The sequence below is a fragment of the Miscanthus floridulus genome, chromosome 3, assembly GCF_019320115.1.
Source record: "Miscanthus floridulus cultivar M001 chromosome 3, ASM1932011v1, whole genome shotgun sequence".
Taxonomy (NCBI): Eukaryota; Viridiplantae; Streptophyta; class Magnoliopsida; order Poales; family Poaceae; genus Miscanthus; species Miscanthus floridulus.
Genome location: NC_089582.1, coordinates 4,335,944 through 4,408,032, shown reverse-complemented (window position 1 = coordinate 4,408,032; position 72,089 = coordinate 4,335,944). Strand labels below are relative to the sequence as shown.

Below are 72,089 nucleotides of genomic sequence, written 5' to 3'. Positions count from 1 at the left end.
TGGGGATATGGCATGCCTCCAGAGTCCTCTGCTTTCAATCCTAGATTACCTCAAGTGTTTGATGCAGTAGGAAGAGCGCCTATACCATCGGCCGTTTCACCGATGGCTCAAGTGCCTCAATATGCCGCAACTACTTCTGTGCAACCAACTCCAGGAGGTTTCCAGATGCCTATGGTTCAAACATTCAATTCAAGTCCATCGGCGAGCATTACTGCCGATGCAGCAGAAAGCCCCTGCTATGAGTCAAACTGGGGTTCAGTTCATGCCTCAAACCAGTTATAATTATCCAACAATATCAGCAAATTACCAGCCATCGGTAAGTTTTGTACCGATGAGTTCTAATAATGATTGGTCAGGACAGTTACCTGTTCAACATACAGTTCAGCGAAATCAGCAGGTTGTAGAGATTCAACAAGGTCATATGCAAGCTGGTTTCCAGAATCAAGCATCGGCAGCCCAGCCGATGAATCCTTTCCAACAGGCTAATGGACCACAAGTAACGGCAAATATGCCGATTGCTGGAGATCGTGGGCCACAAAGATATGTGGAGGGATGTCAGCAGGCACCTCCTGTAGAAATTCAACCAGTTTGTCAGCAGGAGGCTGATGCTTTTTGGGCCGATAAGATAGCAGAAATTGTGAAGGATCAGTTTGGGATAAAGCCCAAGGTCAATACTTATTCTTATCGAACTCCATACCCTCCTGCATACGATTTAATTCCTCTCCCAAATCGGTACAAGGTACCGGATTTCACTAAATTCTCTGGGCAAGATGATACATCAACAATGGAACATGTCAATCGTTTCATTATTCAATGTGGAGAGGCAGCTAACAGAGATGAATTAAGAGTTCGATTATTTTCATCATCTTTGTCTGGATCAGCATTTACATGGTTCATTTCATTACCACCAAATTCTATTATTACTTGGGTTGATCTAGAAAAACAATTCCATAAGTATTTCTTTGCTGGAATCCATGAAAAGAAGCTTACCGATTTAGTAAAATTGAGACAGCGTAATGATGAATCGGTAGAGAGCTTTGTACAAAGGCTACGAGATGTAAAAAATAAGTGCTACAGCCTGGTGCTGGACGATCGGCAGCTTGCCGATTTGGCTTTCCAAGGGTTATTGCCACATCTTAAAGACAGATATGCTTCTCAGGAGTTTGAAAGCCTTAGTCATCTTGTGCAAAGGATCTCTGATCAAGATACTAGGGTTTTTGAACCTAAAAAGAACTGGAGTAAAAAGGTATCATTTGTTGAAGAAGTAGGAGATTCTGACTCTGATGAAGAACCAGTTATCGGCTTAGCTGAGTGGGTTAAGAATAAAAAGCCGATATCATGTCCCTTTGGTCAAAAAGAGCCAGAAAAGTTTACCTTTGATATCACCAAGGCCGATAAAATATTTGATCTTCTGCTTCAAGAGGGTCAAATTAAGCTGTCACCTAATCATGTGATCCCATCGGCAGAAGAGTTGAAGAAGATTTTGTACTGCAAATGGCACAATGCAACTTCACACAGTACAAATGAGTGCAAGGTATTCAGGCAGCAGTTACAATCGGCTATTGAATCTGGGAGAATTAAGTTTGGTACTTCCAAGGCCTAGAAGCCGATGAAAATTGATCAACACCCTTTTCCAGCAAATATGTTGGATGCCAAAGGAAAGACCAAGGTATTGACGTCAGAGGCTGCTGAGAAAAACGCGTCAGTGGACCCCCAACATCGGATAACTACCGATGATGCAAAGAGTAAGGGTTTGCTAGGAGAAAGCAGTAGTTCCAAAAATCCTCCTCGACCTGGCATTGTGATTACTCATCGAAGGCAGCAGGAGGGTTGGCGTCAACGTAATGACCGATATCGACAACAGCAAGAAATGAGACGTCAGGAAGAATGGAATCGACATAAAGATCATTGGAGATGTCCGTTTTTCATCCATTGCTGGGAAGAAGGTATTAAATTGCCAACTGTTGAAAATTGCCCTGAGTGTAATGGTTATTACGGAGTCAATCGTTCAGAAAGGAGGTTTCAACGTGGTAATCAGGGTTTGTCTATCAATGAGCCGATCAGAGGCAGAGCATCAGTGCATGATCGGCTGGGGGGCAGACTTAGTGTACATGAGAGGCTTGGTAAACGCGCTGGATATTTTCCAAGGAATCAAGAGGAGCTTGAGGAGATGGCAAACGCAAGAGTTCCCGATGAGGAAATATTCTACAGGGACCCTAATATACGTCGTGTAGAACCAACTAGGACTTGTTACCAGCCGGTTTGGAAAACCAAGTTTCCTCGGTGGTGCCCAGAGGGTCTGACAAAGACGCAGAGAAGGAGGATGCAACGTGAGCGTCAGGAGGATTTATACCAAGAGGAAAATTCCTCCAATGAAAGGCCTGGTCATCAGCAGTGGCAGGTAAAACACAAAAATAAGGGTCCATCGGCAGATGTTAATATGGTATTCATGTTGCCGATGGAGTTTTTGGCACTATCTGATAATGAGGAAGAAGTTGTTCTCTCTGATCAAGTAGCTCAGTTAACACTAGATCCAATGATGGCTGTTTTTGAGAAACCTACCGATGACGAGAGACAGCATCTTAAGGCTTTATTTGTGAAGGGCAGAGTTGATGGGCAGCCTGTGTCTAAGGTACTTATTGATGGAGGGGCTACGATTAATATTATGCCTTACGTGATGTATCGGAAACTTGGTAAGGGAGATCAAGACTTGACCAAAACCGATATGATGTTGAAAGATTTTGAAGGCAATGTGTCACCGGCTAAAGGGGCAGTGTGCGTTGAATTGACCATCGGCAGCAAAACCTTGCCAACGACGTTCTTTGTTATCAACGGCAAGGGTGCATATAATCTGCTTCTAGGGAGGGATTGGATTCATGCTAATTGTTGTGTTCCTTCTACAATGCATCAATGCCTCGTACAGTGGATTGGGGATAAGATTGAGGTCGTCCCTGGTGATTCTTCTTATATCATCGCATCGGCAGAATCAGATACTTATGAGCGAACTAAATGCATATCAGGAGAAGCTTGGGAAAAAGAGTTCCTTAGAGTTGCTGATTATGAAATTCCACCGATCCAAGCAGTCGGTTCTGAAGAGGAGTTTTAATGGATAGGTTTGCCGATGATGGAAAATTAGGTCAAGGGTTCACATCGGCAGATGATTTAGTAGAAGTAGATATCGGTGATGGTGATAGGTTAAGACCTACTTTTATTAGTGCTAAGTTAGATTCCAAGTGTAAGCAGCGAATAACAGATTTGTTAAAAGAATATAAAGATTGTTTTGCTTGGGATTATACTGAGATGCCTGGATTAGACCGATCGATAGTTGAACATCGGTTACCTATCAAATCTGGATTTCGGCCACATCAGCAGCCAGCGCGCCGATGCAACCCTAATGTACTTCCTGACATTAAGGCCGAAATAACTAAATTAATTGAAGCAAAGTTTATTCGGCAATGTCGATACGCAGAGTGGATCTCTAATGTGGTTCCTGTTTATAAGAAAAATGGAAAACTTCGTGTCTGTATTGATTTCAGGAATCTCAACAAAGCCACACCGATGGATGGCTATCCAATGCCGATTGCTGATTTGTTGATTGATGCTGCGGCTGGACATCGAATTATCAGCTTCATGGATGGTAATGCAGGTTACAATCAAATATTCATGGCTGAGGAAGATATTCCCAAGACTGCTTTCAGATGTCCAGGTCATGTGGGGTTGTTCGAGTGGATAGTCATGACGTTTGGTTTGAAAAATGCCGGTGCTACTTATCAAAGGGCTATGAACTTTATTTTTCATGAGTACATCGGCACATTAGTGGAGATCTACATTGATGATGTAGTGATTAAGTCTGGAGATATCACAGCACATTTAGCCGATCTGCGAAAAATACTGGAGTGCACAAGGAAGCATGGATTGAAGATGAATCCTAATAAATGTGCATTCGGTGTATCGGCAGGACAATTCTTGGGTTTTATGGTGCATCAGCGGGGCATTGAAATCAGTAGGAAGTCTATTGATGCAATTAACAAGGTGATTGCTCCTGCCAATAAGACTGAATTGCAATCTTTGATCGGTAAGATTAATTTCATTAGAAGATTCATATCTAATCTGTCGGGTAAGATCAAGGCTTTCAGCCCACTACTTAAATTGAAAGTTGATCAGGAATTTGTATGGGGAGTTGAACAGCAATTAGCCCTTGATGAAATTAAGAAATATTTATCAAATCCTCCAGTGCTAGTTCCACCTCAACATGGGAAGCCTTTCAGGTTATATTTGTCAGCTGATGATATAGTTATCGGTTCAGCTCTTATTCAAGAATTTGAAGGGAAAGAACGTGTTATTTATTATTTGAGCAGAAGATTAGTGGATGCTGAGACGAGGTATTCGGCTATCGAAAAATTGTGTCTGTGCTTATACTTTTCTTGTGTCAAATTAAGGCATTATTTGTTATCTGCCGAATGTACGGTCATATGCAAAGACGATGTGGTCAAGTATATGCTGTCGATGCCGATATTAAGTGGTAGAATCGGCAAATGGATTTTAGCATTATCAGAATTTGAACTACGCTACAAATCAACTAAGGCAGTTAAAGGGCAAGTGATGGCTGATTTTGTCACTCAGCATTGTAATACGGTGGATTCTCTGGGGATTGCTCCCTGGACACTTTTCTTCGATGGGTCCACATGTGGTGAAGGAGCAGGTATCGGCATTATGTTAATTTCACCTCAAGGAAAGAAGTATGAGTTTTCATTGCCGATTGTTGCTACAGCGACAAACAATCAAGCTGAATACCAAGCCTTGATAAAGGGGTTAGAATTGCTGAAGGAGATACGTGCCGATGTTGTTGAAATCTTTGGTGATTCTATGCTAGTTATAAATCAATTGGCTGGAATTTATGAATGCCGAAGTGAAGCTTTGATTTCGTATTATGAAAGGTGTTTGCAATTATTGAAAGGATTTAGAGATTTTCGTCTTGAACATATCTCTCGATTGCATAATGAGGAAGCTAATCGACTAGCTCAGCATGCTTCAGGGTATCAGCCTATTCAGGAAGTGCTAACATCGGCAGTTGATACCGATGACTGGAGGAAGGAGATTGTCGATTATTTAAAGGATCCATATAGAAAGGTTGAGAGACGTATAAGGTTCCAAGCTACCAAATATGTGCTCCTCGATGATGAATTATATTATCGAACTATAGATGGAGTTTTACTCAGATGTGTTAGCAATGATGAATCAAAAAGCTTGATGGGTGAAATTCATGAAGGAGTATGTGGGGCACATCAATCGGCTTTCAAGATGAAATGGATGATCAGAAGGAATGGGTACTATTGGCCGACTATTCTTGAAGATTGTTTTAAATATTTTAAGGGATGCCAGGGGTGTCAAAAGTTTGGTAATATTCAAAGAGCGCCTGCATCGGCTATGAATCCTATAATCAAACCATGGCCGTTCCGGGGATGGGCTATTGATCTCATTGGTCAGATTTATCCGCCATCGAGTAAAGGACATAAATTTATTCTGGTTGCTACCGATTATTTCACAAAGTGGGTTGAGGCAATTCCTTTAAAAAAGGTGACATCGGTCAATATGATTGATTTTGTGAAAGAGCATATCGTTTACCGATTTGGTATTCCTCAGACTATCACTACCGATCAGGGTACTATGTTTACATCAGGAGAATTTGATGAGTTTGCTGTAGGTATGGGAATTAAAATTTTAAATTCTTCTCCATATTATGCTCAAGCTAATGGTCAAGCTGAGGCTTCTAACAAAGGGATCATCAAACTCATTAAGCGCAAAATTGAAAAAAATCCTAGGAGGTGGCATACAGTATTAAATGAAGCCTTGTGGTCATATCGGATGTCATGTCATGGTGCAACCAAAGTAACGCCTTATCAGTTAGTATATGGACACGATGCAGTATTGCCTTGGGAAATTAAGGTTGGCTCTAGACGAATACGTTCTCAAAATCAGCTGACAGCCGATGATTATAATACTCTTATGAAGGATGAGTTGGAAGATGTGGCGGGTCATCGGTTAAGGGCTTTAGTTAGTATCGAAGAAAATAAGAAAAGAGTAGCTAGATGGTATGACAAGAAGGTGAAAGTAAAAGAGTTTGCCGATGGAGATCTGGTCTGGAAATTGATTTTACCGATTGGGACTAAAAGTTCAAAGTTTGGAAAGTGGTCTCCTAATTAGGAAGGTCCATATCGGATAAATCAGTCTATTCCTGGTAATGCATATATTTTAGAAACCCTCGAAGGGGTTGTGATTCCCAGAGCGTTAAATGGAAAATATTTAAAGAAATATTACCCTAGTATCTGGACAGATGCATAAAAGTATAAGTGCCGATAACAGTACTATCGGCTAGAATTATGCAAGGGTGTCAATGTCTCATAAAGTGCCGATACAATAAATAAGATTACACGTTCAACAAGGATTGGATAGCTAATATCGCACGCAGGCGAATCTGGTCGGCTTCCTCCATTTCTTTGATATCGTCATCGGCAGTACCCTCCACAGGCTTGAGTTTTTTCTTCATGGCTAAAGCTTTGCGAGCTTGGATATCTCTTTCTTGCTGAAGGGCTTTGACGGCATTGGGTAGCTGGCTTTCTTCTTGTTGAGCATGAGTTAAGGCTGCATCGATTTCTTTCAATTCAGCCAATAGAGCTACCTTCCTTGCTGATAGATCCAAGATTTTCTGCTTAAGTGCAGCACCCGAAGTCTGCAAGTTGACGATGCCCATGTGCTTCTCATTAGCGATTTGCTTCAGTTGTAGCATCTCTTCTTTAAGTTGAGCTTGAGCTGCTCTATCGGCAATGCGCTGAGCAGCCCGTTGATATTGCAGTTGGCGGCTTTCTAAGTGAGCTGCTGGGAAGAGTATTTCTTCAACATCGGCAGGGACCTGGCCACGAATTGTTTTGAAAATTGCCTTTGCGGGGTCCGAGTCATCTACCAGTTGGGCGGTACCTTGCTGTAGCAAGTTCAGGAGGGTTTCCAACTTGGATTTAGTCTCTGCCGATATTGTTCCCAGTGCAAGGGAAGAACTTGTCTCCTCTCCATCGTCGTCAGAAATGTCAATGGCAAAGGAAAATAGGTTGTTCGGGGAATCTTGTTCCTGAGAGAGAGAAAAGGAGATCAGTTAGGGGTAAGTATGAGTATTGTAAAATCAGCTAGGTTGATCGGTTTACCTGTTTCAAGGCAATTTCCTGTGCTTGACTGGAGGAAGCAACCTGGAGTATGTCGTGTGGGGGATCGACTGAGCTTGCCGATGGGATATCCTTTGTGACTTCATCGGTGGTGGGCTCTTGAGGTATGATGACCGATGACATTGGGGCAGATGTAGGGATCGGCATAGACCTTTGTCGTTTTGGCTGTGCTTCAGTATCTGTTAAAGCTTTACGCTTTGCTTGAGCATCGGCAACGATTGGCTGGGGGGCATCGACACTTGTTGGTTGTGAAGCTTGGACATCTGGTACGTTTGCCGATGTACCCAATTGTTGCTACAAAACAAGTGTAAGATATGATATTTAACAGATAAAATGTAAAGTCAAGAAGCTACCTCTGAAGGAGTGGTGCTTGATATCGGCGGAATTGCCGATGACGATCCAGTAGCAGCTCTTACCCCCTGATGATTAAGGTTAATACAGTTTGTGATCGGCATAAGTGAAAATAAACAAGGTTGTTACCTTAAAGGCTTTGACCAAGGTTGTAGCAGCGGCCGATGGAGTAGCCCTGGATGTAGCCAATTTGGACTTAGAAGTGATGGTCTTGGTACGAATCTTCTGGTGGGTCAAAGCGGCTAAGGTGGGAGCGTTGTAGCCGATCGGCGATGTTGGGGAAACAGGCCGGAGATTGAAGGGTTTCCCACTTTTACTCACCGATGGTGCTGGGTTGTTAACCTGTTACAAGAGAATCAACTACTGATATATGAAGGGAAAAGCAGAAGGGAGTTAAAGGAAACTTACTGTGTCGTCGGGGATGGCATATTCAGGGTCGATCATGTGCCGATATGTGTGAACAGAAGTTGCGAACAGTTGTTCTTTCCACTCTCGCCACCATTGCTTATATGACTCGGTGATGAAAGATATTGGTGTCCAGGTGGATATATCAACATCTGTAGTATCGGCATCGGGGGAGAGTTGTACTACCTTGTTCCAGTCTGTTCCGCAGGTGATTGTTTCCCTGGGTTTGATCACATCGGCAAAGCAGAGTTTGATTGGCAGTTGCCCAAAAGCCAATTGGCGGGATACTGCCGATGGGTTGTAAAATTCATATGTAATGTTGGTGTTTTTCCCGCTGCCGAATGTGTTTACTGGAATTGCCCTGGGAGTGATGATAGCCATCATGAGCTCATTATCTTGATTCAGAGTGTCATTGGCAAAGTTGAAAAGAAGGGGGAATCTGTTTTCTTCGTCGATATAAGGCACCCAGGCCCTATGATCACGAGAAAGACCATTGTAGAAGCTTTGAAAGAATCTGCCGATTTGGTCTTCGTTGGCTTCTGTTCCAGGAAGGACAATTATGGCTTCACCAAAATTGAGGGGTGAGCGTGTTGCCGATTCATCATCCCCGAGCACATAGTCTTCAGCAATTTCTCGTGGGAATTGTTGAGCAAAAAAGTCCCATTGCAAACGTTTGTGCATATGGGCATTCAGCCACATGTTGATAAACCACCACGGGCCTCCCAGGTTGCCGATGGGTTCGCCAAGCAAAAGTTTCTGAGACACTTGATGAAGAAGGTGATAAGTGGAGCTCAAAAGGTATCGGCCAAGAGGAAACCTTACGCCATTAGCCAAAAGTTCAGCTACAGGGAGGAAGGCGTTGGTTGGTCCTACTGATCGACCACAGAAGATAAATTTTTCTAACCACATATTCAGGAATGTGGCATGTTCCCTCTGGCTAAGTGTCCCGGTTTTCTGGTATTCTTGAATATATCCTGTCCAACCGCCGATGTTGCGGGTATTCACCCTATATTCGGACTTTCTACCATAGATGGAGCCTTCATCGGCAGTTGAGATGTCCAAGCCAGTAAGCATGTGGACATCGGCAAGGGTAGGAGTAGCTGGGCCATGTCCAAACATAAAAGTATTGGTCGTGTCTGACCAGAAATAAGCAGCTGCAATTATCATTGATTCATTTTTCTGCATATCGGCAATAGAGAGCCTGATGCATTGGTCTAACCTTCGTTCTGCCCAGTATACTTGCATCGATCTATTAACCCTCAAGTACCAATCTTTCCACCCTTTGGTGGTTTTGGGCCAAGATCGGAATGTGTCTTTCCACAAATTCAGAGAGAAATTTTGGGCTCTAAAGGGGATTCTGTTAACCTCTGCATTGATCAGATCGGTTGGATCTGGGTTGCCCATTGGTCCAAGGCATTGGACGTGCGGTTGATCGGTTGGGATAATTAATTTATTGCGCAGTTCCTAGGGTTATGGAATCCAGAAGACAGAAGAAAGGAAAAATCACCAACTGAATGAATTTGCAAAAAGATCAAAGTAAAAGGTAATGGAAGTAGAGCGAACCGCGGGGACGTCGAAGTTGATGGCCATTGTCTTGAGGAAGGTGGAGGTACGAGCCGGAAACTTGAAGTTAGCACCGGAGAAGGGTTCTTGTTGGTTGAGGTCGCACGGTTGTTCGTCGGAGTCGCCGCCGGAGAGAGAGAATGCCAAGGATTGGAGGCTGAAGATAGAAAATGAGGGTTCCGGAGAAATCTATTTATAAGCCACCCAGAATAAGGGTATTTTGGACTTATCTCTATGACGCGCGCATATAGGTCAAGGCGGTGCAGAGGGATATGGTAACTGTTCGCGCGATAATCAGGGGATTGTACAGATGAGTTGATAACAAGTAATCATGACTTGGAAGGGATATCGATACATGATATTTTAATTCTGAAAATGGCAGCATTATCATGTTAAGATCTTGCCGATGGGTTATTGTTTTGGTATCTCAATCATAATCAAGGCAAGAGTGGTTGGCGATTGTGCGATATTTACTGAAGTGCGTGAATCAAGATTAGATTTGATTGGATTTGATAACAAATCAAGTTTTGGCTTGGAGAATGAGTTACGGTAATTGGGCAAAGGCAAGCGTTATCTGGAGTAAATTTCGGAGCATTAATGGTTTTATACTCCGAAATTGGGGGGCATGTGTTGACACCGTTTTTTGCACGTGTCAAAATAATCGGAGTGGACTAATCGGCAAGGGGAAAGTTATTGAATACTTTGATAGCCAATGAAAGCCAGTTTGTAAAAATAGTTGCCGATAGCTGGTGATGGTCGATGGAAAGGTTGATTTGGACTCGGGCGTTGCCGATGAGGTTGGAGGTGTTATTGTCGATGCCGATGAAGGGAGGCTTGAGGACTACTGCCGATGAAACATGGAGTATGCCGATGAAGGAAGACTTGAAGACTACTGCCGATGAAATAGGGAGTATGCCGATGGGAAGGAGGACGGTGAGATTTCCATCGTAATTGAGGCGGACAGGGAAATAGATGGGAGTTGATTTCCTTTTCTGTATTTGTTAGGGTATGATTCATGTAAGAGTCACGTGTTTCCTTAGATATGGGATTGGTGTCCTAGTTGTGTTTGGTTATGTCTCTTTAGATCAAGGTATAAATATGAAGTAAGGGGCAATGTAATAGATATATCAATCAATATCAAAACCAACTTTTACTCCTATTTGCATCTACTTACTTTTCGGCGACTTCGTCAATTTGCATATTTTTCCTTTTTTACGAGTTCTCATTGATTCGGCGAGCTGCATCGCTTCAGTGCGACCTTCGGCGATTCTCGAGTTTCACGTGAGCACCTCTTGGCCATGACTTCCGGGCGTATCGCTGTTGTCAGGACCAAAGTGTTCGTATCTTCATCCTTGTCGATTAGCAGGTCAAATCGACTGGCACGCTTTGGATATTGATTCGGGTATTAGCCCTTTGTGTTTGCAGATCACTTTTGCATCAACAATTACATAAAAGTTTGCATCTCAAATACATCAGAGTTTAACATAGTTATTACAAAACAAGTTCGAATAAAAGTAGCGAAAGCCATTTGTTCAAACCACACACACACTCACACAGAGTTCAATTACAGTGCCAGCGAATGATCATCTCCAACAAAAGCATCAGACGAGACGTAAGGAATGACCATGCCCATGGTCCTAAGCATCACCCATCACAGGATAAAGGCAGTTGATACAGTAGCCGTAATACATCTGCCCATCTGCAACAAGTGGGAATAAAACCCTGAGTACGAGAAGGTACTCAACTAGACTTACCCAACATAACCGAAAATAAGTGACACCAAGGATTATGAAGGCTTTATAGTAGGATAGCTGACTCATTTGCAAAAAAGAAGCATTTTTAGCATTTTAAGACCCTTTTCAAAAGCATTATTGTCAAGTTAATTGTTATTAACCTGTCGACTAGATTTGCACCTATACTAGAGCAAACATGTGATTAAGCAGATAATGATAATCAATGATCATTAACAACTTCCATATTGTCATATTCATTATAACTGTCCAAGGGTTCCATCAATATTACTACGATGAAGTCACTCAAGTCAAGTGCTCACTATCCAGGAGCGATGGCGATTCGAATCGATTCCTAATCAGCTGGTGATTTATTCCTTACACAAACCTCACTCACATGCTAAAGTGAGATATTGATCACCGAGTCAACTATCCAGGTATCTCGAGTTTGCTAGGAACCACATGTACCCGGAGGCCGACCGACTACACTTTGGTCTTATCATCTCGCCCCCATGTCCTACCACACCTGCTCCGGCGCAGTGCGCTGCGGGCAATCTACTCGGCCTGAATAATCTCCCAGCTTCACGGTCAAAAGGTACTTTATCCGGCCTGCTAAATGTAAGGCATGCATTCAACATGACTTGAGGCCCAACAATGGTCGGCCCTTAATCGACACAGACGGAAAGCACTACAGTCCAAAACTCTACAAGTCTCCGTCCGGTCTCAACTTCATTTAACACTTAGTTATACCATGACTTCATAGTCATCCAAGCAGATCCAGGTAACCACCTATAGCTCGCAGGTGACAGGAAATCACCCGACTTCTACCGGTCTAAGTCAGCTAAGCATTGACTCGACTGCGGATACCAGGGTAACAAGGATATAGTATAACAAAGGTAAACAAGGTATAATGCAGCAACGGTTGCAAACAACTCCTGAACGTAATGCATCAATTAAAGTAAAGCATTTAATTAATAATTGCAAATCGGGAGAAAATGCTCCGGGGCTTGCCTCTCTCGAAAGAGCTCGGGCGGTGATCGGGGCACTTTAGAAGTTCCTCAACGTCCTCCTCGTCGGCTTCAGGCACATCCTGCGGCTGCACCTCGAACTGCTCCTCGGGTTCCTCGGGTATGAGGACTGGGTTCTCGGTTTGCGATCCTGTATGATGCAATGTGCGTAAGTGCTTATGCAATCGGTGCATCGGATGAGATGAATAAAATGGATATGCTTGAATGCAAGGTAGTCAACATCATCCAAGAACATATACTACAAGCATATGTCATCTACTGTATTCTCTTCTACTACTAATATGCTAAATCAACACATCTTATTAAATGCTTCAAAGATACACCAAAGCTTCACTAATTTCTTAATCACACATAAAGCAACACTTGATTAAACCCTAATTAATAATAGGTTTGAATAGCAACATCTAATTTTATTGCTTAGAAAAATCTTAGAAAATTACCATAGCACAGCACTACCCTAAGTAGTCTACTAACAGATTTTCATGGTATTTGAATAAGTGGATTAGCCTACACAAAAATAACAAACTATGGCATGATTATGAACCTGAAATTACTTTGTACTGTGAAAAGTGTCAAACAACAGAGTTAGCATTTTTCCTATGATCTTCATAGCATACAATCACTGTACAAAAATTATCACATGCATGTTTTATGCAAAGTTTGCTCTCTAGCAAAAATAACAAAAATCAGCTATTAAAGGTACTTGAACTACACCTCAAAATTTTTCTACAGCACAAGTATGACACATATTTTTCCTAGGAAGTACATTACATAAGAAGGTTAACAATCTTGGAAATCATATTTTCTGAAGCTTATAGGTTTTTCTACACATTTTCAAGTTATCAGCAATATACATGATTAAATAAAGTTCTATAGAAAAGTATCTCAAAAATGACATACAATAATTTTCCCAAGTAGATCTAGTGATAAGGAACCTAGCAAAATTTATTTCAACAGATTTGGAGCAAATTTGAGTATCCAAACATTTTCTAAACCATTTCTCTTTTCAAATAATAAAGAAAAATTGAAAACAAACACCCTATTGCTACTGGGCCGGCACGCGGGAATCAGCCGGCCCACGGCCACACTTGGCCTGCGCGGCCCGAGCGACGAGAAAGGGAGGCGGCCTGGCCGGGCGTTGGCCCATGGCCTCTTGGCCTAGCTCGGCCGAGGCAAAGGCCATGCCGGCGCTGTGACGTCGCGGCGGCGCGGCTCGGCCAACGGGGCCAGCGGCCATTACCGGCCGTGCCAGGGCAAGCGAGCGAGCGCATGCGGTTCGCGAGAAGCTGGTGAATGTGGGCATGTAGCTAGGCAGGGAGGAGAAAGGGAGGAAGAGTGCCTTCCACGGCGGCCGAGCATGGCGGCGCCATGGCCGACGGTGGCGAGGCGTGAGAAGGCGCTACCTGGGCTCAACAGTTGGCACAAGCGCGAGCACAAAGTGTCGGAGAGCGAGGCGGAGCTGCTGGCGCTCGATTGCTGGCCGAGGTGGAGGAGGGGCGGCGAATTTTGCCCGGCGGGTGCGGTGGCCGTGGCGAGGGGGAGCGAGCGAGCTCGACGCGGACGGAGAAGAGAGGCAGCATGGGAGAGTGAAGGCGAGCGCAGCGGCTTCAGCAGATGTAGGCGGGCGCATGGGAGCGGACGCAGGCTGGCTGCGACGCGCGGCGGCGTCGATGGCGCATGGCCGCCACGCGGCGGGCGTGTTCTGCCGCTGGTCGGGACGCGGCGCGGCGCATCATCGGGCGGGCGAGCGCGAAGGCAGGCCAGGCGCGATGCTGGGCTGGGCTAGCGAGGCGCGCGGTGCGGCGGGAGGCTTGCTGCTGCAGGCCGGGCCGGCTTCGGCCGTGGGCCGAAAACAAGGCGGCGGCCCGCGAAATGAGGGAAGCCTTTTTCAATTTATATTTTCAAGAATTTTTTTTTAAATGCCAGCTTTCAAATATCATTTTGAGCAAGAAAATGACATCTTTTGAGAATGTACCAAAAATGAAAATTGATTAGAATGTAATTCTCTACAACTTTGCTTTTATGACCAAAGCCAAATTCTTGATAGATTTTGAATTCTAAAATTAAAGTCAATTTTAACTCAAAACCCTAATTTTGGAGAATTATTTTTAAAAGCAAAATTTGGCAATAATTCAAATACAAACCTTGCTCCAAAAATTGTGCTAAACAATTCTAGATGATTTACCATGATAGCCAAACATGTTTTACTAGCCTAGCAAACATAATCAGGGCAAAATAACTCTTAAACAGGTGTATGCAACATTGACGTTTCACGAACATGTTTCATATGTTTCGAAGTAGTGTTTCAGTTGTTATTTACATGATTAGGCATGTATGATTAGGATGCTTTATGATGCATGTTATGCATGATTTGCAGTGCCTAAATGCTGGCATAACACCGGGGTGTTACAAGAAGACTGAACAATATAGTTAGTATTCCATCAATTCTAAATTATAAGTCGCTTTAATTTTTTTGGTACATTCATTTTACTATGCATCTATATATAACAATATGTCTAAATATATTAGAAAATAAATGAACCTAAAAAGTCAAAGCGACTTGTAATTTGAAATGGAGAAAATATAATTTAGAACGGAAAGAGTAGTGTTTATCTATACCGCAAAGAAAGGGAGGTGAAGCTACAACATGCATGTTGTGGGAGCCGACGACTTGGACTCGGTAAGTCTTCCCACTCGACAACTTGTACGGATCAACCCTGCGTCAGAGTGGTGGGCCGAATTTTTTTTCAGCCCTTTTTCTAAAAGATTTTCACAGATATGTCTCTGACAGTATCCTTTCAAAAAATAAATCCTGACCTCGGCGCCGAGCTTACACGTCTCGGCGCCAATTGCTTTGGCGCCGAGGTCCAGGGTCATTTTCTACGTGTCGTTGACGTGGCTACTTGCATGGCGCGGATGCGGTATGAGCTCGACGCCGTGGATCTTGGCACCGAGCTTGGCGCCGTAGATCTTGGCGGCCAAGCTCGGCGCCATATTTTCTAGCGTCAACCTTGGCGCCGCTTTCTCTGGCGCCAACCTGCCTGACATGGTTGGGCTTAACGTGCATGTCTGCAGAGTACTATTGGCTCCGTTCGCTTCGCTGAAAAAACAAACCAAAATACTATTCCGGCTGATTTGTTGTGAGAGAAAATACTGTTAAAAAACAAGTTAAAAAGTACAGATTATAAGAAAAACGAACAAGGCTATTATGTTTGTAGTAGAGCCATGTCCGGGTTGACTTGAGGGAGTAGTACTAGCCTGGTAGACTGTACGAGTACTAGCTCGCGAATGAATGCCCAAGCCAAAAAGAAACGCCATGTATTATGTGGGCTCATGTCCCCATACGGTTCATGGCAATTTCGAGCTATATTGTGGACAGTAGCTGCCTATAACAGCAAATTTTTACTTTCTTTTTTTTTTAAACAAGCACCCTTGACTGAACAAGGCACGCGTAATAGCCAGAGAAACAGTAGCCCTTCAGAGTAGTACTCCGTCCTAAAAAATAATGCAATTCTTGACTTCCTGATGAGTCAAACAATTTCAATTTTGATCAAAATTATAAAAAAATACTAACATTTTTAATACAAAATAAGTATCAATAGATTAGTGACGGAATATATTTTTGGAATAAAATTTATTTCAGACATAAATGTTAATAATAATCACTGTAAACTTGCGCCCTATTAGCTTGAACCCAGCCATGGTACAGTGTTTTTCTCTCGCACAACAAATCAGCGAACAATATTTTTCAGTCTGGCTTTTCAGCTAAGCGAACAGGGATATATAGAGATCATTTCATGATGAACGAACTGTACACATTTGAGAGGGTTTGTTGTATTCTTGATGTCCCAACTATTCAACTGAAATAAATGTAACTAACTACAGTTTTCCCCGTTTCTGCTGATCTTGCTCAAGTAGGCGAGCAGGGCAATAGAAAGTGGTCGCTGGAGAGCTAGGATGGAAATATACAGCTGTGTTCAATATGTTTGAAAAACTCTTAGACTGATTAGTGACAGGGAAGGGCTGCCAACGAAGCGATGGCAGTTAATGGACAGGAAGTTGCAACACGAAAAATCAATAGAAAGTTACACAGTATCTGAACAGTGAAAATATGACATGGATTAGTGCTCATCTTGTAAAGTTCAATGTGGTACACTAAAAAATTAATGTTACACATGTAACATTTACAACCGAATGAAACAGCTTAGGCTAACTTGATTGGGACTACCATGTCTCATGCTAAATCTATAGATTGTAAATTCTTTGTTGTTAGTCAGAACTTCCAAGTTATATTTGTTAATTTCTAATAATGCATTAACTTGGCAATATAGAAACCTTTTTAGAAAAAATGTGATGACACTTAAAATATTGTATGAATTAATCATCCAATGTGTAGCAAGATAAAACCAGATAACGAAATTTTGAAATGTACACCATCTTCGGTACAATACAAGGTTAACTTAGAGCCTAAAATCTGAGATGAACTGAATGGGAGAACATAGGTTCATGTCACTTCCTAATTTAGTTGGCTTACCTTATCAATTTATTTCTCGAAATGGAACACAGATCCAACCAACCTGAACCAAAATATAAACTGTGTCAAGGGCATCTACACATATGTATGCAATACAGAACAGAGCTGGCATGGACAAAGGCGATGACAAATATAAGTGTACACGTAAAGCTGTTTTGCATTCCATTGGAGTTGCAAGCTAGACAAAGGTAATATATCTCATATTTTCAAGTGTTATATAACTGAGGGGAAAGCTATAAAAACTCTGTATTTGTAGATGCCTAGCTAGTGAGCAGAGAAACAGACCTATGTACTGTTGTGGGTAGGTTGTGCACCTTTGTCATAGACATATTTTGTATATAAAGAAACCAGATTTCACAAAGCATGTAAGTTTGGATTCATACCACAGTTTTGAGGCAAATTAATATACAAAATTATGTGGTAACATTAGCACAATCAGAACTTGAACATGTATTTTAACACATAGAAACATACCTGTTGGATAGAACCAAAACTGTATGAAAAAACCTTGCAGAAACAGGTAGTTGTAAGGGCATGGCAATAAAGAAACAAGAAGAATTTTGAGAAGAAGGAAAGTGAGAGCAGCCTTAGGATGCAACAAAATGGTGAGGTTGTTGTAAGGGTAGGAGAACTAAAAAATAGAAAGAATCTAAGGAATAAGAGTAGCTTCAGGGAAAAAAAGATGGCATCATTTGGTCTGTCGTAGTAAGACACAATGGCATGCACCGAGAAATACCGTTGTTTGCAATAATCCAAGTTTGAGACTGTTATGACCGGCATCCCCTATGCCAGGCGCAGGCCCAATAGTGGCTAGGGGGCGGTCTGTTAAGAGGTTTAGAGGACCTCCCTGCCGTTAGAGGGACCTCCCTGCCGTTACCGTGGAAAGAGAGAAATGAACCTTCGTAAAAATCTACTTGTGCAATTTGCTCATTCCTCTCTCATTTTCTTTTAGGGAAAATTGTCATCTTCTCCTCTTTTATTATGGACTATTCATTCATGCTGGCAGTATGCATATGTACATCCTCACATTTTCAACTATGGGTCACATATGTTCCTAATAGAAACCAAACAGATTATAACAAATCAGTTAAGCAGGAACGATTGTTCTATCGTTTTAATGCAACATGCCACAACAGGATAAGTAAGTTGCTATAAGATACATCATAACAAAAAAAAATTACATTGTACTGATAGGGTCCTATATACATATACAACATGCTAATAATAGAACCCTAGAACATTGCTTCATCCACATACGCAAGCACAACTTAACAGCAAACTCTATGTGTGAAGGACCAAAATAGCGACCAGAGGGGGTGAATGGGAGACGATTTAAATTATTTCCCAGAAAGACTTGGCCTATATGAAGATTATAACCCAACAAATCTCTCTTTTAGTCGCCAAGTAAAACACACTAACTGGTGATATGTTGTCCCTAGAAACAATTAGGAATACCTCAAAGCAGTGCGAAAGCAAAACGGTAAAACACAGATTAGCAGCTCACTAACAAATGTTTAACAAAAACTCAAAATAAAAGGTTGACAGAAAGCACTCCACACTACAGCAGCCATCAATGCATATGTCGAGACATGGACAAGTGATCGTGCATAATTATTAAAATTATACTTAAAATCAACAACATCGGTCACAACTATGTCAAATAGTTTAGCATGAAGATGTATAGCTTAGTCCGAATAGCACAAAGACAATAACCAGGCACTCCAAGTGTTGGTGTTGTACTGCAACTCATAACTAGTTAACACATTCATATCTTGGAGCAGAACAGATATGTTGGCTGACTGGAAAAGGAACAGGAAGCATGCAGTCTTGACAAAGCTACTGCTAGAACAGAGAAGTGCCAAATTACTCACCAACTTGCTTGTTGTTATGAATCGCACCAACAATGCAAACCTGAAAACTGAATTGGCCACCCACCTGCTGCTATGCTGCTTACCTGAGACAGAGGAGATGGACACGAGCTGCTGCTGCAATGCACAGACCTGCGGCAAATGAAACAAGTCAGCCAAGTTGCCAACTGAAAACTGATTAGCAAATGCTTACTGCTGCTGAATCGCTGTAGGCAAAGAGAGCAAAAGCCATGGTACTGCATACCGGTTGCTATTTCTGAAAACCAACGTTTCAGAAACAACGAAGTAGGCAACCTGAATGACTCCGAAAAATGTAAAACCCATCAAAACGAGTTAGATTGAACTAAGATTTTGAACAAAGCCTCACGCCATCACAAGCAATCCATCCCAACGAAAAACACCCCCAAAAAAGGTTGACTCTTTAACACGAATTTCAGGAAATCGAAAATACCTAGAAAAGGGGGGGTTTAGAAAGACTCAAATTCGTGGCGCTCGAGTGAGATATTTGTTAGGGAGTCACCCTAGCATTGTTCGCATATGTCCTAGCATCAATTTGCCCCAAGAAATTTTATCCCACACGCAGTCAAATCCGAAGAAAGAAAAAAAACCCCAAAAACTAGCTCCGAAAATCACAGAAAATGTGGATGGAGGAAGGAGCTGCTACTGAGCTCCGAAAATCCAAGCCAGAGCAAGAGCCGTGGCCAAGCCGTCACGAAACTTATCCATAGTGGCGGCATTGGCTTCCGAAGTAGAACCATCCGATGTAACTGCATATCGATTATACCTTTCTGGTATTGTTGGGACAAAATGAGGATCAAGATCGAAACGAGCAAAGTCCGGATCTTCACTACCATGTTCACGAATAAAATTCTGAAGGACCGTACAAGCAACAACAACCATTTTTTGCTTTCACATCGGGTAGTTTGGCATCTTGTATAGAATTTGCCACTTCATTTTCAAAACTCCAAAAGACCTCTCAATAACATTTCGAATAGAAGAGTGAATTCGATCGAATTTTTCCTTAGCTGTTTTGGGTTCCATACCTCGATGCCACTCCGGCATATGATATCTTTTACCTTTGTAAGGAGCTAGATATCCGGGCCGATTAGGATATCTGGCATCAACAACATAGTATTTGCCTAAACATGATCAAAACAATATAAATTAATATTTTGTATCATAAAAAAAAGAGACTAAACGATTAATCATTTTTATTACCTTGTGGAGGATGTGGGAAGAATTTTTCATCCACCGAGATTGCATTGTATAGCACACTAGTGTCATGCATAGATCCCGGTTGACCGGTGGATACATATGTGAATCGCATGTCAAAATCACAAACTGCTAAGACATTTTGAGTGGCTATCCCTGTTTTCCCAATATACCTCACTTGTTCATCGGGTGCAAGAGAAACTCGAATATGTGTTCCATCTAGAGCACCAATACAATCCTTAAAATGTGGGAACGCTCGTCTATCATCTCTTATCCTCCTATGAACTGTAGAAAAATTGGGGTCCTTAGGTCTAATGAAATCCTTTGCCATGGCCATAAGAGAGTTAAGGACCTCATCAAATTTCCTAGACCATGTCTCACCTGAATGCTTGAACCGATTTTGAACTTTTCGACTAGACTCATTTCCGGCACATGTAAATAAAAATATGGCAAGCATCTCATAGGTACTCATATGATAGGATGGTTTCAGCTCATACCTCTCCACTAATAAACCATGGATGTCCTCGAATATTTCATTGCTCATACGAAGTTGTGTATGGCATTCCCCCGGAGTGTTCAGTGTCTCTAGCAACCAACCCATACCACTAGTAGTTGAAGTCCTTGGTGGGTTTTTATATAGGTACATGTCACAGTATATTTGGGCAAGCATAGCACCACTTAAGACAATTTTGAAAAAATCATCACTCTCATCACTGGAATCATCACTAGACATCTGCAAGAAATGATAACATGTCCACATGAGCATAAAAAAATTTGACAGCATCTCTAAAATAGCACAGGAAAGCGACAACATGTCCACATGAGCATAAAAAAATTTGACAGCATCTCTAAAATAGCACAGGAAAGCGACAACATATCCAAATGAGCATAAAAAAATGACAGCGTCTCTAAAATGGCACAGGAAAGCGATAACATGTCCAAATGAGCATAAAAAAATGACACTAGCGACGACATGTCCAAACAACAAGGCCTTCAATTTCTTCCATACATCACATTGTACTTCCTCCTAAGCCAATCGAGCCTTTCATCGATGGGGAGGGTCATGAACATTTCTCTTTGCTCTTTCTTCACAAACAACTCAGTTGCCACAAAATGCTCATCGGTCTTATATGCAGCCCCACATGCCACAACATGTTCCATAACTTGCTCAATGGTGATCCCACCTTGCCTTTTAGACACAAAAGAAGATGCAGACTCAGAAATCTTTGAGATGTGCTCTTGGATAACAAGGGATGTGCTACTCTTAGGTTTCTTGGTGGGCTTCTCCAAAATAACCTTAGCCTTTTTCTTACCATTGTCTGTGACAGGAGTGACCTCCTGAACATCATCTCCATTTTCAAAAGAGTTGTTGTCACCATCAAATGTGTGCTCGACAGTTGAAGGGTCGAGATGATGACTAGAGGGGGGTGAATAGTATTTTCTAAAAATAATCGCGTCGGCTAACCGAAACAAGTGTGGAATTATAACTATCGGTCTAGCCAAGACTACACCCCTTTATCTATGTTCTCTAGCACCTTTCAAAGATACTAATCAAGCAACAAAGGTGCCGGGCTAGCTAGAGCTCACCTAACCAATGCTAGGAGCAAGGTCATACAAACATATGCCTCTAGTACTTTAAGCAACAAGGGAGCTACTACACATGCTAGTAAGCAAAAGCACAAAGCCAACTAAGCTCACTAGCAATGCTCAATAACAAGGCAACCAATGCCAAATTAGAGAGCGCAAATACTTAGCTACACAAACTAAGCAATGTGACTAACAAGGTTACACAAACCAAATTAGCCACGCAAGGGAGACACTTCTATGCTACACAAGCAAGAAGGTAATTAGCAAGCTACACAAACTAACTAATTACTAAAGCAACAACATAAGCTCAATGTATATGAAAGTAATTGCAAGCTTATGTAACGGGGATGCAAACCAACGGGAAGAACAAAGGTTGACACGATGATTTTTCTCCCGAGGTTCACGTGTTTGCCAACACGCTAGTCCCCGTTGTGTCGACCGCTCACTTGGTGGTTCGGTGGCTAATTAGCATCACCCGCTAAGCCCGCACGTCGGACGCCGCAAGAACCTACCCCTTAAGTGAGGGTAGCTCAATGACACGCTTTACTAGAGTTGCTCTTTGCGGCTCTCGCGGGGCGAGCACAATGCCCCTCACAAGCACTTCTCCGGAGCGCCGCACAAACTTCTTGCATGCTTCGACGAAGACCATCACCAAGCCGTCTAGGAGGTGGCAACCTCCAAGAGTAACAATCACCACCGGCTTGCAACTCGATCACCTAGTGCCACTCGATGCAACCTCACGATGCAATCGCACTAGAATCGCTTACTCACACAATCGAATGATCACTATCAAATATATGTGTGATGAAGGGCTCCCAAGCACTCTCAAGCATGGACACAAAGTCCCCCAAGGTGCTCCACACCAGCCATGGCCGAAGGCCACTTCTATTTATAGCCCCAAGGGCTAAACTAGCCGTTACCCCTTCACTGGGCAAAAATCAGGCCGACCGGACGCTCCGGTCGTGTTGACCGGACGTTGGACCTCAGCGTCCGGTCGCCCGCAGACGGCCACGTGTCCCAATTCCAACGGTCACTTGACCTGACCGGACGCAGCAGCTTCAACTAACTGGATGCTGAACCCCCAGCATCCGGTCGTTTCCAGTAAGGTACTAACCTCGACCGGACGCGTCCGGTCACACTTGATCGGACGTAGCCAGTGTCCGGTCACACTCCAGCTTCTGTGTCATCGTACGTCAGCCTGACCGGACGCAACCTGCCAGCGTCCGGTGCATTCAGATCTAGCATCCGGTCAGTTGACCGACACCAGCATCTTCGCGATCAACTCGTTTTCACTTCTAACTTCTTCACCCTTGCTCCAATGTGCTAACCACAAGAATTTGCATCCGGCACAATAGAAAATAGGCATTCCATTTCCCCAAAAGCGTCGAATCCCGACCCAAACCCATCTCAACCCTGCAAACATCACCTCCTTTGTAAATGTGCCAACACCACCAAGTGTACACCACCATGTGTATGTGTGTTAGCATTTTCACAATCATTTCTCAAAGGATGTTAGCCACTCAACTTGCCACGCCACTCGATCCTAGCGACAATGCAAAGTTAGATCACTCGAGTGGCACTAGATGACCAATATGCAAACAAGTTTGCCCCTCTTGATAGTACGGCCATCTATCCTAAACCCGGTCATAAACTTCTCTACACACCTATGACCGGTGAAATAAAATACCCTAGGTTATACCTTTGCCTTGCGCATTCCATTCCATCTCCTTCAATGTCGATGCAATACATGCACCAACACGATCAACAATGATATGATCCACTTCATATCATCACGTGATCATATTGGTTCATCGATCTTGACTTCGCTTGCTCTTCACCATTGTCATCGTCCATCGGCGCCAAGTCTTGCTCAAGCTTCACCGCCACGCGGTCCATCACTCCAAAGCCTTTGACTTGCCCTTCACGCTTGCAACCGGTCCATCAAGCCAAGTCTTGTCTTGATCTTCTCCATCTTGATTATATGACTCAATGTCATGTCTCATGTGCATTTAAGCTCCTTCATCATCACATGTGTGAGCTTTGCAACATCTCCAAGCTATTTTTACCTTCATGGCATATGTTGCTCACACACATGTACCTGTGGACTAATCACCTGTGTATCTCACATAAACACAATTAGTCCACCTAGGTTATCACTCAATTACCAAAACCAAACAAGGATCTTTCAACAGTGTGGTGCTCAGTGGGGTGCTCAGCCTCTACACCATCAGTTGGAGTGTCATCATCAAGGGGTATGATGGGGTTGGAACTCATAGGATTCCAATGATCTTGCTCCTCATTAACAATGTTTCCAAACATCACCTTCAAGTCGTCTTCATTTTGATAGGCTTCTTGAACTTGCCAACACCACTAATTTCCTAAAACATATGAGAACGTCCAAAATAAGAAAAATTTCTAAGTTGCAAAAATAAAAATGTACATAGCATAACAAATAAAACTAACCTTTGTTATCTTCTTCCACCACTCGGGATCCATGTTGACAGTTCCTATATTCCAATTGAACCCAACCCCCGTTTGCTTCCTCATTAATTTCCTCCAAGCACCATAATCCCTTCTCAACTTGTCCCATTTGTTCTTTAGTTGCATTTTACTCAACATTATTCCGGTGGACTGAAAAGACCTATTAGATACCTCGATAAAGCCTACATTGTTCAAATGTGTGTTCGGCCGATTTCCTTTTCTAACTTGCTCGGCAAAAAACTTACAAACAATTGCGGTATAACCATCAGTCCAGTCCATAGCATCACCCTGACATTAATTTCCCACGAGTATTTGATCACCCAAATCAAGATTTCCCTAGCACTGTACAATTGTTGCACAAAATTGAAAGACAAATTTATACCTCATCTTCTTTTGCCCTCTTGTTGGTCGACGGAGCGCGCATCCTCGATTGCTGCTGCGACGAACTACCACTTGCTTGACCAGTGGCCACACCCCCAACGCCCATGGCTGCCTGCTGGCCAGCCGGAAAGGGCTGCCGGCCAGTCGGTAGGGGCTACTGGCCGGCCAGGAAGGCTTGTTGGGCAGCCAAGGCATGCTGGTGGGCGCTGTCCATGGCGGTCTGGAGGCCGCCCGCGCCTGCCTGAGCGCCGTCCATGGTGGTCTAGAGGCCGCCCGCGCCTGCCTGAGCGTCGTCCATGGCGGTCTGGAGGCCGCCCGCGCCTGCCTGAGCGCCGGCCATGGCGGGGTCAACGCCGGCCGCGGCTCCCTGCCAGCTGACTGGGGCGGGTTGAAGGCCGGCCGAAGGGGGCATGTCCGCGATGCCAGGAGGAGGAGCTCCGGTGGCCGCGCCTTGTACCTGACGAGAAAGCCCAACCCTAGGTGCGGTCTTTCCCATGGATGTGGACGAAGAAGGAGGTGCAGGAGGTCGAGTAGGACTGGATCTACCGAATCCGGCCATGGAGGGCTCGCTGGAGTGGAGGGATGGAGGGAGGGGATGGGCGGCGCAGCCTCCCTGGCCGCGATGGAAGAGGAGGACGCGAGGCGCGAGTAGAAGGGCGTCGTATCCAGTGAGGTGGGGAAGAAAGGAAATAATCGAACCGGTAAGGATAAGGGGTGTGTAACTAGTGGCAAAGGTGGGTAATTTTTATCCAACTTCACAAGGAGGTACAAAACACCTATTCGTGGAGCACCCCCTGAGAAGCTCCACCAATTTGGTGAATCTGGTCTCTAGATCCACCGTTTTGGTGGATTTGAATTTGGTGGATCTAGGGTGTTTGGGAAATTTTTGGTGGAGTTGAGCTAAAAATAGTGAATCTGGAGCTGGTGAATTCCTGCCAAACAGGCCCTAAACTAATCAAAAACTTACTCACTTACCACCAATCACCAAGTAAGCTAGGATTAATTTAAATCCGGTCGTCTGTCGAGTCCACCGTCTAGAAGAACTCGAAATCATCCACGTTTGATACAGGATCCATAAATGAGTAGCAAAGTACATAAATAATATTACAAGTTTCAGTTCACATACAATACATGATCCAAATACATTACAATACCAGCTTTTAGAGTGACAGCGGAATTTAATACATACGGATTACAATACTAGAGGTTCCCTTTTTACATTATCGAAAGCTTAAGCCGATGCTACAAACTTAACTACGATAGTGGTTGAAGCTAAAATCCCCACTGTGCCCACCAGGGAGGATTCAAAGCTGAAGCCGAAGCAACACACGGGTACGCTCTTCTAAGGAAGGACCCGCAAACGGTTGGACTACACCTCAGGATTAACATCTGCAACAAAAGGTGTTGACACCGTTTTTTGCACGTGTTAAAATGATCAGAGTGGGCTAATCGGCAGGAGGAAAGTTACTGTATACGCTGACAGCCGATGAAAATCAACTTGTAAAGATGGTTGCCGATGAATGGTGGTGATCGATGGAAAGGTTGATTTAGACTCGGGCGTTGCCGATAAGGTTGGAGATGTTATTGTCGATGCCGATGAAGGAAGGCTTGAAGACTACTGCCGATGAAACAGGAAGTATGCCGATGGAAAGGAGGTCGGTGAGATTTTCATCGTAATTGAGGCGGACAGGGAAATAGATAGGAGTTGATTTCCTTTTCTATATTTGTTAGAGTATGATTCATGTAAGAGTCATGTGTTTCCTTAGATATGGACTTGGTGTCCTAGTTGTATTTGGTTATGTCTCTTTAGAAGAGGGCATAAATATAGATTGAGGGGCAATGTAATAAAAAAATCAATATCAAAACCAATTTTTACTCCTATTTGCATCTACTTACTTTTCGGCGACTTTGTCAATTTGCATATTTTTCCTTTTTACGAGTTCTCATTGATTCGGCGAGTTGCATAGCTTCAGTGCGACCTTCGGCGATTCTCGAGTTCTGTGTGAGTACCTCTTGGCCGTGACTTCCGGGCGTATCGCTGTTGTCAGGACCAAAGTGCTCGTATCTTCATCCTTGTCGATTAACAGGTCAAATCGACTGGCACGCTTTAGATATCGATTCGGGTATTAGCCCTTTGTGTTTGCAGATACACTTTTGCATCAACACATCTTTTGGCACGCCCAGTGGGACCAATCAATCCGATCAATATGTTCAATTTCGAGATCGATTCAGGGAACATTATCACGGTATCAGAAGAAGATCTTAAGGAAGAGCAGAGGCAGGCTATGGAAAAGGCTGTAGAAGAATACAGGCAGCTTTGTCTGAAATCGTTTAGCCTGAACAAAAGTAGACAAGTCATCCAGAAGCAAGATTTGCCGTTGCCTCGGCAGGTTACCTTTGATTCTAATCCTGGTAAACTTCAAGAGATGGTTAATTCTACAGTAAATCATGCTTTGATTAATCATTCCAATGTGCTGTCCAATACTGTTCATAATGCTATGGTTTGAACTCTCAAAGAAGGACAAGCGTCACCGCATTACGTTGGGCCTACCTATCACCAACCAGAGTCGGCATCTGTCAAAACTCCATCGGCTCCCTCGGCCGTTGTGGGTACAGAAGTTACTTCTCCTCTAATATCGGCAGGCTTACCTAATATTCAATCTACACCGATACGATCAGAACCGGTACTACCAGGAGGACGAGTTCAGCTTAATACAGATCTATCGGCATCAGCTATGTCAGGCCCTATGTCTCAGAATAGCCAGATTCCTGCTAATTGGTGGGGATATGGTATGCCTCCGGAGTCATCTGCTTTCAATCCTGGGTTACCTCAAGTGTTTGATGCAGTAGGAAAAGCTCCTATACCATCGGTTGTTTCACCAATGGCTCAAGTGCCTCAATATGCCACAGCAACTACTGTGCAACCAACTCCAGGAGGTTTCCAGATGCCTTTAGTTCAAATACCCAATTCATGTCCATCGGCAAGCTTACTACCGATGCAGTAGAAAGCCCCTGCTATGAGTCAAACTGGGGTTCAGTTCATGCCTCAAGCTGGTTATAATTATCCAACAATGTCAGCAAATTACCAGCCATCGGTAAGTTTTGTACCGATAAGTTCTAATAATGGTTGGTCAGGACAGTTACCTGTTCAACATATAGTTCAGCAAAATCAGCAGGTTGCAGGGATTCAACAAGGTCATATGCAAGCTGGTTTCCAGAATCAAGCATCGGCAGCTCAGCCGATGAATCCTTTCCAACAGGTTAATGGACCACAAGTAACGGCAAATATGCCGATTGCTGGAGATCGTGGGCCACAAAGATATGTGGAGAGATATCAGCAGGCACCTCCCGTAGAAATCAGCCAGTTCGTCAGCAGGAGGCTGATGCTTTTTGGGCCGATAAGATAGCAGAAATTATGAAGGATCAGTTTGGGATAAAGCCCAAGGTCAATACTTATTCTTATCGGACTCCATACCCTCCTGCATATGATTTAATTCCTCTCCCAAATCGGTACAAGGTACTAGATTTCACTAAATTCTCTGGGCAAGATGATACATCAACAATGGAACACGTAATCGCTTCATTATTCAATGTGGAGAGGCAGCTAGCAGAGATGAATTAAGAGTTTAATTATTTTCATCATCTTTGTCTGGATCGGCATTTATATGGTTCATGTCATTACCACCAAATTCTATTATTACTTGGGTTGATCTAGAAAAATAATTTCATAAGTATTTCTTTGCTGGAAGCCATGAAAAGAAGCTTACCGATTTAGTAAAATTGAGACAGCGTAATGATGAATCGGTAGAAAGCTTTGTGCAAAGGCTACGAGATGTAAAAAATAAGTGCTACAGTCTGGTGCTGGATGATCGGCAGCTTGCCGATCTGGCTTTTCAAGGGTTATTGCCACATCTTAAAGACAGATATGCTTCTCAGGAGTTTGAAAGCCTCAGTCATCTTGTGCAAAGAATCTCTGATCAAGATACTAGGGTTTTTGAACCTAAAAAGAATTGGAGTAAAAAAGTATCATTTATTGAAGAAGTAGGAGATTCTGATTCTGATGAAGAACTAGTTATCGGCTTAGCTGAGTGGGTTAAGAATAAAAAGCCGATATCTTGTCCCTTTGGTCAGAAAGAACCAGAAAAGTTTATCTTTGATATCACCAAGGCCGACAAGATATTCGATCTTCTGCTTCAAGAGGGCCAAATTAAGCTGTCACCTAATCATGTGATCCCATCGGCAGAAGAGTTGAAGAAGATCTTGTACTGCAAATGGCACAATGCAACTTCATATAGTACAAATGAGTGCAAGGTGTTCAGGCAACAGTTACAATCGGCTATTGAATCTGGGAGAATTAAGTTTGGTACTTCCAAGGCCCAGAAGCCGATGAAAATTAATCAACACCCTTTTCCAGCAAATATGATGGAGGCCAAAGGGAAGACCAAGGTATTGACGTCAAAGGCCGCTGAGAAAAACGCATCAGTGGATCCCCAACATCGGATAACTACCGATGATGCAAAAAGTAAGGGTTTGCTGGGAGAAAGCAGTAGTTCCAAAAACCCTCCTCGACCTGGCATTATGATTACCCATCGAAGGCAGCAGGAGGGTTGGCGTCAGCGTAAGGACCAATATCAACAACAGCAAGAAGAGAGACGTCGGGAAGAATGGTATCGACATAAAAATCATTGGAGGTGCCCGTTTTTCATCCATTGCTGGGAAGAAGGTATTAAATTGCCAACTGTTAAAAATTGCCCTGAGTGCAATGGTTATTATGGGGTCAATCGGTCAGAAAGGAGGTTGCAACCTGGCAATCAGGGTTTATTTATCAATGAGCCGATCAGAGGCAGAGCATCAGTGCATGATCGGCTGGGGGGCAGACTTAGTGTACATGAAAGGCTTGGTAAATGCGCTGGATATTTTCCAAGGAATCAAGAGGAGCTTGAGGAGATGGCAAACGCAAGAGTTCCTGATGAAAAAATATTCTACAGGGACCCTAATATACGCCGTGTAGAATTAACTGGGACCTGTTATCAGCCGGTTTGGAAGACCAAGTTTCCTCGATGGTTCTCGGAGGGTCTGACAAAGACATAGAAAAGAAGGATGCAACGTGAGCATCAAGAGGATTTATACCGAGAGGAAAATTCCTCCAATGAGAGGTCCGGTCATCAGCAGTGGCAGGTAAAACACAAAAATAAGGGTCCATCGGCAGATGTTAATATGGTATTCATGTTGCCGATGGAGTTTTTGGCACTATCTGATAATGAGGAAGAAGTTGTTCTCTCTGATCAAGTAGCTCAGTTGACACTAGATCCAATGATGGCTGTTTTTGAGAAACCTACTGATGACGAGAGACAGCATCTTAAGGCTTTGTTTGTGAAAGGCAGAGTTGATGGGTAGCCTGTATCTAAGATACTTATCGACGGAGGGGCTGCGATTAATATTATGCCTTATGTGATGTATCGGAAACTTGATAAGGGAGATCAAGACTTGGCCAAAACCGATATGATGCTGAAGGATTTTGAAGGCAATGTGTCACCGGCTAAAGGGGCAGTATGCGTTGAATTGACTATCGGCAGCAAAACCTTGCCGACGACGTTCTTTGTTATTAATGGCAAGGGTGCATATAATCTGCTTCTAGGGAGGGATTGGATTCATGCTAATTGTTGTGTTTCTTCTATAATGCATCAATGCCTCGTACAGTGGATTGGGGATAAGATTGAGTTTGTCCCTGGTGATTCTTCTTATATCATCGCATCGGCAGAATCAGATACTTATGAGCGAACTAAATGCATATCAGGAGAAGTTTGGGAAAAAGAATTCCTTAGAGTGGCTGATTATGAAATTCCACTGATCCAAGCAGTCGGTTCCAAAGAAGAGTTTTAATGGATAGGTTTGCCGATGATGAAAAATTAGGTCAAGGGTTCACATCGGCAGATGATTTAGTATAAGTAGATATTGGTGATGGCGATAGGCCAAGACCTACTTTTATTAGTGCTAAGTTAGATTCTATGTGTAAGCAGCAAATAACAGATTTGTTAAAAGAGTATAAAGATTATTTTGCTTGGGATTATACTGAGATGCCTGGATTAGACCGATCGATAGTTGAACATCAGTTACCTATCAAATCTGGATTTCGGCCACATCAGCAGTCAGCGCGCCGATGCAACCCTAATATACTTCCTGACATTAAGGCCGAAATAATTAAATTAATTGAGGCGAAGTTTATTCGGCAGTGTCGATATGCAGAGTGGATCTCTAATGTGGTTCCTGTTTATAAGAAAAATGGAAAACTTCGTGTTTGTATTGATTTTAAGAATCTTAACAAAGCCACACCGATGGATGGCTATCCAATGCCGATTGCTGATTTGTTGATTGATGCTGCAGCCGGACATAAAATTATTAGCTTCATGGATGGTAATGCAGGTTACAATCAAATATTCATGGCTGAAGAAGATATTCCTAAGACTGCTTTCAGATGTCCAGGTCATGTAGGGTTGTTTGAGTGGATAGTCATGACGTTTGGTTTGAAAAATGCCGGCGCTACTTATCAAAGAGCTATGAACTTTATTTTTCATGAATACATCAGCACATTAGTGGAGATCTACATTGATGATGTAGTGATTAAGTCTGGAGATATCACAAAACATCTAGCCGATCTACGAAAGATACTGGAGTGCACAAGAAAGCATGGATTGAAGATGAATCCTAATAAATGTGCATTTGGTGTATCAGCAGGTCAATTCTTGGGTTTTATGGTGCATCAGCAGGACATCGAAATCAGTAGGAAGTCTATTGATGCAATTAATAAGGTGGTTGCTCCTGCCAATAAAACCAAATTGCAATCTTTGATCGGTAAGATTAATTTCATTAGAAGATTCATATCTAATCTGTCGGGTAAGATCAAGGCTTTCAGTCCATTACTTAAATTGAAAGCCGATCAAGAATTTGTATGGGGAGCTGAGCAGCAGTTAGCCCTAGATGAAATTAAGAAATATTTAACAAATCCTCCAGTGCTAGTTCCACCTCAACACGGGAAACCTTTCAGGTTGTATTTGTCAACTGATGATACCGTTATCGGTTCAGCTCTTATTCAAGAATTTGAAGGGAAAGAACGTGTTATTGATTATTTGAGTAGAAGATTAGTGGATGCTGAGACAAGGTATTCGGCCATCGAAAAATTATGTCTGTGTTTATACTTTTCTTGTGTCAAATTAAGATATTATTTGTTATCTGCCGAATGTACGGTCATATGCAAAGACGACGTAGTCAAGTATATGCTGTCAATGTCGATATTAAGTGGTAGAATTGGTAAGTGGATTTTAGCATTATCAAAATTTGAACTGCGTTACGAATCGACTAAGGCAGTTAAGGGGCAGGTTATGGCTGATTTTGTCACTCAGCATTGTAATACAGTGGACTCTCTGAAGGTTGCTCCTTGGACACTTTTCTTCGATGGGTCCACATGTGATGAAGGAGCAGGTATCGGTATTGTGTTGATTTCACCTCAAGGAAGGAAGTATGAGTTTTCATTGTCGATTGTTGCTACATCGACAAACAATCAGGCTGAATACCAAGCCTTGATAAAAGGGTTAGAATTGCTGAAGGAGATATGTGCCGATGCTGTTGAAATCTTTGGTGATTATATGCTAGTTATAAATCAATTGGCTGGGATTTATGAATGCCGAAGTAAAGTTTTAATTTCGTATTATGAAAGATATTTGCAATTGTTGAAAGGGTTTAGAGATTTTTGTCTTGAACATATTTCTCGACTGCATAATGAAGAGGCTAATCGACTAGCTTAGCATGCTTCAGGGTATCAGCCTATTCAGGAAATGCTAACATCGGCGGTCGATACCGATGACTGGAGAAAGGAGATTGTCGATTATTTAAAGGATCCATATAAAAAGGTTGAAAGACGTATAAGGTTCCAAGCTACCAAGTATGTGCTCCTCGATGATGAATTATATTATCGAACTATAGATGGAGTTTTACTCAGATGTGTTAGCAGTGATGAATCGAAAAGCTTGATGGGTGAAATTCATGAAAGAGTGTGTGGAGCGCATCAATCGGCTTTCAAGATGAAGTGGATGATCAGAAGGAATGGATACTATTGGCCGACTATTCTTGAAGATTGTTTTAAGTATTTTAAAGGATGTCAGGGGTATCAAAAGTTTGGTAATGTTCAAAGAGCGCCTGCATCGGCTATAAACCCTATAATTAAACATTGGCCATTCTGGGAATGGGCTATCGATCTCATCGGTCAGATTTATCCGCCATCGAGCAAAGGACATAAATTTATTCTGGTTGCTACCGATTATTTCACAAAATGGGTTGAGGCAATTCCTTTAAAAAAGGTGACATCAGCTAATATGATCGATTTTGTGAAAGAGCATATTGTTCACCGATTTGGTATTCCTCAAACTATCACTACCGATCAGGGTACTATGTTTACATCGGGAGAATTTGATGAGTTTGCTGTAGGTATGGGAATTAAAGTTTTAAATTCTTCTCCATATTATGCTCAAGCTAATGGTCAGGCTGAGGCTTCTAACAAAGGGATCATCAAACTCATTAAGCGCAAAATTAAAGAAAATCCTAAGAGGTGGCATACAGTATTAAATGAAGCCTTGTGGTCATATCGGATGTCATGTCATGGTGCAACCAAAGTAACGCCTTATCAGTTAGTATATAGACACGACGCAGTATTACCTTGGGAAATTAAAATTGGCTCTAGGCGAATACGTTCTCAAAATCAGCTGACAGCCGATGATTATGATACTCTTATGAAGGATGAGTTGGAAGATGTGGTGGGTCATCGGTTAAGGGCTTTAGTTAGCATCAAAGAAAATAAGAAAAGAGTAGCCAGATGATATGACAAGAAGGTGAAGGTAAAGGAGTTTGCCGATGGAGATCTGGTCTGGAAATTGATTTTACCGATTGGAACTAAAAGTTCAAAGTTTGAAAAGTAGTCTCCTAATTGGGAAGGTCCATATCGGATAAATCAGTCTGTTCCTGATAACGCATATATTCTAGAAACCCTTGAAGGAGTTGTGTTTCCCAGAGCATTAAATGGAAAATATTTAAAGAAATATTACCCTAGTATCTGGATGGATGCATAAAAATATAAGTGCCGATAACAGTCCTATCGGCTAGAATTATACAAGGATGTCAATGTCTCATAAAGTGCCGATGCAATAGACAAGATTTACAAGTTTAACAAGGATTGGATAGTCAATATCGCACGCAGACGAATCTGGTCGGCTTCCTTCATTTCTTTGATGTCTTCATCGGCAGCACCCTCCACAGGCTTGAGTTTTTTCTTCATGGCCAAGGCTTTGTGAGCCTGGATGTCTCTTTCTTGCTGAAGGGCCTTGATGGCATTGGATAGCTGGCTTTCTTCTTGTTGGGCATGAGTTAAGGCTGCCTCGACTTCTTTCAATTCAGCCAATAGAGCCATCCTCTTTGCCGATAAATCTAAGATTTTCTGCTTAAGTTCAGCACCCGAAGTTTCAAAGTTGCTGATGCCCTTGTGCTTCTCATCGGCAATCTGTTTCAATTGTAGCATCTCTTCTTTGAGTTGAGCCTGAGCTGCTCTATCGGTAATGCGTTGAGCAGCCCGTTGATATTGCAATTGGCGGCTTTCTAAATGGGCTGCTGGGAAGAGTACTTCTTCGACATCGGCAGGGACCTGGCCACGGATTGTTTTGAAAATTGCCTTTGCGAAGTCCAAGTCATCTACCAGTTGGGCAGTATCCTGCTGTAACAAGTTCAGGAGAGCTTCCAACTTGGACTTAATTTCTACCGATATTGTTCCCAGTGCAAGGGAAGAACTTGTTTCCTCTCCATCATCGTCAGAAATGTCAATGGCAAAGGAAAATAAGTTGTTTGGGGAGTCTTGTTCCTGAGAAAAAGAAAAAGAGGTTAGTTGGTTAGTTAAGGATAAGTATAAATATTATAAATCGACTAGGTCAATCGGCTTACCTGTTTCAAGGCAATTTCCTGTACTTGGCTGGAGGAAGCAGCCTGGAGTATGCCGTGTGGAGGATCGGCTGAGCTTGCCGATGGGATATCCTCTGTGGCCTCATCAGTGGTTGGCTCTTGGGGTATGATGACCGATGGTATGTCCTGTACAGGAGGATTAACTGCTTGCTCAGTTGTATCGACTGATTCTGGCCGGATTGCAGACATTAGGGCAGATGTGGGGATCGGCATGGACTTCTGTCGTTTTGGCTGTGCCTCGGCATCTGTTAAGGCTTTGCGCTTTGCTTGGGCCTCAGCAACGGTTGGCTGGGGGGGCATCGGCACTTGTTGGTTGTGGAGCTTGGACATCTGGTACGCTTGCCGATGTACCCATTTGTTGCTGCAAAACAAGTGTAAGGTATTATATTTAACAGATAAAATATAAAATCAAAGGAATACCTCTGAAGGTTTGTCAGAAGTAGTGGTGCTTGATGTCGGAGGAATTGCCGATGACGATCCAGCAGCGGCTCTTACACCCTGATGATTAATGTTAATACAGTTTATGATCGGCATGAGTAGAAATAAACAGGGTTGTTACCTTGAATGCCTTGATCAGGGTTATAGCAGCAGCCAATGGAGTGGCCCTAGCTGTAGCCAATTTGGACTTGGAGGTGATGGTCTTGGCACGGGTCTTCTGGTGAGTCAAAGTAGCTAAGGTGGGGGCGTTGTAGCCGATCGGTGATATCGGGGAAATAGGCCGAAGATCGAAGGGTTTTCCACTTTTGCTCATAGATGGTGCTGGGTTGTTAACCTATCACGAGAAAGTTAGTTACCAATATATGAAAGGAAAAAGCAGAAGGGAGTTAAAAGAAACTTACTGCGTCATCAGGAATGGCGTAGTCAGGGTCGATCATGTGCCGATATGTGTGAGCAGATGTTGCAAACAGTTATTCCCTCCACTCTCGTCACCATTGCTTATATGATTCGGTGATGAAAGATACTGGCGTCCAGACGGATATATCGACATCTGTAGTATCGACATCGGGGGAGAGTCACACTACCCTGCTCCAATCTGTTCCGCAGGTGATTGTTTCTCTGGGTTTGATCACATCGGCAAAACAAAGTTTGATTGGCAGTTGCCCAAAAGCCAATTAACGGGATACTGTCGATGGATTGTAAAACTCATACGTAATATTGGTGTTTTTCTCGCTACCGAATGTGTTTACTGGGATTGCCCTAGGAGTAATGATGGCCATCATGAGTTCATTATCCTGATTCAGAGTGTCATCGGCAAAGTTGAAAAGAAGGGGGAATCTGTTTTCTTCGTCAATATAAGGTACTCAGGCCCTATAATCACGAGAAAGACCATTGTAGAAGCTTTGGAAGAATCTGCCGATCTGGTCTTCATTGGCCTCTGTTCCAGGGAGGACAATTATGGCTTCACCAAAATTGAGGGGTAAGCGTGTTGCCGATTCCTCGTCCCCAAGCACGTGGTCTTCAGCAATTTCTCGTGAGAATTGTTGGGCAAAGAAGTCCCATTGCAAATGTTTGTGCATATGGGCATTCAGCCATATGTTGATAAACCACCATGGGCCTCCTAAGTTGCCGATGGGTTCGCCAAGCAAAAGTTTCTGAGACACTTGATGAAGAAGATGATAAGTGGAGCTCAGAAGGTATCGGCCAAGAGGGAACCTTACACCATTAGCCAAGAGTTCAGCCGTGGGGAGGAAGGCGTTGGTTGGTCCTACTGATCGACCACAGAAGATAAATTTTTCTAGCCACATATTCAAGAATGTGGCATGTTCCCTCTGGTTAACTGTCCCGGTTCTCTGGCATTCTTGAATGTATCCCGTCCAACCGCCGATGTTGTGGGTATTCACCCTATATTTAGATTTTCTACCATAGATAGAGCCTTCATCGGCAGTTGAAATATCCAAGCCAGTGAGCATGTAGACATCGGCAAGTGTGGGAGTAGCTGGGCCATGTCCAAACATAAAAGTGTTTGTTGTGTCTGACCAGAAGTAAGCAACTGCAATCATCATTGACTCGTTCTTTTGCATATCGGCAATAGATAGCCTAATGCATTGGTCTAGCTTCCGTTCTGCCCAGTGTACTTGCATCGACCTATTGACCCTCAAGTACCAATCTTTCCACCCTTTGGTGGTTTTGGGTCAAGATCGGAATGTATCTTTCCATAAATTCAGAGAGAAATTTTGGGCTCTAAAAGGGATTCTGTTAACCTCTGCATTAATCAGATTAGTTGGATCTGGGTTGCCCATTGGTCCTAGGCATTGGACATGCGGCTGATCGGTTGGAATAACTAATTTGTTGCGCAGTTCCTAAGTTTAGAGGATCCGAAGAACAAAAGAAAAGAGAAAAAATTACCAACTGTATGAACTCGCAAAGACCAGAGGAATCGAGGTAAAAGGTAACGAAAGTGGAACGAACCGTAGGGACGTCGAAGTTGATTGCCATTATCTTGAGGTAGATAGGGGCACGAGCCGGAGACTCGAGGTTGACGCTGGGGAAAAGTTCTTGTTGGTTGAGGTCGCGCAGTTGTTCGTCAGAGTCACCGCCGGAAAGAGAGAATGTCAAAGATTGGAGTCTGAGGGTAGAAAACGAGCGTTCCGGAGAAATCTATTTATAAGCCACTTGGAGTAGGGGTATTCTGGACTTATCTCTATGCCACGCGCATGTAGGTCGAGGTGGTTCAGATGGATATGGTAACTGTTTGCACGATAATCAAGGAATTATACAGATGATTTGATGGCAAGTAATCATGACTTGGAAGAGATCTCGATACAGGATATTTTAATTCTAAAAATGACGGCATTATTATGTTAGGATCTTGCCGATGTATTATTGTTTCGGTATCTTAACCATAATCAGGGCAAGAGTGGTTGGCAATTGTGCGATATTTACTCAGGTGCGTGAATCAGGATTAGATTTGATAACAGATCAAGTTTTGGCTTGAAGGATGAGTTACGGTAATTGGGCGAAGGCAAACATTATTTGGAGTAAATTTCAGAGCATTAATGGTTTTATACTCCGAAATTGGGGGGCATGTATTGACACCGTTTTTTGCACGTGTCAAAATGATCAGAGTGGGCTAATCGGCAGGAGAAAAGTTACTGTATACGCTGACAGCCGATGAAAATCAACTTGTAAAGATGGTTGCCGATGAATGGTGGTGATCGATGGAAAGGTTGATTTAGACTCGGGCGTTGCCGATAAGGTTGGAGATGTTATTGTCGATGCCGATGAAGGAAGGCTTGAAGACTACTGCCGATGAAACAGGAAGTATGCCGATGGAAAGGAGGTCGGTGAGATTTCCATCGTAATTGAGGCGGACAAGGAAATAGATAGGAGTTGATTTCCTTTTCTATATTTGTTAGAGTATGATTCATGTAAGAGTCATGTGTTTCCTTAGATATGGACTTGGTGTCCTAGTTGTATTTGGTTATGTCTCTTTAGATCAGGGTATAAATATAGATTGAGGGGCAATGTAATAAAAAAATCAATATCAAAACCAATTTTTACTCCTATTTGCATCTACTTACTTTTCGGCGACTTCGTCAATTTGCATATTTTTCCTTTTTACGAGTTCTCATTGATTCGGCGAGTTGCATAGCTTCAGTGCGACCTTCGGTGATTCTCGAGTTCCGTGTGAGTACATCTTGGTCGTGACTTCCGGGCGTATCACTGTTGTTAGGACCAAAGTGCTCGTATCTTCATCCTTGTCGATTAACAGGTCAAATCGACTGGCACGCTTTGGATATCGATTCGGGTATTAGCCCTTTGTGTTTACAGATCCACTTTTGCATCAACAAAAGGGTAGAACAAAACCTGAGTACACGATGTACTCAGTAAGACTTACCCGTCTAGGTGGGAATAATTTTCTGACTCTCAAGGGTATGCAGGGGCTATTTGGCTTGCTAGTTCATTTACTTTTTGTAAGAAAACATTACTAGGAGTGCATCCTTATATTCGAAGTTTTAGCAATCATATTAAGTGCATCACCTGACCATTCTAGTTAAGCACATGTGTTACTTTCAAGCATGTGGTAAGTAATTAGAACAACTTAATTCCCTTCTCCAACTTCCACCGGGTTTAGTTGTATTACTACGATGCTAGACAGTGGCAAGTGGTATCCATATCTGAGGAGAGCGGCGATCGCAATCAATGTACATCCAGCTAGGCAATCCCAAACACACGCCTGTACTTCTCGAAAGAGCAAGTACAAGCAACCGTTCCGATCATACAACCTAGGTCTGTGAGTGACCCGATCATCCCGGGGAACCCACCCCTATGAGGCCCGCCCCGCCGAGCGGCGACGAGTTTCCCCATCATAAGTTTGGTCCATGGACATTCCCCGCCTCCTAACAACTCATCGAATGGTCAGTGTAACACTCCAATAAACTTTTTAGGGACCCCGAGTCAAAGGAAAGTACTTAGCTTCACGGTCAATTATAACTCAGGCCCCTGTTATGTATTCGGTACCTTCAAACTTAACCGGTGGTCTAGCCAATGGTATGGTCCTTGATCGACATAGGCGAGACTAAATATGCACCCAAGACCTCCATGTCATGTTGCATTCACCAACCCACTCCCGCTCGATCTCCAATTATCATCCACCAAGCATGTCATGTGATGTAAAACAAGATAGAACCTATGGTGAGTAACGACAGGTCACTCACGCTACCGATGTTCCTAAGCATAGCAACTACTTGAATCTGTCATACTAGTACGACTCATAGGATATATATATATATATATATATATATATATATATATATATATATATATATATATATATATATATATATATATATATATATATGCAGGTGTGTTTCAACCAATTCCTATAACCTAATGCATACATCATAATTTAACAGGTACTTTAAAAATATAGAAGTTATGCACCGGGGCTTGCCTTGGTTTTGGACCGGGTCAGTGGAAAAGTCAGCAGGGGCTTCAAGAACACCATCAATGAGGACCGCCTCCTCGTACTCCGGCTCCGAGTCCGGCACGAAATCGATCGCCACGTCACCTATATGCACAAAGAATGCAAGGACGATTTAATACTCTACAGATATCACACAATCTAACACTAATAATAGCATCTACGGATAGAGCACAATTTTACGAACCCGACGAAACTTGTTTCACATTTTTCGATTTTTCTATGATTTCTAGTGATTTTTCGAAGTTCTGCAACTAAACTAAAAAGAAAAACGAACTTCCATCAGGCATTGGGCCATGCGGCCAGCTGCAGACACGGCAGAGGCCCAGGCGCGCGCGGCCAAGGCCCATGGGCGAACGGCGCGGCGGCCCAGCCAGGCTCCCCACACCACCACGCGATTTATGCAGAAAACCCCCTGGACTTCTTCATCTTCTCCCCCGAGGTCCCTGCTCTCTTCTCCAAACAGAAACAGAGGGCGCACCGGCCGGTCAAATTTCCGGCCGAGCCGGCCACGATAGCGGAGGAGGGAGCGCACGGCAGCACCCAAGGGACACGGAGGACCCGCGACGCTACCCAGCCCACGCCAGGACAGGGCGCGGCGGCCTGGCCGTTCGCACGCGCGGGGACGCGGCGACACGAACGCCGTCCACGGCCATGGCGGCAACCAGCGACGCCGACGGGGCAAGCGAAAGGGAGAAAAAAGGGAGCGGAGGCTTACCAGGCTTCACGGCACGAGCAGGGGACGCACGAATCGACGAACGAGGAAAAATCGCGGACGATTTTGAGAGACAGAGAGAGAAACGGAGCCGGCAGCCGAGTTATATACGAAACGACGAGACCGGCGCTTGCCCATCGGTCCGAAAGGGCCGCGTCCTCCTCCCCTGTACCCACAGCGCCGGCACAGGAAGCACAGGCGCAGCGGCACAGGACCGGAGATGGGCGGCGACGAGCTCCTGTCAGAGTGTACGAGCGCTCCCTCTCTCTGTGTGCGGGAAACCCGGGCGCGATGAAGACTTCGGCGACGGCATGGGCAGCACGCGGTCGCGGCATGCTCGACGGTCCCGCCGGCGCGGCCACCTAATCGGCGCGGCAATCGCCCCTGCGCGCGTGCGGGAGAGCACGCTGTCGCGGCCGTCGCTGGACCGTGCGGCAGTCCGCTCCCCTCCTCTTTTTCTTTTTCCTTTTTTTTTTCCAAAACTGAATTCCTTTCCCTTCTTTTTTTTTTTTGACAGAGAAAGGGAGCCACGTGCGGTCTGCTGGCCATCCCAGGGGCAGAGCTGCTGCCCACCATCTTTTCTTCTTTTTTTTTCTATTCTCTTTTCCCTAATTAACATTATTAGCACACATAAAACTAGCTTCACCTCGATATCTAACACAGCTTAAGATAATTATCAAGTAACACCGGGGTGTTACACGAGTCTCCGACAGCAATGGGTCCGTGCCCCCCTGCGCTGTGGACGGGGAAGAAGGAGCGCTGGGTGCTCGTTCGAGAAGGGAAGGTCATGGCATTGGACGGGGGAGAGGGGGTCTGCTGGGCCGGGCCATCGCGGTCTAGTGTCGCGCACTTCGGTCGGAGCGCGACCGGTCGCCTGATATACTTTGCGCATATGGAAAGACTTTCCATCTGGATCATACGGACATACGCCACCTAATTTGCCCTGAAGTTGGAACGTAAATGCTCCTACACGAACGTCCGCCCTATTTTCTTCGTGTCAGACGCTTTTTTAACTGGACTAGAATCTATACAGCCTGTCAACGGCCCAACAATCTTCATCTTTCTCTCCCACGCCGCTGCTTGTCTCTCTCACATGGTTTCTCGTCTCCCTAACGATGACGCGACTGCTTGTCTCGCCTTACTCCCTCAATGCTGCTTTCCTCCCTCATGGCTTCTGAAAGATCCTTGTTTGGTTTTGGTAATTGAGTGACAACCTAGGTGGACTAATTGTGTTTATGTGAGATACACAGGTGATTAGTCCACAGGTATATGTGTGTGAGCAACATATGCCATGGAGGTGAAAAAGGCTTAGAGATGTTGCAAAGCTCACACATGTGATGATGAAGGAGCTTAAATGCACATGAGACATGACATTGAGTCATGTGATCAAGATAGAGAAGATCAAGACAAGACTTGGCTTGATGGACCGATTGCAAGCGTGAAGGACAAGTCAAAGGCTTTGGAGTGATGGACCGCGTGGCGGTGAAGCTTGAGCAAGACTTGGCGCCGATGGAAGATGGCAACGGTGAAGAGCAAGTGAAGTCAAGATCGATGAACCAATATGATCACGTGATGATATGAAGTGGATCATATCATTGTTGATCGTGTTGGTGCATGTGTTGCATCGACATTGAAGGAGATGGAATGGAATACGCAAGGCAAAGGTATAACCTAGGGCATTTCATTTCACCGGTCATAGGTGTGTAGAGAAGTTTATGACCGGGTTTAGGATAGATGGTCGTACTATCAAGAGGGGCAAACTTGTTTGCATATTGGTCATCTAGTGCCACTCGAGTGATCTAACTTTGCATTGTCGCTAGGATCGAGTGGCGTGGCAAGTTGAGTGGCTAACATCCTTTGGGAAATGATTGTGAAAATGCTAACACATACATATGGTGGTGTTGGCACATTTACAAAGAAGGTGGTGTTTGTAGGGTTGAGATGGGTTTGGGTCGGGATTCGGCGCTTTCGGGAAAATGGAATGCCTATTTTCTATTACGCCGGATGCAAATTCTTGTGGTTAGCACACTTGAGCAAGGGTGAAGAGAATGGAGGAGATGCCAGCGTCGGTCAAGTGACCGGACGCTGGATCCAAAAGCACCGGACGCTGCCTGCCTGCGTCCGGTCGCGCTGACGTGGAGTGTAGCTGTAGCTGGAGAGTGACCGGACGCTGGTGCTGCGTCCGATCGCGTTCGACCGGACGCGTCCGGTCATGCTCGGGAGCTTACTGGAAACGACCGGACGCTGAGGGTCCAGCGTCCGATCAGTTGAAGTTGCTGCGTCCGGTCAGGTCAAGTGACCGTTGGAACCGGGATACGTGGCCGTCTGCGGGCGACCGGACGCTGAGGTCCAGCGTCCGGTCAACACGACCGGAGCGTCCGATCGGCCCGACCGTTGCCCAGTGAAGGGGTAACGGCTAGTTTAGCCCTTGGGGCTATAAATAGAAGTGGCCTTCGGCCATAGCTGGTGTGGAGCACCTTGGGGGACTTTGTGTCCATGCTTGAGAGTGCTTGGGAGCCCTCCATCTCACACATACTTGATAGCGATCATCCGATTGAGTGAGTGAGCGATTCTAGTGCGATTGCATCGTGAGGTTGCATCGAGTGGCACTAGGTGATCGAGTTACAAGCTGGTGGTGCTTGTTACTCTTGGAGGTTGCCACCTCCTAGACGGCTTGGTGGTGGTCTTCGTCGAAGCGCGCAAGAAGCTTGTGCGGCGCTCCGGAGAAGTGCTTGTGAGGGGCATTGTGCTCGCCCCGCGGGAGCCGCGAAGAGCAACTCTAGTAAAGCGTGTCATTGAGCTACCCTCACTCAAGGGGTAGGTTCTTGCGGCGCCCGATGTGCGGGCTTAGCAGGTGATGCTAATTAGCCGCCGAACCACCAAGTGAGCGGTCGACACAACGGGGACTAGCGTGTTGGCAAACACGTGAACCTCGGGAGAAAAATCATCGTGTCAACCTTGTTCTTCCCATTGGTTTGTATCCCCATTACACAAGCTTGCAATTACTTTTATACATATTAAGCTTGTGTAGTTGCTCTTGTAATTAGATAGCTTGCGTAGCTTGCTAATTACCTTCTTGCTTGTGTAGCATAGAAGTAGCTCCCTTGCGTGGCTAATTTGGTTTTAGTAACCTTGTTAGTCACATTGCTTAGTTTGTGTAGCTAAGTATTTGCGCTCTCTAATTAGGCATTGGTTGCCTTGTTATTGAGCATTGCTAGTGAGCTTAGTTAGCTTTGTGCTTTTGCTTACTAGCATGTGTAGGAGCTCCCTTGTCGCTTAAAGCACTAGTGGCATAGGTTTGTGTAACGTTGCTCCTAGAATTGTTTAGGAGAGCTCTAGCTAACCCGGCACCTTTGTTACTTGATTAGTATCTTTGAAAGGTGCTAGAGAACATAGATAGAGGGGTGTAGTCTTGGCTAGACCGATAGTTATAATTCCGCACTTGTTTCGGTTAGCCGACGTGATTAATTTTAGAAAAAACTATTCATCCCCCCTCTAGTCCGCCATCTCGACCCTTCAGCCTCGCTCGCCCGCGCCCGTCCTTGCTCTTCCCTCGCCGCTGCACCAGCTCGCCTTCCTACCTCATCTCCATGGTGGCCAAGTGGATCTAAGTGGACACCTCTATGGTGAGGTGTTTCTCGGCTATGAAATTCTCCATGGTCGGGTGTCTCTCGACGACGAACTACACGCTGGAGGGTTGACCTCACTGGCGACAAGCTTCTCCATGGTGTCTGGGCTCCTTCATAGGCAAACGCAACCGAATATGTACTCTAAGGTGGGTTATGTTGTAGCATGTGATATGCTCTAACAGTCAATTTTGGATGTTACATATTTTATGGCACTCAGCATAAAATTAGATTTCACGATGTTGCAACAGTCGATCTGAGATGATGGAACATGTTTTTTTGATGTTGCAATAGTCGATTTATGATGTTGCAATATGTTTTTTTATGTTGCAACATGTTTTTTTATATTACAACAATCGATTTGAGATGTTGCAACATGTTTTTTTAAATGTTGCAAAAGTCGATTTTAGATGTTTTAACTGTCGATTTAAGATGTTGCAAATTTAAGACGTTGAAACATGGTTTTTTTATGTTACATGAGGTTTTAGTGTGTTGCAAACCTTTGTTCTTGAATATTGTAAGCAATGATTAACATCTGATCCGTTTATCTCTCTTTTTATCTCTCTCCCTCACATATGGCAAGGTGCGGTGTCAAACACTGTAGAAAGAGTAGCCACCATTATCGTGGTTTACTATTGCTCTCTTTTCATCTCTCTCCCTCACATATGGCAAGGTGCGGTGTCAAACACTATAGAAAGAGTAGCCACCATTATCGTGGTTTACTATTGCATTATAGGAGAGCTAGAAGGGGATGAGCGTTGGGTGAGGCGGGTAGATAAAAAGCCTCTGAATAGGAAAGAAAAGGAACGTAACGGAAGCCTCTCAATCCAAAAGGGAAGAAGACGAGTAGAGCAGAAGCCTCTCAATCCAAAAGGGAAGAAGACGAGTAGAGCAGAAGCCTCCAGATTAATTGTTTATATCCAGACGTGCAGATGCATTTCCTAAACACCAAGCGCGCTCAATGGCAGACGCCAGCGCAATTGCTCCGAAAGAAATGACAGACGCCAACGCCATAAAGCCTTCTCCTGATGTCTCTCTCTCTCTCTGCTCTAGTGCTCTGACGTGTTGAGCGGTTCCTTGCCCTGGACTGTAGGCTTCGACGGTTCTCACTGGTCACTAGTCACCTCGTCTTCCACCGCCTTCCTCGCCGTCCCATTGCATTGTTGCAGGCTTCCAGCAGCTGGTAAGCTCCCCTTCATTGCACGGAGATCGGTGTTGGAGCTGGGTGAGCGTGAGCGTGAGCTCAAAAGAAGGGGAGCCCCAGGAGGACCAGCGTCTGTGACCTGTGTGTCACTCACTGTGCTCTCGGTCTCCGCTTGCTATTTTGGGGCAGAGCAGAGGCGGGGGAGAGGGAGCCGGTCTGGTCGGGTCGGGTCTGGTCCGGTCTCCGGTCGGGTCACCTGCGTTCTCGCGCCGCCCGTCGATGGCGCCGTGGAGCGGCCTCTGGGGCGGCAGGGCCGTCCTCGCCGGCCGCGACGCCTACCGCGGCACCCCGGTCGTCGTCCGGATGGAGAACCCCAACAGCTGGTCCATCTCCGAGATCGACGACGACGAAGACGACGATGACTACGGCGGGGGCCGGAGGCGGCGGCGGCGGCGGAGGAGGGGCAAGAACGCGAAGCGGATCATCTGGGTGCTGCTCCTCAAGGCGCACCGCGCCGCGGGGTGCCTGGCGTGGCTGGCCTCCGCGGCCGTCACGCTCGGTTGCGCGGCGCGGCGCCGCGTCGCGGCCGGCCGGCCGGACGCCGACGACGGAGCGCCCGCGCCCGTCCCCGCGTCCGCTCCCACGAGTCCGCCGCCGCGGCGTTCCCGGCTCTACGCGTTCATCCGGGCGCTGCTCCTGCTGTCGCTGTTCCTCCTGGCCGCCGAGCTCGTCGCGCACGCCAACGGCAGGCGCCTCGCCGCCGCTGCGGTGTCGCTCGGCTCGCTCCACGCCTCCTGGGTGCGCTTCCGCGCCGCCTACGTGGCGCCGCCGCTCCAGCGCCTCGCCGACGCCTGCGTCGCGCTCTTCCTCGTCCAGAGCGCCGACCGCGTCGCCCAGAGCCTCGGCTGCCTCTACATCCGCCTCAGGCGCGTCAGGCACGAACCCGTGTCGCCGCCGGCGGTGCCCGACGCCGAGGACCCCGGTGCCGGCTACTTCCCCATGGTGCTCGTCCAGATACCAATGTGCAACGAGAAGGAGGTGAAAACTGCAGCATTTCTCCACTTGCATTTGCAATTCCGCCTAAAAATTCAAAATTTTGACCCACACAAGCTCAATTCCAACAACCAACATGATGATGTTCGTCGCTCTGTTCCATTCAGGTGTACCAGCAGTCCATCGCGGCGGTCTGCAACTTGGACTGGCCGAGGTCCAGCCTGCTGGTGCAGGTGCTGGACGACTCCGACGACCCCGTCACGCAGGCACTGATAAGGGAGGAGGTGGACAGGTGGCGGCGCCACGGCGTGCGCATCGTGTACCGCCACCGCGTGCTCAGGGAAGGGTACAAGGCCGGCAACCTCAAGTCGGCGATGAGCTGCAGCTACGTCAAGGACTACGAGTACGTGGCCATCTTCGACGCCGACTTCCAGCCTTACCCTGACTTCCTGCGGCGCACGGTGCCGCATTTCAAGGTAGCTTGAACCTTGAGGTGAATTAATTCATCCATTGCTTGCTTGGATCGATCATGCCGAATTGCGCGCATGGCCGGCATTCCGATGATCGCTGTATGACACGTTGTGTTGGATGGTATGTATGCATTTTGCAGGACAATGAGGATTTGGGGCTGGTGCAGGCGCGGTGGTCGTTCGTGAACAAGGATGAGAACCTGCTGACGCGGCTGCAGAACATCAACCTGTGCTTCCACTTCGAGGTGGAGCAGCAGGTGAACGGCGTGTTCATCAACTTCTTCGGGTTCAACGGCACGGCCGGGGTGTGGAGGATCAGGGCTCTGGAGGATTCAGGGGGCTGGATGGAGCGGACCACCGTCGAGGACATGGACGTCGCGGTCCGGGCGCATCTCAAAGGCTGGAAGTTCATCTTCCTCAACGATGTGGAGGTACATCAGTACTACATGATGTTGAATTTCTCTAGGACGTAGTTGGGACTTGGGATGTCAGCAACATCTGTGCTGAAGCATCGATTTCATGTTTGGACAGTGCCAGTGCGAGTTGCCGGAGTCGTACGAGGCTTACCGGAAGCAGCAGCACCGGTGGCATTCAGGGCCAATGCAGCTCTTCAGGCTGTGCTTGCCGGACATCATCAGATGCAAGGTATTGTACAGTATCACCTAGAAATTTGTGATTACATTGCCATCCAGTTCATCATCTTTGTCCCAATTATGAAATTAAATCTTGTTTTTGGTTTGCATTGCGTTGCAGATGGCGGTGTGGAAGAAGGCGAACCTGATCTTCCTCTTCTTCCTGCTGCGGAAGCTGATCCTGCCCTTCTACTCCTTCACGCTCTTCTGCATCATCCTGCCGCTGACCATGTTCGTGCCCGAAGCCGAGCTCCCGGACTGGGTGGTGTGTTACGTCCCCGCGCTCATGTCGCTGCTCAACGTGGCGCCGGCGCCCCGGTCGTTCCCGTTCGTGATCCCGTACCTCCTGTTCGAGAACACCATGTCCGTGACCAAGTTCAACGCCATGGTGTCCGGCCTGTTCCAGCTCCGCGGCGCCTACGAGTGGGTGGTCACCAAGAAGTCCGGCCGCCCGTCGTCGGAGCAAGGCCTCGCCGCCGCGCCGGCTACCAAGTGCCAGCAGCAGCGGGAGGAGGAGGAGGCCGTGACGGAGCAGACTGGGACGACGAGGACGAGGAGGTACAAGCGGATGTACAAGAAGGAGCTGGCGCTGTCGCTGCTGCTGCTGACGGCCGCCGCCCGGAGCTTGCTGTCGAAGCAAGGGATGCACTTCTACTTCCTGCTGTTCCAGGGGGTCTCGTTCCTCTTGGTCGGCCTCGACCTCATCGGCGAGGACGTGAAATGAGACCGTGGATGGCCATGGATGTAGTAGCTCTAGGCTCTTCTAGGCTGTAGCTCCGTTCAGGGATAGGGTGATGATTAGTGGTAGAGCCTGGAATTGTTCAGTTCAGTCCTCTGAATTCTCGTAGAATGTCTGGTAGTAGTGTAGATATCTCAGCTCTGACTTGTCGCGTGTAAATTCTCGTAGCTGCTTAGACGATAGAGATTAGCAGAGTCTCGATCGATTCTTTTGTATGAACGAAGCCGCTGTTGCTCAGTCATTTGCGTTGCTTGGTTTTCTGATGGATGGCTGCACCTGCACCTGCACCTGCATCTGCATCTGCAACTGCATCACCATCGCCAATTCGCCATTGCGATTGCACAGCTCTGAACCGTGACGCGTGACGTGCGGGCTGTTCTGTTCATCGCCCGGGGCGGCAGGGCATGCAGGCCGGCTGGCCGGGGAAGAAGGACAGGGCCAGCTCTGCTGTGGTGGTGGCGATCGGTCACACCCTCACGTGAATGCGTCAGGTTGTCGGCGGTTGGTACAGAGTACAGACTACAGAGAGACTCATGAGATGTGGTTCAGTGTTGAATTCTTCTTCGCGTCGCGTGGGCACGTACGTACACTCCCCATGCACCGCATCCCCTCTATACATTCAGTTTTGTTAACGTCACGCAATTTTTCTCCTCAGCCTCTAAGAAAAAAAGTCGTCCAATGGCCATGAAAATTTATCACAAAAACTTGTATCTTCAGCCGTTGCACATATTTTCATCGCAAAATGTTTTGGCTTTTCCTTCCTTTTACGAGTCAACATGCTCCCTCCATTCCAAATTATTTAGCATTTTTGCCAGTTTTTTAATGTATGTTTAGGTGCAATAGTAAAAGCTATTTATCAAGAAAAAGTCAGAATAACTTATAATTTGTATAAGAGAGAGTACAACACAAGTCGCTATTTTAAGACTTTTCCTACCTTGTCTCTCTCCTCAGTTCGCATATATTAATGTTGTAATCGATGTGATGCCCTACATCAAATGTCCTTGATTTTATAATGGTACCTGTCAATTAAGCGTATTTGTAGTGCAAACTAGCCAATATCGCATCATTTCAACTCGCCACGGCAAAAATTTCCATCTTTTTTAATCTAAATTTTGTCCCGTTTTTCCAACATAGAAATCGCCATTTGAGTTGCCGTTTCATGGGACTTTTATATCTACTTATTAGAAATGCTTTCATGAATTTTTGAAAATTATCTAAATAAGCTGTTGATATTGCACAAATCGTGCTGTTTTTACAAATGGATCCTACTTTTAAATACATCTATTCTTTGGTTCGTAGTACTTCAATTCCCAGCCCATTGCAAACTCAATAAGGTTAAGCCCAGTTTATGGGCCACAGCACAGTTGAGGCCCAGTCGCCAATTATAATGAGTGGAGTGTCCTTGAGGGCCGTTTTTCACTTATATCGCAGGTGTTCCCTAAAAAAAAACTTATATCGCAGGTTCACTGATCGGAGCGTCAAGTAGTTCTGTAAGTGAATTATGATGGATGAATTTGCATCCGGACCCACATGTCAGTCGTTCAGACGGGTTCAAGCCCAACAGCTCGATATGCAACTCGCGGCTCCATCAGGAAACGAGAATTGGAAGAAGACAGTAGCTAGTAACCAATCAGTGAGAGGCTATAACTTTAACAATAGTAGTGGATTAGTTTTGGAGGAGATGCATCATCTCCGACCTCCATTATACAAAACCCCTCCTTCTCCGGACCACGTCGCGGCCCACGACGGAGCCGGAGAAGAAGGAAACACCAGAGGCCGCGCTGTGCACTCCCGCCCTTGATCATATCGCCTAGCTAGCTTCACTAACCAATCTCCCATGGCTATTACTACCTAATTAACTCGCTACCATTCCAAGAACCCTAATTAACTTAACTAACTGATCTGATGAAGAAGTCCAACGCAACCGGTCGAGGAGCGCGGGTACGTGGTGGTGGCTGGCCGTCGATCGGCCGGAGAGGCGGTGCATGCGTGGTGGAATCGGCCGGTGGCCATGTCAATGTCATCACTCATGGATCGATCGACTGATCGATACGATCAGGCGTCGGTCCAGGCGGCGAAGACGGGCATGTGCGCGATGGAGACGGCGGCGGCGGCCCTGGCCGACGCCTGCCGTGGACGCCCAGGAGCCCAGCGGCATGAGCGGGCTCATCGGCTTGTTGGCGACCTGCGCCGGAGCCGGCGCCGGCGGCTTGGAGAAGAGCATGGACAGGCCGCCGCCGCGGTCGGGGCTGCCCTCGCGGTAGTTGCCGAGGCTGGTGACGAGCGACGACGCGCTGGACATGGGCATGTGGGCGCTGTGGCTGTGGTGGTGGCCGCCGTCCGCGGCGGTGACCACCAAGTCGTGCAGCACGGAGAAGGCCTCGCCGGAGAGCACGTCGTGGTGGTGGTGGTGCTGGCTTCGATCCGCCGCCGCGGCCACCTTCCACGTCTCGCTGCCGCTGGCGTTATGGTTGGCGCCGGCGCCGGCAGCAGCAGCTACAGCAGCCTGCTGCACCAGGGCGGCCGCCGCCGCAGCGGTCGTGACGCCGCCGCCGCCGCCGGCGTCGGCGCCGGCGATGACTGCTGCGGGGTCGTCGTCCTTCCTGCGGCGCGCGAGGTCGCCCGGCAGCAGCGTGTTGCTGGCCATGATCTTGTCGACGTCGTAGCGCGTGATGTCGAAGTTGGTGACGGCGTTGAGGCCCCGGAACTTGATGGCCGCGATATCGTACGCCTCCGCCGCCTCCTCCTGCGTGCCTGCAGGCAGCAGCACGGTCGTCGATCAGGTTGGAGTCAGCTGGATGCATGCACGGTGCATGGAGGAATGATCTGAACAGGAGAGCCGGCCGGTCGGGGGCGGGCGGTCGGCACGATGGGGGCGCGGCGGACGGAATCGGTGGTCAAAACTGAAAAGGGGCTCCGTGCAGGTGCAGCAGGGCCCCAGCGCGTGCGATCCACGACAGTGTAAAAACAAGAGAGGTATGTCAGCCTTACGCAAAAGCCCCCTAGCTAGCCTAGCCATCTCTCTCCCTCTCTATGCTAGAAATCAAAATCACACTTGCTGACGCTGATGCAGGCAAGCAGAGACGAGGGCCACACCATGGCATGGCACAACCACAAAAGCAAGGACCAAGCAAGCAAAAGGAAATGAGAGGAGTAAAGCAGAAGCAGCAAGACATTCTTTGGCAGGGACGAGGCATGATTGGGGTGCGCTAAAGCCTTTGCATCCAGCATCGTCCTCGTCCTTACGACAGACTCATGCATCGCCATCGTCCATGGATGCATGCATGATCCACCCGTATATAGCTAAGGCGCTAAGCTAGCTGACCTACACACTGCATGGCTCTCGATCACTCTCTTTCAGAGCTCGATCGATCGGACCCGCGCCGATCGTCTAGACGAGAAATGGCGCGCGACGGGATCGATCGAGCTCATCATCGTCGTGAAACCGCCCCGACGACGTCATGGCTCCTCCACCATGCCATGAAGTGCAGTGCGACGCGAATAACTGAATGACGAATGCATTGCAGAGCGTCTATATATATATGGAATAGAAGCTTGCATGTAGTATAACTGAATGATGAATGCGCATGTATATGTATATGGAAATGGAGCAGACGAGCAGATGATGCAGAGAAGGAAGGAAATTGAAGAAGATGGGCGGGGATTGATGATGGATGCGTACTGAAGGTGCCGAGGTAGAGGTCCTTGTTGCCGGAGACGCGGCCGATGCGCGCCTGCCACCGCCCGTGCTGGTGGTGCCTGCATGCGTCGACAACACACACGCTGTTAATGTCATTGCTGCTGCTCCATATATACAGCTAGGCAGCTAGCTCCTGTATCGATCTATCACTTGCTGTTTGTCAGCCGGTAAAATCTATATAAATAAAAGGAAAAATATATATATATAGGAACGACGCATGCATGCATGTGCACATGGCAGCAGTATGTAACTACTGCAGCTGAACATTGTTGGGTTCAGCGGTCGTCTTTGGGGTCATTCATTCAGAGAGTTGAGTTTCAGACCTTGTGACTCCTCGGTACATCGACGCGCCCCGTGAGAAGCCGCTGCTCTTCCTGCATGCACCACACACGCCCATGCATATGAATATCCAGCGGTTAATAATGAATCAGCTTGCTCATCAGATAGTAGATGATCGATCGATGGAACATGCATCACTGGCAGCTAGCAGCTTTGGACTTTGGTAGCTAGCTAGCTAGGTCAAACTTGTACCTCCTGAGGTGAGCCACGTACTCCTGCCGTGTCATGTTCTTCATCTCCTCCAGCTCCTCCTGGTAGTCCTCCAGCTGCAAATAAACACCGTACCATGCATTTTGTTTTTTTATTACTTCTTCATTAAGCACAGTCTCAGCTCGATCAGCACTGGTACTCCTACTAGCTAGCTAGTAGTAGTGTTATTACAGAGTTACCATGGCTGTCAGGCATGCATCACGGTAAAAAAACTAAAATGAGCAAGCAAGAATAGTTACCGGGAAGTTGATGTGGGTGGAGGGGCCCCAGTACTTGAGCGCCGCCAGGTCGTAGGCTCTCGCCGCCTTCTCCTCCATGTCGTACCCGCCTAATACCGACGACACATGCATCCACCCCCAGATTTTACCACCAGCATGTTTTACTTTTACCATGCATCAATGTGTACGCACGCACTGCCAGTGCCAGTGCAGCTAGCTAGCACAGAGACTGTGTGTGTGTGTGTGTGTGCAGTGCAGCAAAGAGTGCTTACCGAGATAAACTGCAGTGTGACAGTCAGGGGGAGAGAGATCACAAGCCGTACGCGTAAATATTCCGCCATCCCCACACAGGCAGAACCACGTCGGTTTGTTCAACCACCACCGATGTATTAGTTAGTTTTTTTTGTTGCTCTAACCTAATAATGACACTAGTAGTAATAACATACACTTAAAACGATAGTTACACTGTGATTGATTTGTTACCGTACCTTGCCTGCCCTTCCTGGTCTGGCCTTCCTTCTTGCAGCTGTTGTCCCACAGGTGCGCCTCATACCTCCCTGTCCACCTATGCCTGCTTAATTTCATTGCATTTTTAATCTCATCGACAATTTAGTTAACATGTTTCGGCGGTTTTATTTGTACACGCGTGATATGTGTACACGTATGGATCGGAGCGGATTATTTGATTTGATTTAGGGCCTGTTCGGTTAAGCTGAAACCTGGCCAGGAATAATTCCAGCTGACGACGTCTATTCAGATTAGAATACGAATCCAGCCAGGAATATTTCTAGGGACCAATTCCCCGTCAACCGAACGGCCCCTTATAGTGTAGGTGAGTGTGCGCACGTGTATGTGTCGTTAGTTCTTTCGAAAATACTAGGTTAATTAATCGGCTAAGACAATGCTAATAATAACCTAAGCAGATGTAGTTCTAAGCGCCATTATTTTTTGTGATTAGTTAGTTCGTTAATGATGGAACCACATGCTAAACGTGCGTGATTAACCAACGCAAGCACATGACGGGACGAGGTGATTAGTTAGTTCGTTAATGATGGAACCACATGCTAAACGTGCGTGATTAACCAACGCAAGCACATGACGGGACGAGAAACGGAAACAGAGACGGTGGTGTGTACCTCGTGACGCCGCGGTACTGCGACGTCCTCTGCCCGAACGTGTCGATGGACTTGCGGTGGTGCACGGGCTGCTTCTGCCCCGCCGCGCCGCCGCGCTTGCGCCCGCCGTCCAGCGACACCGCAGCGCTTCCGCCCGCCACCACGCCGTACTCAGGCGGCGGCGGAGCCGGGGTGCGCGGTCACGCAGCTCGACAGCGACCCGGAGCTCATGGACAGGGCCAGCGCGTGGTGGTGGTGCCCAGCCGAGGCGGACAGCACGCCGCCGCTCTCGGCGCGCGCCGCCACCCAGCTCGCCATGGCCGTCGCGGCGGCCGCGGCCTCGGCCTCGTCGTCCGCCACCAGGGACGCGGCCGAGGGTCCCGCCGTACAGGTCGGCGCACGGCTGCAGGAACCCCCCGTGGTGGTGCCCCGAACCGCCGCCGTTGCCGTAGTAGTAGAAGCTGGAGGCGGCGGCCGCGGGGTTATCCTGCAGGCTTAGCGCCATGGCCTGCGACTGCGCCGCCGCGCCCAGGAAGTCCTCCAGCTTCGGCCCTGAATCAATAACGACGCCGATCGACCGACGACCGACGCACGCCAAGAAATATATCAAACCAAGAACGAAACGGATCGACGCCGGCCATCAGCTACCAAGCTAGATTGCATTTCTTCACATCACACCGTACGTACCGTTATCTTGTTGATCGCTTCTCCGGAGCGCCTCCATGATGCAGAGGGAGCCGTCGGACTTGAGCGGCATGGACGCCAGCTGCGGCGTGTAGTACGACGACGCGCTGGTGGCCACGCCGCCGAGGCCGTAGGCTGCGGCGGCCGCCGCAGTGACTGAAGGGAAGAAGAGGCCATGGTGCTGCTGCTGCTGCTGTTGCTGCTGCTGCTGGTGCTCATCCATGGCGGAGGCCATGTGAGGCGACAGCGAGAAGCCTAGCCAGCCGCTCGCCGCCGCGTTCGTGCCGTTGCCGTTGTTGTTGGTCATTGTTGTGTGAATGAGAGCTAAAACAAAGCTACAAACAGAAGCAACTAATGAATCGGATCGGATTAAGCTGCTGGCGGCGGCAATGGCGATCGGAGTGGATCAATCATTGGGGAGGGACGCGGTGTGATGGCCATTGCCGCGATGAGATGATGGTCCGGCGGCGGTGGCGGGGTTCGCTAGGCTAGTGGCCGCGAGGAGGTGTGAAGCGGACAAGAAGGATGAGCAAGTGTGCTTGTGCTTGTGCTTGTGCTTGCGTTGTGTGCGCGCGCATGGCTTTAAAGGATGGAGTCCAGCAAAAGGAATGAGACTTGCTCCCTCTCCCTCCCACATTTACACACACAACAGGCTGCATCCAACCAAAAAGAAATAAAAAAAGAAAGGGAAGAGGGAGGGAGAAATGGTTGGACTTGGATGGATAGATAACATTCTCTTCACACATGCCTCAGCTCATAGGGATCTGTGTACCTACACACACTCTCTCTCTCTCTACAATGTTGTGTTGTCCTTGCAAAAGTAAAGATCATCAAGGAATCAGTAGCTAGGGGGGGAATAAACCCTCCTGTTTATAGAAAAAGGTAAACATCAGAGGACATCTCTCTAATGATATACTCCTTTTGATTAGAAACGTAAGGTGTATTTTAATCAGAAATAAGTCATATAAAATACATATTTGGGCCCTTAATTTGTCTTACGGCATATTGCGGGTCATTAAAATAATCAATATCATGTTAAAGGCACTTTGATCACAAATCTATTAATGCAAGTGTCGTGCCCTAAGCAACTTAGCATGTAGCTTGACTAGTTGTTGGTAAATTTCTGACTTTTGCCCATTCAAAATACACGTGTATTGTTTTCATTACTATGTTCATATAAGAAAGGCTAATAAAGCTATATATCAACATTGGCTACACTACTATTAAAAACCATATCAATGTCTAATAAAGCACCATACATCACTAACAGAAGGAGTACATCGATCCTTCCTTTTGTATAAAGGAAAAGAGGAAAGTAATATGCTCATTTGCATCCACCACCTTTGTCGCCATTGGTGCCCTGCTTGCCTGCAGTAGTAGTAGTGCCACTGTGTGTTTGGTAGTAGGATGTAGGTATTTAGTAGAGCCACTTTTTGGTTGTGCTAGGGCAAATACTCACTGCACAAGCAGTCACTTCACAACAGTTGTGGCACTGTGCAGGGCCTCCTCAATGCCAGCAATATATATATATATATATATATATATATATATATATATATATATATATATATATATATATATATATATATATATATATATATATATATAATATCCAAAGCAAGTGATCTGTTGAGGCCTGATGAGCCTGAGGATCCAATTCAAAGCATGCATACATACTGCGAGGCTTTCTTTTCTGAAAAAGCCTTCCATCCATGTCTCTACATGCATGTACATGTGAGAGTTATACTTGTACAGGTACTGCATATATCACTACCTCTGTCTAGGCCCTGCAGTTGCCGCGTGCTCTCTACATACTACTGCTGCTACTACTATACCATGCAGGGCACCTGTCTACAACTAACTACATGTAGAGAGAGAGAGAGAGAGAGAGGAGAGAGAGAGAGAGAGAGAGAGAGAGAGAGAGAGAGAGAGAGAGAGAGAGAGAGAGAGAGTGGCAATGGGGCAATGGCATGGTGTGTGAGAGTCAACTGTTCCTTGATGTGGATCTCTCATGGCAATGGCAATGGCAACACACCAACAGTGCACGCATGCAATGCAAGGAGAAGAAGGTCATGCAGGCATCCATGTTCATGTACACACTACACTAGCTACAGAGAGGCGTGTTGCATATATAATTAAATACAGCGGGCAATATTCATGATCATACACAGTGACGACATACGTACAACCGACCCATTTCTATACCTGACACATTGAACGCGTCAGATCGATCTTGTACACATAGCTAGCAATATTCATCGAGAGGATATATTGTATACAGTATAATGCAGCTAGTTGTCTTTGTCTCCACTCCGACATGTACACACATTTATAGTTTACACGTAGCAATGCCATTGCATGCTGCGTATGTACGTACAATACAAACGGACGGATATATATACATACACTGTGTAGTTACAGTGTCACTTGCACAGACGAGTACGCTGTTTTGGTACACGCATAAATCTTGGTTTGGTACACACTACGTATCCTCTTGCTCTTCAAGAGACTGTAAATTCGATTGGCATTATATATATACATGTGTTTCTAACTAGCTAGCTTAGCTAGCCCTTGACTTTCATATGTACATACTCCGGTCCAATAATTGTGCATATGCCGTTCTGTCCTCTACTTGCAGTTAAAGACAGACGAACAGTACAGAGGGCTGTATGATATGATCCAAGTAAAATAATACTAATACAAACACTGGAGCTAGAATGGCCAACTGCAACACACTCCTAGTTTTTTTTAGATTTTTGGCCCTGTTCGCTGGTCTGAAACTTGGCTGAAACTGGCTGAAAAATACTGTTTCCGGCTGAATTGTTGTGAGAGAAAAACACTGTTCCGGCTGAAAAAAGAAGCCGAACAAGTCATTTTTAAGACAATCGAACGGGGCTAGGAGTTAAGAAGAATAGAAATTCGTACAAAGCTGTGACAGATACTAACACACCCGCACAACGGTCGAGTCGCTAGCACTTAGCTATAAACACATAAACGAAGCCCACGTTTTTTAGCTTAATTAAAGAAGTTTCTTGGCATCGTATTGACCAATTCATGATGGTGCATGTTACATGTGCACCAAGCACTGCTACAGTATCCATGAATTGCAGTATTATAAAGAGGTGTGTATATGTGAATACAGATTTGTGAAGGAATGGTTTTGTGAGAGTGTGGGGGCATAAATGAGAGCGAGATGAGGTGTTCATGGTGTATTATTGTTGGGGTATATATGCATGCGTGGCTCAAAAAGAGAGTGAAGTGTGGTGTATCTTGCAAACCATACAAGCATCATCCTAGCTAGCTAGCTTAGCTTGGAGATGCATGCATGATAGATTCTAGATAGATTGCTTTCTTTTGAATTTTGGGTAGTCAACAGCTGCAGACAAAAAAGAGAGATGTCGGTCAATAGCATGTTCTCATGAATGATGCAGGGAAGAAGGGGCCAGAGATCAGGAGAGAGAGAGATATGAAAGGCTGTTTCTAATTGGGAGGTACCAGTACCATTTCACCATCCCCTTTAAGCATGCTTGGCTACTTCCTGGCAGGTGGCCAGGCTCAGCTGGCCCCCACCCCCACCCCCACCCCCAGTAGCCAGCAGCTCCCTTGGACTTTTGCCATGGCTGAGGGGCAGAGCTCCAGCCCCAACCAAACCAAGAGGAACAATGGCTGCAATCTTTTTTTGATGAAACATTTGCTGCATATATGGTATGATGCTCTTGGGCCGGATGCATGCATGGATGTGAGCTCCTTTTTTTCCCAAAGAGCTATTGGTGTTGCTGTGGAAAGCACCTATTTTGTTGTTTTGTTTCTTCAGTTTTGTCAAAAGGGAGGGGTTGAGCATGCATGTATGGCCTAACTTTAAGCAATAGCGGCATGTATAAATTGCATATGCAGGGGGGAACATCCTAAGACAGATATTCTATCATCACATGATTACGTAAGGAGGTCTATTAGCTAGGTAGTAGAATAAGTAAGTGCTTCAGAGGGTTAGGACTTAGGACCTCAGGCTAAACCCCCCTAAGATTCACCATGAGAATCTCTCTTGTACCATTGTTTGTGGCATCCTGTCCCAATGCATGGTACTTATCTGCTTTGGCATTGGCAGTAACACTATTATTTAGGATCAAATATGGACCATGCATTTGGAGTTTTGGGCACATGAGATGCAAAATTCAGAGATAAGAACCCAACCATGCATGCATGTTGGCATATATATCAGGAGTATTTAAGATCCTGAAACACCCCCCCAGCGCCAACCACAAGTGTAGCATGCATAAGAGTAAGTATAATAGCAGGATGTAAGCCGACTAAATGCTGAGGTGGAGGAGAGAGGGGAGGAGAGAGAGAGGAGAAGCAAGCTGTAAGCTTACAGTCGGCTTGGGCACAAGAACAAAAAAAAGTCTGTGAGAGAGACAAGTGGGCCATGTATTAACTGTAAAGAGCTAACTACTATATGAGTGAGCTGAGAGAAGGCTACAAGAAACCTTACAGCCAATAAACCGGCTGTATTATTAGCCTTGCTCTAATACTACTCCAGTCCTGCTGCGTGCTGTGCTCCAAGCAGCATGCAACACACAACACCATCACCTGACTCAAGTGTCAGCATGTCACAAACGATCCAAGATTGGTGCAATAATGAAAAGGAAACTAGGGATCCACTCCATGCACCCATACCATGACTCAACTTTGATTAAGGTAATGATGGCAAATGGCCAGCAGCTACAGCCCATGCATGCACTTTAACTCCAGCCCATGCATGCACTTTAACTCCATTCCTCTTGCATGCATTGGGGCACCGTTTGGATGCCGAAATTTTTGGCGAAATGCTACTGTAGCATTTTCGTTGTTATTTGACAAATATTGTCCAATCATAGTCTAATTAGGCTTAAAAGATTCGTCTCGTGGATTTCGTCTAAACTGTGTAATTAGTTTTATTTTTATTTATATTTAATGCTTCATGCATGCGTCCAAAGATTCGATGTGACGGGGAATCTTGAAAAATTTGGCGTTTTAGGGTACAACTAAACCGGGCCTGGGTCTATCTCTCACTCTCTCCTATCTCCTCTCCCTCTCCTCTCTTGGTGGTCTTGGGGACAATTGAAGGCCGGTGAACAGCAGCACATGTACACACACATCACATTCAGGTCTGAACCCAAACCCAACATCTCTATCCACCTTTCATGCAGGGGGGGATGCAGTGCAGTGCAGTCCAGTGCAGGGGGGGCTTAAAGAAACTTTGCAGTTTTGATTTATTCCCTTGCATTTATGTTATGCACAGGCAAGACTACTATCTGTATGGGCATTGGACTTGAAGACAGATTAATTAGAATATTTCTTCTACTCCCTTTTCTTGTTAACGTCAGAAGTTATATAAGGATGACATGTCATCATTGTAGAATGTGGTTACAAAGGCATAACAGACATACATATATGTTCATATACATGATAGAGTTCTACATAATACATGCATGTTATGTAGCCCTGAAGCTGGGTCAAGCCAGCAGCTGGAATTTGGTCAAAGTCCCCTTAGAAAGAGACTCTCGATATTTATTTAGGCGGTATGTAATCTGGAGAGAGAGAGAGAGGATATGGACAAGACAACAGTGAACTACAAAAGCGAGTCAGCAGGTACGTAGACAAGTCCTATAGCTCCATACATTGCATTGGCGGAAAAAAATAAACAAAACCGAAAGAATAAAATCCTAGCGAAAAGGACAATATCGTATCTACTCCCTTCATCCAAAAAGAATGACATTATGGGATATGTGTCGGTTAAACTTTTTCAACTTTAACTAGGTTTGTATGAAATACGTGCAACATTTATATCTCTAAATAAATTTATTATGAAAGTATATTCAATGATCTATCTAACCGTACTAATTATGTATTATAAATATTAATATTTTTTATATATAACTAATCAAAGTTAAAAAAATTGACTTCTCAGTAAGCGAAAATGACTTCTATTTTGAAACAGAGCAGCATGTACGTGTCTCGCTTTCTTAAGACTTGGGTGCAATAATATGCGCGCCTTTGTGTCACGTAGTAGATTGCCTGCCCTTGCCATGCATATGCATGTATAGCCATGGCCCCACGCGCCATCACATGTGATGAGACAATTCGTGCATGAGGCCGGGTCTCTCTCTCTCTCTCCATCATGTGTACACTTAAAGGCACATTTACATTACATCATGTGAGTGGAGTTTAAAATAGTTCAAAGTGTGGGGTATATATGTAGGACAGAAATATTCTAATGTGCAAAACCATCAAGTCATAGATATACATACATTTGTTTCAAAAAAAAAGATATACATACATGAATATAAAAAAACAATGATTGTTTGGTAATGCATGCAGGTCATTTGCAAAGAGCAGTATCATATCAATGCAAAGAACAGGATTACTACATACACAACAGCTTCTAAGTAGGATGTGATTGAAAAGAAGAAGAACCTGCTTCTAGGACACAATTAAGCCATGCCTATGCACTGCACAAGAAGATCCTCTCTATATATGCCAAATTGGTAGGGCCTTAGTGCACATTAGGAGGGTGTTACTTTGGCTGAGAGCCATAATTATAGCTCGCAAATATTTTTTGTGCCACACTTTTTTTTAGAAAATGGAATAGACTTCCAGCTTCTGCGTCACCGCACACAATGTTTACATTATTGCATGGTTTCAGCGACATTGCCGAAGAAAAGTCAAGGAAACAAAAATGCAAAAATTATGCATGACAAAGTCTATTATTAACAAAAATGCAAAAAATGTGCCACGTTCTGGATTGTCCATATACTAGAGGCAAAACTTATTAAGTTTATATGTATATATTTAAGAATGATTCATCACAATTATGTATGCAAAGATTTTTCTAGCTGGCTACGTAGTGCAAATATATTTGTGCTATGGCTAGAGGAAGAAGTGGTTCACTTGAACTCTACAGGCCGGCAAACACAGCAGCTAGCTAGCGTATCTTTTTGCATAAGCAAACCCATCTTCGTGTTAAATAAACTATTAAACTGGTAGATGCATGTTAGGATTTAAGCCATCATTGTCTCTGACCAGGCAGGCACATCCACTACTACAAAAAGTATTTTTAGGAGCGGCTGGTAACCCTTTGTAGGAGCGATTTGGCCAGCCGCCCCTATCGAACCGTCTCTACAAATCATGCATTTGTAGGGGCGGTTCCCAGGCCGCCCCTACAAATCGATTTGTAGGGGCGGTTGGTGATTGAGCCGCCCCTACAAATCGATTTGTAGGGGCGGCTGGTATTACGAACCGCCCCTACAAATAGATTTATAGGGGCGGCTCAATCACCAACTGCTCCTACAAATCGATTTGTAGGGGCGGCTGTAGTGCCAGCCACCTCTATATACCTGTTTGTAGGAGCGGTTCAATCTAGAACCGCCCCTACAGTACGTTTTCTCGCAAAAAAAAACAAATTTACAATTCAAATTCGACCAGAACTGTTTGTTTCCGCATATTCCATCCAGCGTTCGCGTTGCCAAACGTCCTGCGACCAACGTTCCGAACCGCGTTCGCGTTGCCGAACGCCCCGCGACCAACGTTCCGAACGCGACTACAAGCACAATAGTATTATATAAACTATAATTATAAGTCCAATTCGTAAGGATATATACAATCCATCATTTAATATACAAATTCCACACACATTGTTATCAACGTCCTAGAACTAGCCTTTCAGTCTCACGAAGGTGTTGGTACTGAGGATTTCTACCTAAGTCAGACTCTCGGTCATGGTAGGCGCCTTTGACGTATACAATCTGGTCCAATATGAAGTTGCAAAGGTCGCCGACGAGCTCTAAGAGTTGGTCATCCTTGTATGGGTCTTTTTTCATTCCTTTCTCTTCTTTCCACTACAAGAGAACAAGTTTCGGTTTAGTATTTCATACCATGTATGAAGTTTTTATACTACTGATGAAGAGGTTCAAACTTACCCTTAAGGGGTGTCTCCTATAGGCATGGGTGTTACTCATCATAAAACATATATAGTATCCACAATGTACACTCCCAGGCCTCTGCTTGGGGCACTATGTGTTTTGCATATGAAAATGTTAGGTAATGCTTTTGACAGCCATGTAACGGGGTACTGAAGAAGTAAGCTACACTTACCGCACATAGTGTTTTTGTAGCTAGCTTTTCCTTCCTCGCTGGATCATGCCTTCCGTGATGATGAGTGACATAGAACCTAAATGCCCTGTTTGAATTATTTTAGCAAATACAACTTGTTAGTATCCATAAGTGAATATTACAAGTATGTATACAAACATATAAGCTAATGAGGATTGTCGATATGTATACGTCTTGAGAATCGATATGAAGTCTTTGTATGTCGCCGGGTCCTTATCTATTGAATCAAAGACCCATGCCATGCTCCTCCTGACATCGACGGTTATACAAATTCCAGTGGTTGCTGCATGGATTTAATCATAGAACTAGATAAGCTCTTTTGCATCGAATAAAATATATCGAACAAAGCTTTAAGTATATAGTTGAACTTACTCGAAGTTATATGGTAGCCATATAGTAGAGTGTTGTTGTAGATTTTTGAAAGCCAGAGCAATGTATGCCGCAACCTTAAGGGACTCTTCCTTTAGTTTCACTGTACTGATGCGCTCTTTCTCCCGAAGAGTCTTTGCAGCAGCTAGCTCTTTGGCATCCAGTGTCCACTGTTTAGGGTAATTAAAATTTGGTTGGGCTATAGCTTGAGGGTCTACATACCCGGCTTTCAGACTTGGCATTTGTTTGACAATGTGCACTTGCATTCTACAAATCACGGCGTTGGTTAGTTACAACAAAATTCAAAGATTACATTCATATCATATCGGGAGGACAAGGACTTACAAGCACCACGTGCGAATTAGATTCATCTCCATTTCTCCCAGGTGAAAGCATGTGTGCATGTCATTGAAGTCAAAGACAATTTTCCGGCTGGGCTTCCAAATGTGCCGGTGGGGAAGCATGCTTGTACGAGATCTATGCTCGTTGGGAGAACACGCAAGTACCAATCATGGAACCTTCTCATTCCAAGTGGTAGGCGCCGGATGTCCCGGTTTGGTATAAAGGGCTTGCCTCTTTCATATGTTTTCGGGCAATCCTTTGACCATTTGATGTCATCAACATTTGGATACTGCTTTGCAATTTGGTGGAGTTTGCTAGTTACGGCCTCCTCAGAACCCCGTGATGGGACTTGTTTAACTTGGTTCTCAGGCTTGAACTGGTCATGTGAATACCACTTGGACACCGACGAGACGTCTTTCACCGGAACATAAACTGGCCTTATGTTGATTGGAATCTTCTTTCGAAGTTCCCATTCAGGCACGTCCTCGTCTTCTTGTGCATCACCTTCTTCAGGAGGCACTCGTTGTTCATGTATCGGCTGTGCTTGTTGAGAAGACTAGTGGCATCTCATCATGCACTTGCTTGGTACGAGCTGGAGAAGGTTGTGGCATCTCATCAGGCACATGCTCGCTAGGAGGCGGGGAAGAATGTGGCATCTTAGGTACGTGGTGGTCACGAGACAGGTGAAAATATCTCCCCAACCTCAACAACTCGCTCCAAATTTGGGAGAGGGGGAGGCGGCGAAGAAGCAGTCAATATAATGTCCCGTTTGTGCCAGAGGATGAACTGCCCAATAACATCTCCGAGTAACACCAGCCCCTCGGGAGTTGCGTAGTCTATCCTCCACTGCATGAACTCGGGCTTCACGGTATGCACCTCGACCCTAGTGTAGTCCGGCGGTATCTTATTATTGTGGTGTAAGCCACCGGGAGGATGTGCCACACCCGTTGCCACCTCCATCATAGTGTTCTATCGGCCGCTTAGAAACACCAAGGTGCAACTAGTTGGTTCCCGTATGCGATCGACGGGGGTTGTGGCTGCAGTGGAACCTTGGCTGCTAGGAACTTTCGGAGGGCTACCAACTAATGCCAGTTCTCCTGGCGGCGTCACTAATATTCGTGGCTCCGTAGACAGTCCTTGCTCCTCCAGCGCCTTCGCAACTAGAGCCTTCACTTGGAGCTCAAGACTAGTCTCCCGGTCTCGGCCATGTTTCTTGTACATGTGCCTGTCCTCTTCGAATCCTTGCTTCCAGGTCATCCTTTTCCCTAGCCCCCTGGTGCGGCCTGTGTGCTCCTTGTTTCCCAAGCCAAGGCTAAGCTCGTCCCTCTCTCTGGAAGGATTGAAGGAGCCCTTCTCCTTGTCTTCAGCATATTTCAGTATCCTTGATACCGCCTCTTGGGTCTCCGGCTTATCAAACTTAAGATTACTGCCGGATGATTCTGTACTCCTCGCATATATCCAGTTCCTTGAGCGTACCTTCAGATTCGTCACATCGATATTCCCAGCAGCTGCGGCCTCTTCGTCCATCTTCCTAAACTGCTCTTCCTTGGCATAGTAGCCACCGGGGCCTAGATGATGGTGGTGTTTGTTCCTCTTCGCCAGCTCGGTGTTACGGGCACTGAGCTCCAATGCCTCCGGTGAAGTCTTCTGAGCCACGAGCTCCTCCCATTGACTAGGAGTTATTTTGCCGAACTCGTTGAAGGGAGTTAACCCCTTTTGGATATACTTCGTGTTGAGCTCCGACCTCCAACGTCGGAATACCTCTCCCATCATCCTGACAGCATTTTTTTACCAGTTCGTGCTTACCCTCCGGAAATCTAAAATTGACCCTCAGGTGCCTATCCCATAGTTCATTCTTTTTGTTCTCTGGTACCTCTTTCCAGTTAGGGATTGCTGGGTTCAATTTATCTCTTACTAGGGCCCCGATCGCATTACGGAATCGTCCTCTTAATTCCTTCGGCTCAAGGACCTCCCCTGCTGGCCCGACCTCCGTTATCACATAGCATGCCTTATCTGGATATAGATTTCCTTTTCTATCCCCTCGTTTCCTCTTAGGCTTGGTAGTCATGGTTGTGTCTTCAGGTTGTGGAGCAGAGGCATCGTGATCCGTCTCTGTGGCTGTTGCCTCTGCTCTCCTTTCCTCTACTCCGTCTTGTCCAGCGAGATGTCGCGGACGTCGACGTCGTCTTTTCCGAGTTTCAGGAGGGACCTATATATACGACAGGTCAAAGTGTTAGCAGAGGTAACACAGCCAAAGCTTTAGCAAAATTTACAAGCTAAGGCTTTTTCCCTACCTCCTCGTTCGGGTCAAAGTCCTTGTCCAAATCTTCCTCCGTTGGCCTCCTTCTGGCTTCACGTGGGAAAGGATCCTCGGGACTTACATATCCCTCTTCTGAGTCATCATCATCATCATCCTCTTCTTCTTCGCCTTCAGCAGCCTCTCCTTCGGGGCCTTCCTCCTCGTCACACTGCTCCTGAGTAAGCATCACTTCTAGATCCTTTTCTACCTCCTTATTGAACTGTTCCTGAGTAAGCTGGTCCTCTAGTGCTTGCTCCTCAAGGGTTGGCTGCTCATCATGCTCGGGGCATCGGGCTGCACTGTCTGGTGTCCGCGACATTATTTCGCGCTTTGTTCTAATAGATGCAAGAAAGTGTGCTTTAGGTACGCGAGAAGGTATAAGAAATCAAAAAGATCTATAAACCAAAGTAGTCCTATAAAACAACAATATATAAAAAACGAGAAGTAGCAGTGGTAGAGGCCTCAGAAACATGTCAATCATCATCTGATCTTGAACTTGGAGCATCAAGGCATCATAACAGAGAAGAGAGGAGAAGGTAATGTAGGGGCGGCTGCTAATGATGCCAAGTTCCTCACAAGTTCTTGATCATCAGCTCATATTCCATATAATGTATGGACTTGGACGATTTCATCATCGGCAAAACAAAGGAGAGGAGAGGAGAGGGGAGATTTGGCAAAAAAAAAGCAGGTGCTGCTTCCAAAACATAGAGGATAGGAAAGGTGGCAACAAATAGAGGAGAGGGGAGATTTGGCAAAAAAAAAGCAGGTGCTGCTTCCCAGAAAAAGCAACATGACAATGTAAGAACATCATATGCTTAATATCTTCCGAACCTGATAAGCAGATCGGACAATCAGAAGTAGTAGACAGTAGTAGTAGGGAAGTAGTAGAAGTAGCAAAAAAAAGCAACAGCTGCTTAGGAGAGGAGAGGAGTAGAGTGGAGTAGAGGAGAGTAGTAGTAGAAGAGGAGTACAGAGAAGACAGCAAGTACAGAGAAGATTAGTAGCCACCGGCCACAATAGTGTATTTTTAATTTTTACTAAAACTTGAGGATCATCATAATACTGACAAATGACAATGTAAGAAGAATAATATAAATGCAAGGATTATTTCTACTCAGCAGATATTGTTAGAACCCAAAAGGACAAATCATGACAAAAGGCAATATTGTTAGAACAGGCACTCACATTCAAAACCACATTCTGCTGAATACCAGTCACACTACTGTATCAATGTTTATAGTGGTACTTTGTGTTAAGGTATCAGCACATGAATGATCCAAATTAACAAGGGCTAGGTCTGAGATTTATGCATTCCAATGTGGACATGCAGGTGTGAGAAAGACGAGTCTGTCGGTGTTGAACTGTTGACTAGTCATTAAAAAACTAGACCAACTTAAGTTGTGGCATGGATTGCCATACTGACTTTGCTCGATCACACATGAACAAGTATTTCATCCAAACAAAAGCCATAATAAATGTGATAAAAAGGAGCAAGATCATTTCCACAGCTTGTATAAAAGAAATATAGCTACTCAAGATCATTTCAACATTTATCATGGCAAGTATATAGATGAAGAATGCTTATTAAGTGCATAAACATGGTTGTTTATATATATTTGCTCTCAAATCAGTGGGTAACTGCTTTAGGTAGCCTTCCAATGCTTGTTGGTGATCACTGATCCTAGACTAATGTGACAGTCCAATCTTACCAATTTCAAGGGTTTTAGAACAAATATTAAATGCCTAGAAAAACAGCAATATAACCAAGATCAAATTACTGATGTCCAGAACAGTAAGAACAGAGGTAACACAGGTTATAGCTCATAAGATTAAAGAACAGAACTACAGGTAATGTTGTTCAACAGTAGAGAAAATTTCTAGACAAATAATAATACAATGCTAAAAGTAATCCACACACTAATAACCCTAGACTGTCTTGTTTGTCTCACTACACCACTGGGTTGGATCTCATTTTTTTCATCAGCTTCTTTTTTCCTATACAACTGGGTGTTCTCAGCTGGGTTTCTTCAAGATACAGTATATGTTAAGGTTCAGACAAAACAGGGGTGTAGGAAAAGTTTGTTCAAGGAGCTAATTAACATAACAGCTAAATGAAGATCACCGACCCTTGGATTCCGATACTGTTAGCAAAAGAGTGAGCAATTCATGAAAGCTCAAAGTGAAATTGTTCCCCCAAAAAAAGAAAGCTCAGAGTGAAACGAACAACACTATCTGTTTTGCTCCACATGCTCATCATCAGCAAGTGGCAGAATTGGGTGCCATTTTGTCACACTTACGACGTACTGTAAGTGATAAAAGGTGTGCCTAGACTTTGGAGTAACCAATTGATCATTGGCAAAGGTGACTTACATTGACTCTATGAAACTAACATCAATAGACTAGCTAACTAGCAACCTTTCGCTACCAGCTACCGCTTATGCAACCACAAACACTGAATTGTAGGTTCAGTAAAAACCATACCGCCTTCAGCTACAGAAGGCTACCAGGCATTAGGCCTCGTATAGTTTGCATGCCTGATCTGTGCCTTCTACCAGATACGATATCGTGATCTGATCAACAGCACTAAACTAAATAAGTACCTAGTACTAATTAAGCAGCAAATTATTGAACGTCTAGCAGCAGAGATGCAAAAATGAAAATAACACCTACATCATCAAACCCCAATTTATCGTCTACTCAGGAGCTCTGCAGTAGAGGAATGGTAAGAAAAGGCACAAAGCAGCAAACAAAGCTTGGAAGCAAGTACAGTGGATTAAGTACATGAATTGAGAACTCTGCAGTTAAGAAGGTTTCAATTCAGCTAGTCAGATATGTAATATTTGTTCTATTGAAATATATCTTTAGCAAACTAGAGCAGCATTTCCACCAAGCAAACTTAGAAGATTAAGAACAACCTGTGCTGACATGTGATAATCCCACATCAATTTATAAGGAGCCATATCATTTCAGCCAACTAAAAGATCAAGAACTACAGGTCAACTTTGCAATATATCCTATTCCTATATAAATGAGATAGCATGGATGAAGCCTTCAAAGACTTTTAAGCATAGGAAGAATTTTAAGCTGCTTTTGGAAGGACTAATGTAGGACTGATAAGTATTGCCCTATATAAGAAACTACTAACCATTAATTCATCATAATTAAAAAATTCCTAACTTCTTCAAGCATTTAACTACATTTCTGAATCGGTGAGATGGACAATATGAAATCCACAATGGTCCAGGCAAACTAAATATACAGGGTGCCAACATATACTTTATCTTTTCAACAGACACTGTAAACGACATGGAAAATACTGCACAAATCCAATTGGATCGACACAACTGTAAAGCCCAATTAGGTGGGAAAAATAACCAACATTCAAGTTCTTGACAAATAAACTATTTTGTTGTATAAGTCTAGGCTGTTGTAAGATCCAAAAGTAAATACAGTGGTTTAGAAGAAAAAAAGAAAGGTCCTGATTGGAGTTCTAGAAGGTTTGTTGCAGCCAACAGCTTTAAAAAAACCAATGTATTTTGCAAAACCGTGATATTTGTCCAACACTACAAGATACTTTGCATCCAAACAGGGCCTCAATGTTTAACCATGTGAATATATGCCAAAAAAATCGGTTAAGCCAATAAACAGTTTCTTGACAAAAGGAACATCGCACGAAGCTTACCTCTGTGTTTAGCCATGGACCAGGCCTCTTCACCGCCGATCCGTACCTCACTAGATCGTCCTTGCTCGCGCCGTCCGAGACAAACCCAGTTCATTCGTCGATCTTGACGTCTCCTGCCTGGCGCGCCCTTGCGCGGATGAGGTCGCAGATCCAGCTCGAGCGCTCGCTTCAGGCCTCCGTCGACTCCGAGCGGCGAGGTGAGCAGCCGTCAAGGAGTAGTTGGGGGAGGTGAGTTGGGGGCGGCGGCTGCGGGGGTGGGCGCTGGGGGCCGGGTGCGGGACGCCGAGCGCCGGGGGCTGGTGTGGGCGGGCGCGGGCGCGGGACCGACGGCGGTGGCGGCGGCGGAAACCCTAGGCGCGGGCAGCCTGACGGCGTCGTCGGTGGAAGAAGACAGCGCCCAGACGACATCACTACCGTGCGCCATCCTATTAATACTCCCTCCTATTTCTAGGGCCGGTTCCTGATCCAGCCGCCCCTACAAATAGCATTTGTAGGGGCGGTTCCTGATCCAGCCGCCCTACAAATATTTTCCATTTTTTTAAATTATAATTTCTATATTTTTTATATCATAAAAACACAAAGTAATATAAAAAATTATGTATATGCACAAAAATTGTGTATATGAAGAAATATATATATATATATAAACAATTTTAGTCAAAACAATATTTTGGTCATTTCTTCATTTCATAAAGTGTTAAGTGATTTCATAAAGTTTTAGTAGTAATAGAGTGGATGTTCAAATAGAGTCATCTGGATGTTGCAAAGGGTAGTCTCACACACATGCATAAATGTAGTCTCACACACATACAAAAATATATAGTCTTACACACGTACATAAATATATAGTCTCACACGCATCCATAAATGAAGTCTTACAAACACACATTTACATAAACACTCCACGTTAAACAACTAGCTAGCCCTGCTGTAACGACTTTCCCCTTGACACCTTTTCGTTCCCATGGCAATATGTCTTTGGGGAGGTTCTTTTCCACAACACTGATCTTCTTAGGAAAGTCTGTGAATAGCGGCATCTCATCGTAGTTATTGTAAGCTTCAACATCGTCCACGCCATCAACTCCAATAATGTGCTGTTTCCCGGAGGCAACCACGTGCTTTGTCTTCTTCTTCGGGGGGAGGTTACTTTGTGGGTCAGACATATAGAAAACTTGTGCGACACGTGAAGCGAGCACCCAAGGGTCATCTTGGTAGCCTAGATTCTCGAGGTCCATGACTCTTAATCCGATCTCGTTCAGTTGGTGTTGTTTGATCCAGCGGCATCGAAACAGGGCCACCGTTATATCCCTTCCATAGTCAAGTTCCCATATCTCTTCAATGATGCCAAAGTATTGGATCTTTCGCCCTAATCCATCGAGAGCCTCTATTCGAACGCCGCTGTTTTGGTTCACATATTTACTATCCTTTGCGTGGGTATAGTACGTATACCCATTGATGTCATAAGCATTCCAAGATGTCACTTGTCTCGATGGCCCCTCCGCCAACCTACTGATGGTAATAGAGTCTATGGTTTCTCTAGGCGGTATGTTTTGGTCCTTCAACCATGTAGTTAGTCGTTGCTTGTGTTGTTTCATGACCCAATCATCCGAACGGCCATTTCTCTCCGCCATAATGATAGCCAAGTGTTCATCAATATACGGTTGCATCAGTTGTGTACTCTGCAAGACACTATAATGCGCTCGACTCACATCTTTGTAATCATGGTCGATGAACACTTTTCTACCACTAGTGCCCTTCCCAGCCAGCCTACCCTTGTGACGAGAATCGGGTTTACCAATCCCTTTCTGTACTTTTAGGTACTCTTGACAGCACTCGACGACTTCTTCAGTACTGTAACCCTCTATCATGGAGCCCTCTGGGTATGCTCGATTATGCACGTATCGACTTAGAACCGACATGAACCGCTCGTAGGACCACATTTCATGCAAGTAGCAAGGGCCAAGCGCCTGTATTTGATGAACCATGTGAATCATGAGATGTGGCATTATATCAAAAAAAGTAGGAGGTAAACACATCTCCAGTTGGTTTTGTGTCTCCACCACAAATTCATGTAGGTCACTCAGCTCTTCCTTGCCAATCGTCTTCTGTGAGATCTTCGAAAAGAAGTAGCACATGCGGGTGATGGCCATTTTCAAGAACTCTGGCTTTATAGCCCTGATTGCAATAGGTAGAAATACTGTCAGCATCACATGGCAATCGTGAGCCTTGCAGTGTGTTATTGACAAGTCCTTCATCGACACTAGCTTCTTCACATTTGCTGAAAACCCAGTCGGGACTTTGATCCCTCTCAGGAAAGTGCATATAGCTCTCTTCTCGTCTGGTGTTAGGTTGAAGCACTGCCACGGGCAGAGTGTATTTTCCATTAGCCTCAGGTACCGGGTGAAGCTGTGGCATCACGTTTAGCTGCACCATGTCTTTCCGTGCTTTCAGACCATCCTTTGACTTGCCTGTGTCCATCAAGGTAGCAATGAGACTCTCAAAGACATTCTTCTGCACGTGCATAGCATCAATGGCATGGGGGACCTCCAAGTCTGGCCAATAAGGCAGATACTGAAAAAAGATCGATTGTTTCTTGAAAGGTACGCCTTCGACAGGAGGTGTGCTTCTATCTCTGTTCGTCCCATCCGGATTCTTCTTTCCATAGACGACGCGTATGTTTTTCACCATTCTGTACACGTGTTCTCTGTTATGACGTCTCTCCGGAGGGGGTTCAATCTCCGGGGCGTTGTCATAAAATCTAAAGAACAATTTGCTGCGGTACTTGTGACTTATCTTTAAGAAGCGTCGGTTCCTTAGGTAAACTATCTTCTTGGATGCATCCAGGTACACCCATGTAGTACCATCCAAGCAAACCAAGCATCCCGTCTTCCCTTTGATCTGTCCAGACAAAGCAAACAGCGCGGGGTAATCATTGGTAGTAACAAATATTATTGCTCTACATATGAAGTCCTCCTTTCGGAACGCATCGTACATCTGCTCCCCATGCCTCCATAGCCTCTCTATTTCTTGCATCAAGGGCTCGAGGAACACGTCTATATCAATGCCTGGTTGTTTAGGGCCAGAAATAAGAATAGTGAGGAGAAGGTACTTTCTCTTTTGACATAGCCATGTTGGGATGTTGTACATGGTCAAGATCACTGGCCATGTGCTGTGGTCGCTCATCCTCTCATTGAAGGGATTCATTCCATCGGTGCTCAAGCCAAACCGTACATTCCTTGGGTCATCGCTGAATTCTTTGTGCTTCTCATCAAACCTTTGCCACTGACTACAATCAGCCGGGTGTGCAATCTTATCATCATCCACCTTGCGCTCATCATCCCACCATGTCATGAGTGCGGCTTCTTTAGGGTTTAGGAAGATACGTCT

The 72,089-nt window shown here is 45.3% G+C and overlaps 2 protein-coding genes and 1 pseudogene across 4 annotated transcripts; 1 reads left to right on the top strand and 2 right to left on the bottom strand.

Annotated features, from left to right (window-relative positions):
- Positions 1–33,523: 33,523 nt before the first annotated feature.
- On the bottom strand, positions 33,524–36,822 carry LOC136544816 (uncharacterized). 3 transcript variants are annotated; one of them, XM_066536882.1, is made up of 5 exons: positions 35,193–36,822; positions 34,913–35,125; positions 34,774–34,851; positions 34,336–34,714; positions 33,524–34,255 (listed from the first exon to the last, which is right to left on the bottom strand). In XM_066536882.1, exons 1-4 carry the CDS (start codon positions 35,226–35,228, stop codon positions 34,628–34,630), a joined length of 414 nt encoding a protein of 137 aa, XP_066392979.1. In that variant the 5' UTR covers positions 35,229–36,822; the 3' UTR covers positions 33,524–34,255; positions 34,336–34,627. The 3 variants fall into 3 exon arrangements, with proteins under 3 accessions (XP_066392979.1, XP_066392978.1, XP_066392977.1); XM_066536881.1 differs by having other exon boundaries at positions 34,336–34,851; XM_066536880.1 differs by having other exon boundaries at positions 34,336–35,125.
- Positions 36,823–44,456: 7,634 nt separating this feature from the next.
- Positions 44,457–47,743, top strand: LOC136544815 (putative xyloglucan glycosyltransferase 10). Its single transcript, XM_066536879.1, has 5 exons — positions 44,457–45,800; positions 45,923–46,231; positions 46,366–46,656; positions 46,757–46,870; positions 46,979–47,743. Exons 1-5 carry the CDS (start codon positions 45,042–45,044, stop codon positions 47,579–47,581), a joined length of 2,076 nt encoding a protein of 691 aa, XP_066392976.1. The 5' UTR covers positions 44,457–45,041; the 3' UTR covers positions 47,582–47,743.
- A 1,626-nt stretch (positions 47,744–49,369) lies between these two features.
- Positions 49,370–54,270, bottom strand: LOC136544814 (AP2-like ethylene-responsive transcription factor CRL5; annotated as a pseudogene).
- Between the last annotated feature and the right edge of the window lie 17,819 nt (positions 54,271–72,089).

Coding starts and splice junctions, on each gene's coding strand:
- LOC136544816 (XM_066536880.1), bottom strand. CDS start 34,683: ATGTCCAAGCTCCACAACCAACAAGTGCCGATGCCCCCCCAGCCAACC. Junction 34,256..34,335: donor AGGAAATTGCCTTGAAACAG/GTAAGCCGATTG, acceptor TCTTTTTCTCAG/GAACAAGACTCCCCAAACAA.
- LOC136544815 (XM_066536879.1), top strand. CDS start 45,042: ATGGCGCCGTGGAGCGGCCTCTGGGGCGGCAGGGCCGTCCTCGCCGGC. Junction 45,801..45,922: donor CAATGTGCAACGAGAAGGAG/GTGAAAACTGCA, acceptor TGTTCCATTCAG/GTGTACCAGCAGTCCATCGC. Junction 46,657..46,756: donor TCTTCCTCAACGATGTGGAG/GTACATCAGTAC, acceptor ATGTTTGGACAG/TGCCAGTGCGAGTTGCCGGA.